Source organism: Pleurodeles waltl, chromosome 11, assembly GCF_031143425.1.
Source record: "Pleurodeles waltl isolate 20211129_DDA chromosome 11, aPleWal1.hap1.20221129, whole genome shotgun sequence".
NCBI classification, from domain to species: domain Eukaryota; kingdom Metazoa; phylum Chordata; class Amphibia; order Caudata; family Salamandridae; genus Pleurodeles; species Pleurodeles waltl.
This window is the reverse complement of record NC_090450.1, coordinates 800,129,778-800,200,684: the sequence shown is the minus strand read 5'-3', so window position 1 is coordinate 800,200,684 and position 70,907 is coordinate 800,129,778.

The following is a 70,907-nucleotide window of genomic DNA, read 5'->3' as shown; positions in this document are numbered from 1 at the left end:
GAGCTACAGGCCAAAATCTACAAGTAGGCACTTTGCAAAAGACACCTCTGTTTTCCTTCAAAAATTTGGCTGTGTCCACGTTGCGCTTTGGGGCATTTCCTGTCACGGGCGCTAGGCCTACGCACACAAGTGAGGTATCATTTTTATCAGGAGACATGGGGGAACGCGGGGTGGAAGGAAATTCGTGGCTCCTCTCAGATTCCAGAACTTTCTGCCACAGAAATGTGAGGAACATGTGTTTTTTTAGCCAAATTTTGAGGTTTGCAAAGGATTCTGGGTAACAGAACCTGGTCCGAGCCACACAAGTCACCCCATCTTGTTTTCCCCTAGGTCTCTAGTTTTCAGAAATGCACAGTTTTGGTAGGTTTCCCTAGGTGGCGGCTGAGCTACAGGCCAAAATCTACAGGTAGGCACTTTGCAAAAAACACCTCTGTTTTCCTTCAAAAATTTGGCTGTGTCCACGTTGCGCTTTGGGGCGTTTCCTGTCGCGGGCGCTAGGCCTACCCACAAAAGTGAGGTATCACTTTTTATCGGGAGACGTGGGGGAACGCTGGGTGGAAGGAAATTGGTGGCTCCTCTCAGATTCCAGAACTTTCTGCCACAGAAATGTGAGGAACATGTGTTTTTTTAGCCAAATTTTGAGGTTTGCAAAGGATTCTGGGTAACAGAACCTGGTCCGAGCCACACAAGTCACCCCATCTTGGATTCCCCTAGGTCTCTAATTTTCAGAAATGCACAGGTTTGGTAGGTTTCCCTAGGTGGCGGCTGAGCTACAGGCCAAAATCTACAGGTAGGCACTTTGCAAAAAACACCTCTGTTTTCCTTCAAAAATTTGCTGTGTCCACGTTGCGCTTTGGGGCATTTCCTGTCACGGGCGCTAGGCCTACGCACACAAGTGAAGTATCATTTTTATCGGGAGACTTGGGGGAACGCTGGGTGGAAGGAAATTCGTGGCTCCTCTCAGATTCCAGAACTTTCTGCCACAGAAATGTGAGGAACATGTGTTTTTTTAGCCAAATTTTGAGGTTTGCAAAGGATTCTGGGTAACAGAACCTCGTCCGAGCCACACAAGTCACCCCATCTTGGATTCCCCTAGGTCTCTAGTTTTCAGAACTGCACAGCTTTGGTAGGTTTCCCTAGGTGGCAGCTGAGCTACAGGCCAAAATCTACAGGTAGGCACTTTGCAAAAAACACCTCTGTTTTCCTTCAAAAATTTGGCTGTGTCCACGTTGCGCTTTGGGGCATTTCCTGTCACGGGCGCTAGGCCTACGCACACAAGTGAGGTATCTTTTTTATCGGGAGACATGGGGGAACGCTGGGTGGAAGGAAATTCGTGGCTCCTCTCAGATTCCAGAACTTTCTGCCACAGAAATGTGAGGAACATGTGTTTTTTTAGCCACATTTTGAGGTTTGCAAAGGATTCTGGGTAACAGAACCTGGTCCGAGCCACACAAGTCACCCCATCTTGGATTCCCCTAGGTCTCTAGTTTTCAGAACTGCACAGCTTTGGTAGGTTTCCCTAGGTGGCGGCTGAGCTACAGGCCAAAATCTACAGGTAGGCACTTTGCAAAAGACACCTCTTTTTTCCTTCAAAAATTTGGCTGTGTCCACGTTGCGCTTTGGGGCATTTTCTGTCACGGGCGCTAGGCCTACGCACACAAGTGAGGTATCATTTTTATCAGGAGACATGGGGGAACGCGGGGTGGAAGGAAATTCGTGGCTCCTCTCAGATTCCAGAACTTTCTGCCACAGAAATGTGAGGAACATGTGTTTTTTTAGCCAAATTTTGAGGTTTGCAAAGGATTCTGGGTAACAGAACCTGGTCCGAGCCACACAAGTCACCACATCTTGGATTCCCCTAGGTCTCTAGTTTTCAGAAATGCACAGGTTTGGTAGGTTTCCCTAGGTGGCGGCTGAGCTACAGGCCAAAATCTACAGGTAGGCACTTTGCAAAAAACACCTCTGTTTTCCTTAAAAAATTTGGCTGTGTCCACGTTGCGCTTTGGGGCGTTTCCTGTCGTGGGCGCTAGGCCTACCCACACAAGTGAGGTATCACTTTTTTCGGGAGACGTGGGGGAACGCTGGCTGGAAGGAAATTTGTGGCTCCTCTCAGATTCCAGAACTTTCTGCCACAGAAATGTGAGGAACATGTGTTTTTTTAGCCAAATTTTGAGGTTTGCAAAGATTCTGGGTAACAGAACCTGGTCCGAGCCACACAAGTCACCCCATCTTGGATTCCCCTAGGTCTCTAGTTTTCAGAAATGCACAGGTTTGGTAGGTTTCCCTAGGTGGCGGCTGAGCTACAGGCCAAAATCTACAGGTAGGCACTTTGCAAAAGACACCTCTGTTTTCCTTCAAAAATTTGGCTGTGTCCACGTTGCGCTTTGGGGCATTTCCTGTCACGGGCGCTAGGCCTACGCACACAAGTGAGGTATCATTTTTATCAGGAGACATGGGGGAACGCGGGGTGGAAGGAAATTCGTGGCTCCTCTCAGATTCCAGAACTTTCTGCCACAGAAATGTGAGGAACATGTGTTTTTTTAGCCAAATTTTGAGGTTTGCAAAGGATTCTGGGTAACAGAACCTGGTCCGAGCCACACAAGTCACCACATCTTGGATTCCCCTAGGTCTCTAGTTTTCAGAAATGCACAGTTTTGGTAGGTTTCCCTAGGTGGCGGCTGAGCTACAGGCCAAAATCTACAGGTAGGCACTTTGCAAAAAACACCTCTGTTTTCCTTAAAAAATTTGGCTGTGTCCACGTTGCGCTTTGGGGCGTTTCCTGTCGCGGGCGCTAGGCCTACCCACACAAGTGAGGTATCACTTTTTTCGGGAGACGTGGGGGAACGCTGGCTGGAAGGAAATTTGTGGCTCCTCTCAGATTCCAGAACTTTCTGCCACAGAAATGTGAGGAACATGTGTTTTTTTAGCCAAATTTTGAGGTTTGCAAAGGATTCTGGGTAACAGAACCTGGTCCGAGCCACACAAGTCACCCCATCTTGGATTCCCCTAGGTCTCTAGTTTTCAGAAATGCACAGGTTTGGTAGGTTTCCCTAGGTGGCGGCTGAGCTACAGGCCAAAATCTACAGGTAGGCACTTTGCAAAAGACACCTCTGTTTTCCTTCAAAAATTTGGCTGTGTCCACGTTGCGCTTTGGGGCATTTCCTGTCACGGGCGCTAGGCCTACGCACACAAGTGAGGTATCATTTTTATCAGGAGACATGGGGGAACGCGGGGTGGAAGGAAATTCGTGGCTCCTCTCAGATTCCAGAACTTTCTGCCACAGAAATGTGAGGAACATGTGTTTTTTTAGCCAAATTTTGAGGTTTGCAAAGGATTCTGGGTAACAGAACCTGGTCCGAGCCACACAAGTCACCACATCTTGGATTCCCCTAGGTCTCTAGTTTTCAGAAATGCACAGTTTTGGTAGGTTTCCCTAGGTGGCGGCTGAGCTACAGGCCAAAATCTACAGGTAGGCACTTTGCAAAAAACACCTCTGTTTTCCTTCAAAAATTTGGCTGTGTCCACGTTGCGCTTTGGGGCGTTTCCTGTCGCGGGCGCTAGGCCTACCCACAAAAGTGAGGTATCACTTTTTATCGGGAGACGTAGGGGAATGCTGGGTGGAAGGAAATTGGTGGCTCCTCTCAGATTCCAGAACTTTCTGCCACAGAAATGTGAGGAACATGTGTTTTTTTAGCCAAATTTTGAGGTTTGCAAAGGATTCTGGGTAACAGAACCTGGTCCGAGCCACACAAGTCACCCCATCTTGGATTCCCCTAGGTCTCTAGTTTTCAGAAATGCACAGGTTTGGTAGGTTTCCCTAGGTGGCGGCTGAGCTACAGGCCAAAATCTACAGGTAGGCACTTTGCAAAAAACACCTCTGTTTTCCTTGAAAAATTTGGCTGTGTCCACGTTGCGCTTTGAGGCGTTTCCTGTCGCGGGCGCTAGGCCTACCCACAAAAGTGAGGTATCACTTTTTATCGGGAGACGTGGGGGAACGCTGGGTGGAAGGAAATTGGTGGCTCCTCTCAGATTCCAGAACTTTCTGCCACAGAAATGTGAGGAACATGTGTTTTTTTAGCCAAATTTTGAGGTTTGCAAAGGATTCTGGGTAACAGAACCTGGTCCGAGCCACACAAGTCACCCCATCTTGGATTCCCCTAGGTCTCTAGTTTTCAGAAATGCACAGGTTTGGTAGGTTTCCCTAGGTGGCGGCTGAGCTACAGGCCAAAATCTACAGGTAGGCACTTTGCAAAAAACACCTCTGTTTTCCTTCAAAAATTTGGCTGTGTCCACGTTGCGCTTTGGGGCGTTTCCTGTCGCGGGCGCTAGGCCTACCCACACAAGTGAGGTATAATTTTTGTCGGGAGACGTGGGGGAACGCTGGGTGGAAGGAAATTTGTGGCTCCTCTCAGATTCCAGAACTTTCTGCCACAGAAATGTGAGGAACATGTGTTTTTTTAGCCAAATTTTGAGGTTTGCAAAGATTCTGGGTAACAGAACCTGGTCCGAGCCACACAAGTCACCCCATCTTGGATTCCCCTAGGTCTCTAGTTTTCAGAACTGCACAGCTTTGGTAGGTTTCCCTAGGTGGCGGCTGAGCTACAGGCCAAAATCTACAGGTAGGCACTTTGCAAAAAACACCTCTGTTTTCCTTCAAAAATTTGGCTGTGTCCACGTTGCGCTTTGGGGCGTTTCCTGTCGCGGGCGCTAGGCCTACCCACACAAGTGAGGTATAATTTTTGTCGGGAGACGTGGGGAACGCTGGGTGGAAGGAAATTTGTGGCTCCTCTCAGATTCCAGAACTTTCTGCCACAGAAATGTGAGGAACATGTGTTTTTTTAGCCACATTTTGAGGTTTGCAAAGGATTCTGGGTAACAGAACCTGGTCCGAGCCACACAAGTCACCCCTTCTTGGATTCCCCTAGGTCTCTAGTTTTCAGAACTGCACAGCTTTGGTAGGTTTCCCTAGGTGGCGGCTGAGCTACAGGCCAAAATCTACAGGTAGGCACTTTGCAAAAGACACCTCTGTTTTCCTTCAAAAATTTGGCTGTGTCCACGTTGCGCTTTGGGGCATTTCCTGTCACGGGCGCTAGGCCTACGCACACAAGTGAGGTATCATTTTTATCAGGAGACATGGGGGAACGCGGGGTGGAAGGAAATTCGTGGCTCCTCTCAGATTCCAGAACTTTCTGCCACAGAAATGTGAGGAACATGTGTTTTTTTAGCCAAATTTTGAGGTTTGCAAAGGATTCTGGGTAACAGAACCTGGTCCGAGCCACACAAGTCACCCCATCTTGTTTTCCCCTAGGTCTCTAGTTTTCAGAAATGCACAGTTTTGGTAGGTTTCCCTAGGTGGCGGCTGAGCTACAGGCCAAAATCTACAGGTAGGCACTTTGCAAAAAACACCTCTGTTTTCCTTTAAAAATTTGGCTGTGTCCACGTTGCGCTTTGGGGCGTTTCCTGTCGCGGGCGCTAGGCCTACCCACAAAAGTGAGGTATCACTTTTTATCGGGAGACGTGGGGGAACGCTGGGTGGAAGGAAATTGGTGGCTCCTCTCAGATTCCAGAACTTTCTGCCACAGAAATGTGAGGAACATGTGTTTTTTTAGCCAAATTTTGAGGTTTGCAAAGGATTCTGGGTAACAGAACCTGGTCCGAGCCACACAAGTCACCCCATCTTGGATTCCCCTAGGTCTCTAATTTTCAGAAATGCACAGGTTTGGTAGGTTTCCCTAGGTGGCGGCTGAGCTACAGGCCAAAATCTACAGGTAGGCACTTTGCAAAAAACACCTCTGTTTTCCTTCAAAAATTTGCTGTGTCCACGTTGCGCTTTGGGGCATTTCCTGTCACGGGCGCTAGGCCTACGCACACAAGTGAAGTATCATTTTTATCGGGAGACTTGGGGGAACGCTGGGTGGAAGGAAATTCGTGGCTCCTCTCAGATTCCAGAACTTTCTGCCACAGAAATGTGAGGAACATGTGTTTTTTTAGCCAAATTTTGAGGTTTGCAAAGGATTCTGGGTAACAGAACCTCGTCCGAGCCACACAAGTCACCCCATCTTGGATTCCCCTAGGTCTCTAGTTTTCAGAACTGCACAGCTTTGGTAGGTTTCCCTAGGTGGCGGCTGAGCTACAGGCCAAAATCTACAGGTAGGCACTTTGCAAAAAACACCTCTGTTTTCCTTCAAAAATTTGGCTGTGTCCACGTTGCGCTTTGGGGCATTTCCTGTCACGGGCGCTAGGCCTACGCACACAAGTGAGGTATCTTTTTTATCGGGAGACATGGGGGAACGCGGGGTGGAAGGAAATTCGTGGCTCCTCTCAGATTCCAGAACTTTCTGCCACAGAAATGTGAGGAACATGTGTTTTTTTAGCCAAATTTTGAGGTTTGCAAAGGATTCTGGGTAACAGAACCTGGTCCGAGCCACACAAGTCACCCCATCTTGTTTTCCCCTAGGTCTCTAGTTTTCAGAACTGCACAGCTTTGGTAGGTTTCCCTAGGTGGCGGCTGAGCTACAGGCCAAAATCTACAGGTAGGCACTTTGCAAAAAACACCTCTGTTTTCCTTCAAAAATTTGGCTGTGTCCACGTTGCGCTTTGGGGCATTTCCTGTCACGGGCGCTAGGCCTACGCACACAAGTGAGGTATCTTTTTTATCGGGAGACATGGGGGAACGCTGGGTGGAAGGAAATTCGTGGCTCCTCTCAGATTCCAGAACTTTCTGCCACAGAAATGTGAGGAACATGTGTTTTTTTAGCCAAATTTTGAGGTTTGCAAAGGATTCTGGGTAACAGAACCTGGTCCGAGCCACACAAGTCACCACATCTTGGATTCCCCTAGGTCTCTAGTTTTCAGAAATGCACAGTTTTGGTAGGTTTCCCTAGGTGGCGGCTGAGCTACAGGCCAAAATCTACAGGTAGGCACTTTGCAAAAAACACCTCTGTTTTCCTTCAAAAATTTGGCTGTGTCCACGTTGCGCTTTGGGGCGTTTCCTGTCGCGGGCGCTAGGCCTACCCACAAAAGTGAGGTATCACTTTTTATCGGGAGACGTAGGGGAATGCTGGGTGGAAGGAAATTGGTGGCTCCTCTCAGATTCCAGAACTTTCTGCCACAGAAATGTGAGGAACATGTGTTTTTTTAGCCAAATTTTGAGGTTTGCAAAGGATTCTGGGTAACAGAACCTGGTCCGAGCCACACAAGTCACCCCATCTTGGATTCCCCTAGGTCTCTAGTTTTCAGAAATGCACAGGTTTGGTAGGTTTCCCTAGGTGGCGGCTGAGCTACAGGCCAAAATCTACAGGTAGGCACTTTGCAAAAAACACCTCTGTTTTCCTTCAAAAATTTGGCTGTGTCCACGTTGCGCTTTGAGGCGTTTCCTGTCGCGGGCGCTAGGCCTACCCACAAAAGTGAGGTATCACTTTTTATCGGGAGACGTGGGGGAACGCTGGGTGGAAGGAAATTGGTGGCTCCTCTCAGATTCCAGAACTTTCTGCCACAGAAATGTGAGGAACATGTGTTTTTTTAGCCAAATTTTGAGGTTTGCAAAGGATTCTGGGTAACAGAACCTGGTCCGAGCCACACAAGTCACCCCATCTTGGATTCCCCTAGGTCTCTAGTTTTCAGAAATGCACAGGTTTGGTAGGTTTCCCTAGGTGGCGGCTGAGCTACAGGCCAAAATCTACAGGTAGGCACTTTGCAAAAAACACCTCTGTTTTCCTTCAAAAATTTGGCTGTGTCCACGTTGCGCTTTGGGGCGTTTCCTGTCGCGGGCGCTAGGCCTACCCACACAAGTGAGGTATAATTTTTGTCGGGAGACGTGGGGGAACGCTGGGTGGAAGGAAATTTGTGGCTCCTCTCAGATTCCAGAACTTTCTGCCACAGAAATGTGAGGAACATGTGTTTTTTTAGCCAAATTTTGAGGTTTGCAAAGATTCTGGGTAACAGAACCTGGTCCGAGCCACACAAGTCACCCCATCTTGGATTCCCCTAGGTCTCTAGTTTTCAGAACTGCACAGCTTTGGTAGGTTTCCCTAGGTGGCGGCTGAGCTACAGGCCAAAATCTACAGGTAGGCACTTTGCAAAAAACACCTCTGTTTTCCTTCAAAAATTTGGCTGTGTCCACGTTGCGCTTTGGGGCGTTTCCTGTCGCGGGCGCTAGGCCTACCCACACAAGTGAGGTATAATTTTTGTCGGGAGACGTGGGGAACGCTGGGTGGAAGGAAATTTGTGGCTCCTCTCAGATTCCAGAACTTTCTGCCACAGAAATGTGAGGAACATGTGTTTTTTTAGCCACATTTTGAGGTTTGCAAAGGATTCTGGGTAACAGAACCTGGTCCGAGCCACACAAGTCACCCCTTCTTGGATTCCCCTAGGTCTCTAGTTTTCAGAACTGCACAGCTTTGGTAGGTTTCCCTAGGTGGCGGCTGAGCTACAGGCCAAAATCTACAGGTAGGCACTTTGCAAAAGACACCTCTGTTTTCCTTCAAAAATTTGGCTGTGTCCACGTTGCGCTTTGGGGCATTTCCTGTCACGGGCGCTAGGCCTACGCACACAAGTGAGGTATCATTTTTATCAGGAGACATGGGGGAACGCGGGGTGGAAGGAAATTCGTGGCTCCTCTCAGATTCCAGAACTTTCTGCCACAGAAATGTGAGGAACATGTGTTTTTTTAGCCAAATTTTGAGGTTTGCAAAGGATTCTGGGTAACAGAACCTGGTCCGAGCCACACAAGTCACCCCATCTTGTTTTCCCCTAGGTCTCTAGTTTTCAGAAATGCACAGTTTTGGTAGGTTTCCCTAGGTGGCGGCTGAGCTACAGGCCAAAATCTACAGGTAGGCACTTTGCAAAAAACACCTCTGTTTTCCTTTAAAAATTTGGCTGTGTCCACGTTGCGCTTTGGGGCGTTTCCTGTCGCGGGCGCTAGGCCTACCCACAAAAGTGAGGTATCACTTTTTATCGGGAGACGTGGGGGAACGCTGGGTGGAAGGAAATTGGTGGCTCCTCTCAGATTCCAGAACTTTCTGCCACAGAAATGTGAGGAACATGTGTTTTTTTAGCCAAATTTTGAGGTTTGCAAAGGATTCTGGGTAACAGAACCTGGTCCGAGCCACACAAGTCACCCCATCTTGGATTCCCCTAGGTCTCTAATTTTCAGAAATGCACAGGTTTGGTAGGTTTCCCTAGGTGGCGGCTGAGCTACAGGCCAAAATCTACAGGTAGGCACTTTGCAAAAAACACCTCTGTTTTCCTTCAAAAATTTGCTGTGTCCACGTTGCGCTTTGGGGCATTTCCTGTCACGGGCGCTAGGCCTACGCACACAAGTGAAGTATCATTTTTATCGGGAGACTTGGGGGAACGCTGGGTGGAAGGAAATTCGTGGCTCCTCTCAGATTCCAGAACTTTCTGCCACAGAAATGTGAGGAACATGTGTTTTTTTAGCCAAATTTTGAGGTTTGCAAAGGATTCTGGGTAACAGAACCTCGTCCGAGCCACACAAGTCACCCCATCTTGGATTCCCCTAGGTCTCTAGTTTTCAGAACTGCACAGCTTTGGTAGGTTTCCCTAGGTGGCGGCTGAGCTACAGGCCAAAATCTACAGGTAGGCACTTTGCAAAAAACACCTCTGTTTTCCTTCAAAAATTTGGCTGTGTCCACGTTGCGCTTTGGGGCATTTCCTGTCACGGGCGCTAGGCCTACGCACACAAGTGAGGTATCTTTTTTATCGGGAGACATGGGGGAACGCGGGGTGGAAGGAAATTCGTGGCTCCTCTCAGATTCCAGAACTTTCTGCCACAGAAATGTGAGGAACATGTGTTTTTTTAGCCAAATTTTGAGGTTTGCAAAGGATTCTGGGTAACAGAACCTGGTCCGAGCCACACAAGTCACCCCATCTTGTTTTCCCCTAGGTCTCTAGTTTTCAGAACTGCACAGCTTTGGTAGGTTTCCCTAGGTGGCGGCTGAGCTACAGGCCAAAATCTACAGGTAGGCACTTTGCAAAAAACACCTCTGTTTTCCTTCAAAAATTTGGCTGTGTCCACGTTGCGCTTTGGGGCATTTCCTGTCACGGGCGCTAGGCCTACGCACACAAGTGAGGTATCTTTTTTATCGGGAGACATGGGGGAACGCTGGGTGGAAGGAAATTCGTGGCTCCTCTCAGATTCCAGAACTTTCTGCCACAGAAATGTGAGGAACATGTGTTTTTTTAGCCACATTTTGAGGTTTGCAAAGGATTCTGGGTAACAGAACCTGGTCCGAGCCACACAAGTCACCCCATCTTGGATTCCCCTAGGTCTCTAGTTTTCAGAACTGCACAGCTTTGGTAGGTTTCCCTAGGTGGCGGCTGAGCTACAGGCCAAAATCTACAGGTAGGCACTTTGCAAAAGACACCTCTTTTTTCCTTCAAAAATTTGGCTGTGTCCACGTTGCGCTTTGGGGCATTTTCTGTCACGGGCGCTAGGCCTACGCACACAAGTGAGGTATCATTTTTATCAGGAGACATGGGGGAACGCAGGGTGGAAGGAAATTCGTGGCTCCTCTCAGATTCCAGAACTTTCTGCCACAGAAATGTGAGGAACATGTGTTTTTTTAGCCAAATTTTGAGGTTTGCAAAGGATTCTGGGTAACAGAACCTGGTCCGAGCCACACAAGTCACCACATCTTGGATTCCCCTAGGTCTCTAGTTTTCAGAAATGCACAGGTTTGGTAGGTTTCCCTAGGTGGCGGCTGAGCTACAGGCCAAAATCTACAGGTAGGCACTTTGCAAAAAACACCTCTGTTTTCCTTAAAAAATTTGGCTGTGTCCACGTTGCGCTTTGGGGCGTTTCCTGTCGTGGGCGCTAGGCCTACCCACACAAGTGAGGTATCACTTTTTTCGGGAGACGTGGGGGAACGCTGGCTGGAAGGAAATTTGTGGCTCCTCTCAGATTCCAGAACTTTCTGCCACAGAAATGTGAGGAACATGTGTTTTTTTAGCCAAATTTTGAGGTTTGCAAAGATTCTGGGTAACAGAACCTGGTCCGAGCCACACAAGTCACCCCATCTTGGATTCCCCTAGGTCTCTAGTTTTCAGAAATGCACAGGTTTGGTAGGTTTCCCTAGGTGGCGGCTGAGCTACAGGCCAAAATCTACAGGTAGGCACTTTGCAAAAGACACCTCTGTTTTCCTTCAAAAATTTGGCTGTGTCCACGTTGCGCTTTGGGGCATTTCCTGTCACGGGCGCTAGGCCTACGCACACAAGTGAGGTATCATTTTTATCAGGAGACATGGGGGAACGCGGGGTGGAAGGAAATTCGTGGCTCCTCTCAGATTCCAGAACTTTCTGCCACAGAAATGTGAGGAACATGTGTTTTTTTAGCCAAATTTTGAGGTTTGCAAAGGATTCTGGGTAACAGAACCTGGTCCGAGCCACACAAGTCACCACATCTTGGATTCCCCTAGGTCTCTAGTTTTCAGAAATGCACAGTTTTGGTAGGTTTCCCTAGGTGGCGGCTGAGCTACAGGCCAAAATCTACAGGTAGGCACTTTGCAAAAAACACCTCTGTTTTCCTTAAAAAATTTGGCTGTGTCCACGTTGCGCTTTGGGGCGTTTCCTGTCGCGGGCGCTAGGCCTACCCACACAAGTGAGGTATCACTTTTTTCGGGAGACGTGGGGGAACGCTGGCTGGAAGGAAATTTGTGGCTCCTCTCAGATTCCAGAACTTTCTGCCACAGAAATGTGAGGAACATGTGTTTTTTTAGCCAAATTTTGAGGTTTGCAAAGGATTCTGGGTAACAGAACCTGGTCCGAGCCACACAAGTCACCCCATCTTAGATTCCCCTAGGTCTCTAGTTTTCAGAAATGCACAGGTTTGGTAGGTTTCCCTAGGTGGCGGCTGAGCTACAGGCCAAAATCTACAGGTAGGCACTTTGCAAAAGACACCTCTGTTTTCCTTCAAAAATTTGGCTGTGTCCACGTTGCGCTTTGGGGCATTTCCTGTCACGGGCGCTAGGCCTACGCACACAAGTGAGGTATCATTTTTATCAGGAGACATGGGGGAACGCGGGGTGGAAGGAAATTCGTGGCTCCTCTCAGATTCCAGAACTTTCTGCCACAGAAATGTGAGGAACATGTGTTTTTTTAGCCAAATTTTGAGGTTTGCAAAGGATTCTGGGTAACAGAACCTGGTCCGAGCCACACAAGTCACCACATCTTGGATTCCCCTAGGTCTCTAGTTTTCAGAAATGCACAGTTTTGGTAGGTTTCCCTAGGTGGCGGCTGAGCTACAGGCCAAAATCTACAGGTAGGCACTTTGCAAAAAACACCTCTGTTTTCCTTCAAAAATTTGGCTGTGTCCACGTTGCGCTTTGGGGCGTTTCCTGTCGCGGGCGCTAGGCCTACCCACAAAAGTGAGGTATCACTTTTTATCGGGAGACGTGGGGGAATGCTGGGTGGAAGGAAATTGGTGGCTCCTCTCAGATTCCAGAACTTTCTGCCACAGAAATGTGAGGAACATGTGTTTTTTTAGCCAAATTTTGAGGTTTGCAAAGGATTCTGGGTAACAGAACCTGGTCCGAGCCACACAAGTCACCCCATCTTGGATTCCCCTAGGTCTCTAGTTTTCAGAAATGCACAGGTTTGGTAGGTTTCCCTAGGTGGCGGCTGAGCTACAGGCCAAAATCTACAGGTAGGCACTTTGCAAAAAACCCCTCTGTTTTCCTTCAAAAATTTGGCTGTGTCCACGTTGCGCTTTGAGGCGTTTCCTGTCGCGGGCGCTAGGCCTACCCACAAAAGTGAGGTATCACTTTTTATCGGGAGACGTGGGGGAACGCTGGGTGGAAGGAAATTGGTGGCTCCTCTCAGATTCCAGAACTTTCTGCCACAGAAATGTGAGGAACATGTGTTTTTTTAGCCAAATTTTGAGGTTTGCAAAGGATTCTGGGTAACAGAACCTGGTCCGAGCCACACAAGTCACCCCATCTTGGATTCCCCTAGGTCTCTAGTTTTCAGAAATGCACAGGTTTGGTAGGTTTCCCTAGGTGGCGGCTGAGCTACAGGCCAAAATCTACAGGTAGGCACTTTGCAAAAAACACCTCTGTTTTCCTTCAAAAATTTGGCTGTGTCCACGTTGCGCTTTGGGGCGTTTCCTGTCGCGGGCGCTAGGCCTACGCACACAAGTGAGGTATCTTTTTTGTCGGGAGACATGGGGGAACGCTGGGTGGAAGGAAATTGGTGGCTCCTCTCAGATTCCAGAACTTTCTGCCACAGAAATGTGAGGAACATGTGTTTTTTTAGCCAAATTTTGAGGTTTGCAAAGATTCTGGGTAACAGAACCTGGTCCGAGCCACACAAGTCACCCCATCTTGTTTTCCCCTAGGTCTCTAGTTTTCAGAAATGCACAGTTTTGGTAGGTTTCCCTAGGTGGCGGCTGAGCTACAGGCCAAAATCTACAGGTAGGCACTTTGCAAAAAACACCTCTGTTTTCCTTTAAAAATTTGGCTGTGTCCACGTTGCGCTTTGGGGCGTTTCCTGTCGCGGGCGCTAGGCCTACCCACAAAAGTGAGGTATCACTTTTTATCGGGAGACGTGGGGGAACGCTGGGTGGAAGGAAATTGGTGGCTCCTCTCAGATTCCAGAACTTTCTGCCACAGAAATGTGAGGAACATGTGTTTTTTTAGCCAAATTTTGAGGTTTGCAAAGGATTCTGGGTAACAGAACCTGGTCCGAGCCACACAAGTCACCCCATCTTGGATTCCCCTAGGTCTCTAATTTTCAGAAATGCACAGGTTTGGTAGGTTTCCCTAGGTGGCGGCTGAGCTACAGGCCAAAATCTACAGGTAGGCACTTTGCAAAAAACACCTCTGTTTTCCTTCAAAAATTTGCTGTGTCCACGTTGCGCTTTGGGGCATTTCCTGTCACGGGCGCTAGGCCTACGCACACAAGTGAAGTATCATTTTTATCGGGAGACTTGGGGGAACGCTGGGTGGAAGGAAATTCGTGGCTCCTCTCAGATTCCAGAACTTTCTGCCACAGAAATGTGAGGAACATGTGTTTTTTTAGCCAAATTTTGAGGTTTGCAAAGGATTCTGGGTAACAGAACCTCGTCCGAGCCACACAAGTCACCCCATCTTGGATTCCCCTAGGTCTCTAGTTTTCAGAACTGCACAGCTTTGGTAGGTTTCCCTAGGTGGCGGCTGAGCTACAGGCCAAAATCTACAGGTAGGCACTTTGCAAAAAACACCTCTGTTTTCCTTCAAAAATTTGGCTGTGTCCACGTTGCGCTTTGGGGCATTTCCTGTCACGGGCGCTAGGCCTACGCACACAAGTGAGGTATCTTTTTTATCGGGAGACATGGGGGAACGCTGGGTGGAAGGAAATTCGTGGCTCCTCTCAGATTCCAGAACTTTCTGCCACAGAAATGTGAGGAACATGTGTTTTTTTAGCCACATTTTGAGGTTTGCAAAGGATTCTGGGTAACAGAACCTGGTCCGAGCCACACAAGTCACCCCATCTTGGATTCCCCTAGGTCTCTAGTTTTCAGAACTGCACAGCTTTGGTAGGTTTCCCTAGGTGGCGGCTGAGCTACAGGCCAAAATCTACAGGTAGGCACTTTGCAAAAGACACCTCTTTTTTCCTTCAAAAATTTGGCTGTGTCCACGTTGCGCTTTGGGGCATTTTCTGTCACGGGCGCTAGGCCTACGCACACAAGTGAGGTATCATTTTTATCAGGAGACATGGGGGAACGCGGGGTGGAAGGAAATTCGTGGCTCCTCTCAGATTCCAGAACTTTCTGCCACAGAAATGTGAGGAACATGTGTTTTTTTAGCCAAATTTTGAGGTTTGCAAAGGATTCTGGGTAACAGAACCTGGTCCGAGCCACACAAGTCACCACATCTTGGATTCCCCTAGGTCTCTAGTTTTCAGAAATGCACAGGTTTGGTAGGTTTCCCTAGGTGGCGGCTGAGCTACAGGCCAAAATCTACAGGTAGGCACTTTGCAAAAAACACCTCTGTTTTCCTTAAAAAATTTGGCTGTGTCCACGTTGCGCTTTGGGGCGTTTCCTGTCGTGGGCGCTAGGCCTACCCACACAAGTGAGGTATCACTTTTTTCGGGAGACGTGGGGGAACGCTGGCTGGAAGGAAATTTGTGGCTCCTCTCAGATTCCAGAACTTTCTGCCACAGAAATGTGAGGAACATGTGTTTTTTTAGCCAAATTTTGAGGTTTGCAAAGATTCTGGGTAACAGAACCTGGTCCGAGCCACACAAGTCACCCCATCTTGGATTCCCCTAGGTCTCTAGTTTTCAGAAATGCACAGGTTTGGTAGGTTTCCCTAGGTGGCGGCTGAGCTACAGGCCAAAATCTACAGGTAGGCACTTTGCAAAAGACACCTCTGTTTTCCTTCAAAAATTTGGCTGTGTCCACGTTGCGCTTTGGGGCATTTCCTGTCACGGGCGCTAGGCCTACGCACACAAGTGAGGTATCATTTTTATCAGGAGACATGGGGGAACGCGGGGTGGAAGGAAATTCGTGGCTCCTCTCAGATTCCAGAACTTTCTGCCACAGAAATGTGAGGAACATGTGTTTTTTTAGCCAAATTTTGAGGTTTGCAAAGGATTCTGGGTAACAGAACCTGGTCCGAGCCACACAAGTCACCACATCTTGGATTCCCCTAGGTCTCTAGTTTTCAGAAATGCACAGTTTTGGTAGGTTTCCCTAGGTGGCGGCTGAGCTACAGGCCAAAATCTACAGGTAGGCACTTTGCAAAAAACACCTCTGTTTTCCTTAAAAAATTTGGCTGTGTCCACGTTGCGCTTTGGGGCGTTTCCTGTCGCGGGCGCTAGGCCTACCCACACAAGTGAGGTATCACTTTTTTCGGGAGACGTGGGGGAACGCTGGCTGGAAGGAAATTTGTGGCTCCTCTCAGATTCCAGAACTTTCTGCCACAGAAATGTGAGGAACATGTGTTTTTTTAGCCAAATTTTGAGGTTTGCAAAGGATTCTGGGTAACAGAACCTGGTCCGAGCCACACAAGTCACCCCATCTTGGATTCCCCTAGGTCTCTAGTTTTCAGAAATGCACAGGTTTGGTAGGTTTCCCTAGGTGGCGGCTGAGCTACAGGCCAAAATCTACAGGTAGGCACTTTGCAAAAGACACCTCTGTTTTCCTTAAAAAATTTGGCTGTGTCCACGTTGCGCTTTGGGGCATTTCCTGTCACGGGCGCTAGGCCTACGCACACAAGTGAGGTATCATTTTTATCAGGAGACATGGGGGAACGCGGGGTGGAAGGAAATTCGTGGCTCCTCTCAGATTCCAGAACTTTCTGCCACAGAAATGTGAGGAACATGTGTTTTTTTAGCCAAATTTTGAGGTTTGCAAAGGATTCTGGGTAACAGAACCTGGTCCGAGCCACACAAGTCACCACATCTTGGATTCCCCTAGGTCTCTAGTTTTCAGAAATGCACAGTTTTGGTAGGTTTCCCTAGGTGGCGGCTGAGCTACAGGCCAAAATCTACAGGTAGGCACTTTGCAAAAAACACCTCTGTTTTCCTTAAAAAATTTGGCTGTGTCCACGTTGCGCTTTGGGGCGTTTCCTGTCGCGGGCGCTAGGCCTACCCACAAAAGTGAGGTATCACTTTTTATCGGGAGACGTGGGGGAATGCTGGGTGGAAGGAAATTGGTGGCTCCTCTCAGATTCCAGAACTTTCTGCCACAGAAATGTGAGGAACATGTGTTTTTTTAGCCAAATTTTGAGGTTTGCAAAGGATTCTGGGTAACAGAACCTGGTCCGAGCCACACAAGTCACCCCATCTTGGATTCCCCTAGGTCTCTAGTTTTCAGAAATGCACAGGTTTGGTAGGTTTCCCTAGGTGGCGGCTGAGCTACAGGCCAAAATCTACAGGTAGGCACTTTGCAAAAAACACCTCTGTTTTCCTTCAAAAATTTGGCTGTGTCCACGTTGCGCTTTGAGGCGTTTCCTGTCGCGGGCGCTAGGCCTACCCACAAAAGTGAGGTATCACTTTTTATCGGGAGACGTGGGGGAACGCTGGGTGGAAGGAAATTGGTGGCTCCTCTCAGATTCCAGAACTTTCTGCCACAGAAATGTGAGGAACATGTGTTTTTTTAGCCAAATTTTGAGGTTTGCAAAGGATTCTGGGTAACAGAACCTGGTCCGAGCCACACAAGTCACCCCATCTTGGATTCCCCTAGGTCTCTAGTTTTCAGAAATGCACAGGTTTGGTAGGTTTCCCTAGGTGGCGGCTGAGCTACAGGCCAAAATCTACAGGTAGGCACTTTGCAAAAAACACCTCTGTTTTCCTTCAAAAATTTGGCTGTGTCCACGTTGCGCTTTGGGGCGTTTCCTGTCGCGGGCGCTAGGCCTACCCACACAAGTGAGGTATAATTTTTGTCGGGAGACGTGGGGGAACGCTGGGTGGAAGGAAATTTGTGGCTCCTCTCAGATTCCAGAACTTTCTGCCACAGAAATGTGAGGAACATGTGTTTTTTTAGCCAAATTTTGAGGTTTGCAAAGATTCTGGGTAACAGAACCTGGTCCGAGCCACACAAGTCACCCCATCTTGGATTCCCCTAGGTCTCTAGTTTTCAGAACTGCACAGCTTTGGTAGGTTTCCCTAGGTGGCGGCTGAGCTACAGGCCAAAATCTACAGGTAGGCACTTTGCAAAAAACACCTCTGTTTTCCTTCAAAAATTTGGCTGTGTCCACGTTGCGCTTTGGGGCGTTTCCTGTCGCGGGCGCTAGGCCTACCCACACAAGTGAGGTATAATTTTTGTCGGGAGACGTGGGGAACGCTGGGTGGAAGGAAATTTGTGGCTCCTCTCAGATTCCAGAACTTTCTGCACACAGAAATGTGAGGAACATGTGTTTTTTTAGCCAAATTTTGAGGTTTGCAAAGGATTCTGGGTAACAGAACCTGGTCTGAGCCACACAAGTCACCCCATCTTGGATTCCCCTAGGTTTCTAGTTTTCAGAAATGCACAGGTTTGGTAGGTTTCCCCAGGTGGCAGCTGAGCTACAGGCCATAATCTACAGGTAGGCACTTTGCAAAAAACACCTCTGTTTTCCTTCAAAAATTTGGCTGTGTCCACGTTGCGCTTTGGGGCGTTTCCTGTCGCGGGCGCTAGGCCTACCCACACAAGTGAGGTATCATTTTTTTTCGGGAGACGTGGGGGAACGCTGGGTGGAAGGAAATTTGTGGCTCCCCTCAGATTCCAGAACTTTCTGCCACAGAAATGTGAGGAACATGTGTTTTTTTAGCCACATTTTGAGGTTTGCAATGGATTCTGGGTAACAGAACCTGGTCCGAGCCACACAAGTCACCCCATCTTGGATTCCCCTAGGTCTCTAGTTTTCAGAAATGCACAGGTTTGGTAGGTTTCCCTAGGTGGCGGCTGAGCTACAGGCCAAAATCTACAGGTAGGCACTTTGCAAAAAACACCTCTGTTTTCCTTCAAAAATTTGGCTGCGTCCACGTTGCGCTTTGGGGAGTTTCCTGTCGCGGGCGCTAGGCCTACCCACACAAGTGAGGTATCATTTCTATCGGGAGACGTGGGGGAACGCTGGGTGGAAGGAAATTTGTGGCTCCTCTCAGATTCCAGAACTTTCTGCCACAGAAATGTGAGGAACATGTGTTTTTTTAGCCAAATTTTGAGGTTTGCAAAGGATTCTGGGTAACAGAACCTGGTCCGAGCCACACAAGTCACCCCATCTTGGATTCCCCTAGGTCTCTAGTTTTCAGAAATGCACAGGTTTGGTAGGTTTCCCTAGGTGGCGGCTGAGCTACAGGCCAAAATCTACAGGTAGGCACTTTGCAAAAAACACCTCTGTTTTCCTTCAAAAATTTGGCTGTGTCCACGTTGCGCTTTGGGGCGTTTCCTGTCGCGGGCTCTAGGCCTACCCACACAAGTGAGGTATCATTTTTGTCGGGAGACGTGGGGGAACGCTGGGTGGAAGGAAATTTGTGGCTCCTCTCAGATTCCAGAACTTTCTGCCACAGAAATGTGAGGAACATGTGTTTTTTTAGCCAAATTTTGAGGTTTGCAAAGATTCTGGGTAACAGAACCTGGTCCGAGCCACACAAGTCACCCCATCTTGGATTCCCCTAGGTCTCTAGTTTTCAGAACTGCACAGCTTTGGTAGGTTTCCCTAGGTGGCGGCTGAGCTACAGGCCAAAACCTACAGGTAGGCACTTTGCAAAAAACACCTCTGTTTTCCTTCAAAAATTTGGCTGTGTCCACGTTGCGCTTTGGGGCGTTTCCTGTCGCGGGCGCTAGGCCTACCCACACAAGTGAGGTATCATTTTTGTCGGGAGACGTGGGGGAACGCTGGGTGGAAGGAAATTTGTGACTCCTCTCAGATTCCAGAACTTTCTGCCACAGAAATGTGAGGAACATGTGTTTTTTTAGCCACATTTTGAGGTTTGCAAAGGATTCTGGGTAACAGAACCTGGTCCGAGCCACACAAGTCACCCCATCTTGGATTCCCCTAGGTCTCTAGTTTTCAGAACTGCACAGCTTTGGTAGGTTTCCCTAGGTGGCGGCTGAGCTACAGGCCAAAATCTACAGGTAGGCACTTTGCAAAAGACACCTCTGTTTTCCTTAAAAAATTTGGCTGTGTCCACGTTGCGCTTTGGGGCATTTCCTGTCACGGGCGCTAGGCCTACGCACACAAGTGAGGTATCATTTTTATCAGGAGACATGGGGGAACGCGGGGTGGAAGGAAATTCGTGGCTCCTCTCAGATTCCAGAACTTTCTGCCACAGAAATGTGAGGAACATGTGTTTTTTTAGCCAAATTTTGAGGTTTGCAAAGGATTCTGGGTAACAGAACCTGGTCCGAGCCACACAAGTCACCACATCTTGGATTCCCCTAGGTCTCTAGTTTTCAGAAATGCACAGGTTTGGTAGGTTTCCCTAGGTGGCGGCTGAGCTACAGGCCAAAATCTACAGGTAGGCACTTTGCAAGAAACACCTCTGTTTTCCTTAAAAAATTTGGCTGTGTCCACGTTGCGCTTTGGGGCGTTTCCTGTCGCGGGCGCTAGGCCTACCCACACAAGTGAGGTATCACTTTTTTCGGGAGACGTGGGGGAACGCTGGCTGGAAGGAAATTTGTGGCTCCTCTCAGATTCCAGAACTTTCTGCCACAGAAATGTGAGGAACATGTGTTTTTTTAGCCAAATTTTGAGGTTTGCAAAGATTCTGGGTAACAGAACCTGGTCCGAGCCACACAAGTCACCCCATCTTGGATTCCCCTAGGTCTCTAGTTTTCAGAAATGCACAGGTTTGGTAGGTTTCCCTAGGTGGCGGCTGAGCTACAGGCCAAAATCTACAGGTAGGCACTTTGCAAAAAACACCTCTGTTTTCCTTAAAAAATTTGGCTGTGTCCACGTTGCGCTTTGGGGCGTTTCCTGTCGCGGGCGCTAGGCCTACCCACACAAGTGAGGTATCACTTTTTTCGGGAGACGTGGGGGAACGCTGGCTGGAAGGAAATTTGTGGCTCCTCTCAGATTCCAGAACTTTCTGCCACAGAAATGTGAGGAACATGTGTTTTTTTAGCCAAATTTTGAGGTTTGCAAAGATTCTGAGTAACAGAACCTGGTCCGAGCCACACAAGTCACCCCATCTTGGATTCCCCTAGGTCTCTAGTTTTCAGAAATGCACAGGTTTGGTAGGTTTCCCTAGGTGGCGGCTGAGCTACAGGCCAAAATCTACAGGTAGGCACTTTGCAAAAGACACCTCTGTTTTCCTTCAAAAATTTGGCTGTGTCCACGTTGAGCTTTGGGGCATTTCCTGTCACGGGCGCTAGGCCTACGCACACAAGTGAGGTATCATTTTTATCAGGAGACATGGGGGAACGCGGGGTGGAAGGAAATTCGTGGCTCCTCTCAGATTCCAGAACTTTCTGCCACAGAAATGTGAGGAACATGTGTTTTTTTAGCCAAATTTTGAGGTTTGCAAAGGATTCTGGGTAACAGAACCTGGTCCGAGCCACACAAGTCACCACATCTTGGATTCCCCTAGGTCTCTAGTTTTCAGAAATGCACAGTTTTGGTAGGTTTCCCTAGGTGGCGGCTGAGCTACAGGCCAAAATCTACAGGTAGGCACTTTGCAAAAAACACTTCTGTTTCCTTCAAAAATTTGGCTGTGTCCACGTTGCGCTTTGGGGCGTTTCCTGTCGCGGGCGCTAGGCCTACCCACAAAAGTGAGGTATCACTTTTTATCGGGAGACGTGGGGGAACGCTGGGTGGAAGGAAATTGGTGGCTCCTCTCAGATTCCAGAACTTTCTGCCACAGAAATGTGAGGAGCATGTGTTTTTTTAGCCAAATTTTGAGGTTTGCAAAGGATTCTGGGTAACAGAACCTGGTCCGAGCCACACAAGTCACCCCATCTTGGATTCCCCTAGGTCTCTAATTTTCAGAACTGCACAGGTTTGGTAGGTTTCCCTAGGTGGCGGCTGAGCTACAGGCCAAAATCTACAGGTAGGCACTTTGCAAAAAACACCTCTGTTTTCCTTAAAAAATTTGGCTGCGTCCACGTTGCGCTTTGGGGAGTTTCCTGTCGCGGGCGCTAGGCCTACCCACACAAGTGAGGTATCATTTTTATCGGGAGACGTGGGGGAACGCTGGGTGGAAGGAAATTTGTGGCTCCTCTCAGATTCCAGAACTTTCTGCCACAGAAATGTGAGGAACATGTGTTTTTTTAGCCAAATTTTGAGGTTTGCAAAGGATTCTGGGTAACAGAACCTGGTCCGAGCCACACAAGTCACCCCATCTTGGATTCCCCTAGGTCTCTAGTTTTCAGAAATGCACAGGTTTGGTAGGTTTCCCTAGGTGGCGGCTGAGCTACAGGCCAAAATCTACAGGTAGGCACTTTGCAAAAAACACCTCTGTTTTCCTTCAAAAATTTGGCTGTGTCCACGTTGCGCTTTGGGGCGTTTCCTGTCGCGGGCGCTAGGCCTACCCACACAAGTGAGGTATAATTTTTGTCGGGAGACGTGGGGGAACGCTGGGTGGAAGGAAATTTGTGGCTCCTCTCAGATTCCAGAACTTTCTGCCACAGAAATGTGAGGAACATGTGTTTTTTTAGCCAAATTTTGAGGTTTGCAAAGATTCTGGGTAACAGAACCTGGTCCGAGCCACACAAGTCACCCCATCTTGGATTCCCCTAGGTCTCTAGTTTTCAGAACTGCACAGCTTTGGTAGGTTTCCCTAGGTGGCGGCTGAGCTACAGGCCAAAATCTACAGGTAGGCACTTTGCAAAAAACACCTCTGTTTTCCTTCAAAAATTTGGCTGTGTCCACGTTGCGCTTTGGGGCGTTTCCTGTGCGGGCGCTAGGCCTACCCACACAAGTGAGGTATCATTTTTGTCGGGAGACGTGGGGGAACGCTGGGTGGAAGGAAATTTGTGGCTCCTCTCAGATTCCAGAACTTTCTGCCACAGAAATGTGAGGAAAATGTGTTTTTTTAGCCACATTTTGAGGTTTGCAAAGGATTCTGGGTAACAGAACCTGGTCCGAGCCACACAAGTCACCCCATCTTGGATTCCCCTAGGTCTCTAGTTTTCAGAACTGCACAGCTTTGGTAGGTTTCCCTAGGTGGCGGCTGAGCTACAGGCCAAAATCTACAGGTAGGCACTTTGCAAAAGACACCTCGGTTTTCCTTCAAAAATTTGGCTGTGTCCACGTTGCGCTTTGGGGCATTTCCTGTCATGGGCGCTAGGCCTACGCACACAAGTGAGGTATCATTTTTATCAGGAGACATGGGGGAACGCGGGGTGGAAGGAAATTCGTGGCTCCTCTCAGATTCCAGAACTTTCTGCCACAGAAATGTGAGGAACATGTGTTTTTTTAGCCAAATTTTGAGGTTTGCAAAGGATTCTGGGTAACAGAACCTGGTCCGAGCCACACAAGTCACCCCATCTTGTTTTCCCCTAGGTCTCTAGTTTTCAGAAATGCACAGTTTTGGTAGGTTTCCCTAGGTGGCGGCTGAGCTACAGGCCAAAATCTACAGGTAGGCACTTTGCAAAAAACACCTCTGTTTTCCTTCAAAAATTTGGCTGTGTCCACGTTGCGCTTTGGGGCGTTTCCTGTCGCGGGCGCTAGGCCTACCCACAAAAGTGAGGTATCACTTTTTATCGGGAGACGTGGGGGAACGCTGGGTGGAAGGAAATTGGTGGCTCCTCTCAGATTCCAGAACTTTCTGCCACAGAAATGTGAGGAACATGTGTTTTTTTAGCCAAATTTTGAGGTTTGCAAAGGATTCTGGGTAACAGAACCTGGTCCGAGCCACACAAGTCACCCCATCTTGGATTCCCCTAGGTCTCTAATTTTCAGAAATGCACAGGTTTGGTAGGTTTCCCTAGGTGGCGGCTGAGCTACAGGCCAAAATCTACAGGTAGGCACTTTGCAAAAAACACCTCTGTTTTCCTTCAAAAATTTGCTGTGTCCACGTTGCGCTTTGGGGCATTTCCTGTCACGGGCGCTAGGCCTACGCACACAAGTGAAGTATCATTTTTATCGGGAGACTTGGGGGAACGCTGGGTGGAAGGAAATTCGTGGCTCCTCTCAGATTCCAGAACTTTCTGCCACAGAAATGTGAGGAACATGTGTTTTTTTAGCCAAATTTTGAGGTTTGCAAAGGATTCTGGGTAACAGAACCTCGTCCGAGCCACACAAGTCACCCCATCTTGGATTCCCCTAGGTCTCTAGTTTTCAGAACTGCACAGCTTTGGTAGGTTTCCCTAGGTGGCGGCTGAGCTACAGGCCAAAATCTACAGGTAGGCACTTTGCAAAAAACACCTCTGTTTTCCTTCAAAAATTTGGCTGTGTCCACGTTGCGCTTTGGGGCATTTCCTGTCACGGGCGCTAGGCCTACGCACACAAGTGAGGTATCTTTTTTATCGGGAGACATGGGGGAACGCTGGGTGGAAGGAAATTCGTGGCTCCTCTCAGATTCCAGAACTTTCTGCCACAGAAATGTGAGGAACATGTGTTTTTTTAGCCACATTTTGAGGTTTGCAAAGGATTCTGGGTAACAGAACCTGGTCCGAGCCACACAAGTCACCCCATCTTGGATTCCCCTAGGTCTCTAGTTTTCAGAACTGCACAGCTTTGGTAGGTTTCCCTAGGTGACGGCTGAGCTACAGGCCAAAATCTACAGGTAGGCACTTTGCAAAAGACACCTCTTTTTTCCTTCAAAAATTTGGCTGTGTCCACGTTGCGCTTTGGGGCATTTTCTGTCACGGGCGCTAGGCCTACGCACACAAGTGAGGTATCATTTTTATCAGGAGACATGGGGGAACGCGGGGTGGAAGGAAATTCGTGGCTCCTCTCAGATTCCAGAACTTTCTGCCACAGAAATGTGAGGAACATGTGTTTTTTTAGCCAAATTTTGAGGTTTGCAAAGGATTCTGGGTAACAGAACCTGGTCCGAGCCACACAAGTCACCACATCTTGGATTCCCCTAGGTCTCTAGTTTTCAGAAATGCACAGGTTTGGTAGGTTTCCCTAGGTGGCGGCTGAGCTACAGGCCAAAATCTACAGGTAGGCACTTTGCAAAAAACACCTCTGTTTTCCTTAAAAAATTTGGCTGTGTCCACGTTGCGCTTTGGGGCGTTTCCTGTCGTGGGCGCTAGGCCTACCCACACAAGTGAGGTATCACTTTTTTCGGGAGACGTGGGGGAACGCTGGCTGGAAGGAAATTTGTGGCTCCTCTCAGATTCCAGAACTTTCTGCCACAGAAATGTGAGGAACATGTGTTTTTTTAGCCAAATTTTGAGGTTTGCAAAGATTCTGGGTAACAGAACCTGGTCCGAGCCACACAAGTCACCCCATCTTGGATTCCCCTAGGTCTCTAGTTTTCAGAAATGCACAGGTTTGGTAGGTTTCCCTAGGTGGCGGCTGAGCTACAGGCCAAAATCTACAGGTAGGCACTTTGCAAAAGACACCTCTGTTTTCCTTCAAAAATTTGGCTGTGTACACGTTGCGCTTTGGGGCATTTCCTGTCACGGGCGCTAGGCCTACGCACACAAGTGAGGTATCATTTTTATCAGGAGACATGGGGGAACGCGGGGTGGAAGGAAATTCGTGGCTCCTCTCAGATTCCAGAACTTTCTGCCACAGAAATGTGAGGAACATGTGTTTTTTTAGCCAAATTTTGAGGTTTGCAAAGGATTCTGGGTAACAGAACCTGGTCCGAGCCACACAAGTCACCACATCTTGGATTCCCCTAGGTCTCTAGTTTTCAGAAATGCACAGTTTTGGTAGGTTTCCCTAGGTGGCGGCTGAGCTACAGGCCAAAATCTACAGGTAGGCACTTTGCAAAAAACACCTCTGTTTTCCTTAAAAAATTTGGCTGTGTCCACGTTGCGCTTTGGGGCGTTTCCTGTCGCGGGCGCTAGGCCTACCCACACAAGTGAGGTATAATTTTTGTCGGGAGACGTGGGGGAACGCTGGGTGGAAGGAAATTTGTGGCTCCTCTCAGATTCCAGAACTTTCTGCCACAGAAATGTGAGGAACATGTGTTTTTTTAGCCAAATTTTGAGGTTTGCAAAGATTCTGGGTAACAGAACCTGGTCCGAGCCACACAAGTCACCCCATCTTGGATTCCCCTAGGTCTCTAGTTTTCAGAACTGCACAGCTTTGGTAGGTTTCCCTAGGTGGCGGCTGAGCTACAGGCCAAAATCTACAGGTAGGCACTTTGCAAAAAACACCTCTGTTTTCCTTCAAAAATTTGGCTGTGTCCACGTTGCGCTTTGGGGCGTTTCCTGTGCGGGCGCTAGGCCTACCCACACAAGTGAGGTATCATTTTTGTCGGGAGACGTGGGGGAACGCTGGGTGGAAGGAAATTTGTGGCTCCTCTCAGATTCCAGAACTTTCTGCCACAGAAATGTGAGGAAAATGTGTTTTTTTAGCCACATTTTGAGGTTTGCAAAGGATTCTGGGTAACAGAACCTGGTCCGAGCCACACAAGTCACCCCATCTTGGATTCCCCTAGGTCTCTAGTTTTCAGAACTGCACAGCTTTGGTAGGTTTCCCTAGGTGGCGGCTGAGCTACAGGCCAAAATCTACAGGTAGGCACTTTGCAAAAGACACCTCGGTTTTCCTTCAAAAATTTGGCTGTGTCCACGTTGCGCTTTGGGGCATTTCCTGTCATGGGCGCTAGGCCTACGCACACAAGTGAGGTATCATTTTTATCAGGAGACATGGGGGAACGCGGGGTGGAAGGAAATTCGTGGCTCCTCTCAGATTCCAGAACTTTCTGCCACAGAAATGTGAGGAACATGTGTTTTTTTAGCCAAATTTTGAGGTTTGCAAAGGATTCTGGGTAACAGAACCTGGTCCGAGCCACACAAGTCACCCCATCTTGTTTTCCCCTAGGTCTCTAGTTTTCAGAAATGCACAGTTTTGGTAGGTTTCCCTAGGTGGCGGCTGAGCTACAGGCCAAAATCTACAGGTAGGCACTTTGCAAAAAACACCTCTGTTTTCCTTCAAAAATTTGGCTGTGTCCACGTTGCGCTTTGGGGCGTTTCCTGTCGCGGGCGCTAGGCCTACCCACAAAAGTGAGGTATCACTTTTTATCGGGAGACGTGGGGGAACGCTGGGTGGAAGGAAATTGGTGGCTCCTCTCAGATTCCAGAACTTTCTGCCACAGAAATGTGAGGAACATGTGTTTTTTTAGCCAAATTTTGAGGTTTGCAAAGGATTCTGGGTAACAGAACCTGGTCCGAGCCACACAAGTCACCCCATCTTGGATTCCCCTAGGTCTCTAATTTTCAGAAATGCACAGGTTTGGTAGGTTTCCCTAGGTGGCGGCTGAGCTACAGGCCAAAATCTACAGGTAGGCACTTTGCAAAAAACACCTCTGTTTTCCTTCAAAAATTTGGCTGTGTCCACGTTGCGCTTTGGGGCGTCTCCTGTCTGGGGGCTAGGCCTACCCACAAAAGTGAGGAATCACTTTTTATCGGGAGACGTGGGGGAACGCTGGGTGGAAGGAAATTGGTGGCTCCTCTCAGATTCCAGAACTTTCTGCCACAGAAATGTGAGGAACATGTGTTTTTTTAGCCAAATTTTGAGGTTTGCAAAGGATTCTGGGTAACAGAACCTGGTCCGAGCCACACAAGTCACCCCATCTTGGATTCCCCTAGGTCTCTAGTTTTCAGAAATGCACAGGTTTGGTAGGTTTCCCTAGGTGGCGGCTGAGCTACAGGCCAAAATCTACAGGTAGGCACTTTGCAAAAAACACCTCTGTTTTCCTTCAAAAATTTGCTGTGTCCACGTTGCGCTTTGGGGCATTTCCTGTCACGGGCGCTAGGCCTACGCACACAAGTGAAGTATCATTTTTATCGGGAGACTTGGGGGAACGCTGGGTGGAAGGAAATTCGTGGCTCCTCTCAGATTCCAGAACTTTCTGCCACAGAAATGTGAGGAACATGTGTTTTTTTAGCCAAATTTTGAGGTTTGCAAAGGATTCTGGGTAACAGAACCTCGTCCGAGCCACACAAGTCACCCCATCTTGGATTCCCCTAGGTCTCTAGTTTTCAGAACTGCACAGCTTTGGTAGGTTTCCCTAGGTGGCGGCTGAGCTACAGGCCAAAATCTACAGGTAGGCACTTTGCAAAAAACACCTCTGTTTTCCTTCAAAAATTTGGCTGTGTCCACGTTGCGCTTTGGGGCATTTCCTGTCACGGGCGCTAGGCCTACGCACACAAGTGAGGTATCTTTTTTATCGGGAGACATGGGGGAACGCTGGGTGGAAGGAAATTCGTGGCTCCTCTCAGATTCCAGAACTTTCTGCCACAGAAATGTGAGGAACATGTGTTTTTTTAGCCACATTTTGAGGTTTGCAAAGGATTCTGGGTAACAGAACCTGGTCCGAGCCACACAAGTCACCCCATCTTGGATTCCCCTAGGTCTCTAGTTTTCAGAACTGCACAGCTTTGGTAGGTTTCCCTAGGTGACGGCTGAGCTACAGGCCAAAATCTACAGGTAGGCACTTTGCAAAAGACACCTCTTTTTTCCTTCAAAAATTTGGCTGTGTCCACGTTGCGCTTTGGGGCATTTTCTGTCACGGGCGCTAGGCCTACGCACACAAGTGAGGTATCATTTTTATCAGGAGACATGGGGGAACGCGGGGTGGAAGGAAATTCGTGGCTCCTCTCAGATTCCAGAACTTTCTGCCACAGAAATGTGAGGAACATGTGTTTTTTTAGCCAAATTTTGAGGTTTGCAAAGGATTCTGGGTAACAGAACCTGGTCCGAGCCACACAAGTCACCACATCTTGGATTCCCCTAGGTCTCTAGTTTTCAGAAATGCACAGGTTTGGTAGGTTTCCCTAGGTGGCGGCTGAGCTACAGGCCAAAATCTACAGGTAGGCACTTTGCAAAAAACACCTCTGTTTTCCTTAAAAAATTTGGCTGTGTCCACGTTGCGCTTTGGGGCGTTTCCTGTCGTGGGCGCTAGGCCTACCCACACAAGTGAGGTATCACTTTTTTCGGGAGACGTGGGGGAACGCTGGCTGGAAGGAAATTTGTGGCTCCTCTCAGATTCCAGAACTTTCTGCCACAGAAATGTGAGGAACATGTGTTTTTTTAGCCAAATTTTGAGGTTTGCAAAGATTCTGGGTAACAGAACCTGGTCCGAGCCACACAAGTCACCCCATCTTGGATTCCCCTAGGTCTCTAGTTTTCAGAAATGCACAGGTTTGGTAGGTTTCCCTAGGTGGCGGCTGAGCTACAGGCCAAAATCTACAGGTAGGCACTTTGCAAAAGACACCTCTGTTTTCCTTCAAAAATTTGGCTGTGTACACGTTGCGCTTTGGGGCATTTCCTGTCACGGGCGCTAGGCCTACGCACACAAGTGAGGTATCATTTTTATCAGGAGACATGGGGGAACGCGGGGTGGAAGGAAATTCGTGGCTCCTCTCAGATTCCAGAACTTTCTGCCACAGAAATGTGAGGAACATGTGTTTTTTTAGCCAAATTTTGAGGTTTGCAAAGGATTCTGGGTAACAGAACCTGGTCCGAGCCACACAAGTCACCACATCTTGGATTCCCCTAGGTCTCTAGTTTTCAGAAATGCACAGTTTTGGTAGGTTTCCCTAGGTGGCGGCTGAGCTACAGGCCAAAATCTACAGGTAGGCACTTTGCAAAAAACACCTCTGTTTTCCTTAAAAAATTTGGCTGTGTCCACGTTGCGCTTTGGGGCGTTTCCTGTCGCGGGCGCTAGGCCTACCCACACAAGTGAGGTATCACTTTTTTCGGGAGACGTGGGGGAACGCTGGCTGGAAGGAAATTTGTGGCTCCTCTCAGATTCCAGAACTTTCTGCCACAGAAATGTGAGGAACATGTGTTTTTTTAGCCAAATTTTGAGGTTTGCAAAGATTCTGGGTAACAGAACCTGGTCCGAGCCACACAAGTCACCCCATCTTGGATTCCCCTAGGTCTCTAGTTTTCAGAAATGCACAGGTTTGGTAGGTTTCCCTAGGTGGCGGCTGAGCTACAGGCCAAAATCTACAGGTAGGCACTTTGCAAAAGACACCTCTGTTTTCCTTCAAAAATTTGGCTGCGTCCACGTTGCGCTTTGGGGCATTTCCTGTCACGGGCGCTAGGCCTACGCACACAAGTGAGGTATCATTTTTATCAGGAGACATGGGGGAACGCGGGGTGGAAGGAAATTCGTGGCTCCTCTCAGATTCCAGAACTTTCTGCCACAGAAATGTGAGGAACATGTGTTTTTTTAGCCAAATTTTGAGGTTTGCAAAGGATTCTGGGTAACAGAACCTGGTCCGAGCCACACAAGTCACCACATCTTGGATTCCCCTAGGTCTCTAGTTTTCAGAAATGCACAGTTTTGGTAGGTTTCCCTAGGTGGCGGCTGAGCTACAGGCCAAAATCTACAGGTAGGCACTTTGCAAAAAACACCTCTGTTTTCCTTCAAAAATTTGGCTGTGTCCACGTTGCGCTTTGGGGCGTTTCCTGTCGCGGGCGCTAGGCCTACCCACAAAAGTGAGGTATCACTTTTTATCGGGAGACGTGGGGGAATGCTGGGTGGAAGGAAATTGGTGGCTCCTCTCAGATTCCAGAACTTTCTGCCACAGAAATGTGAGGAACATGTGTTTTTTTAGCCAAATTTTGAGGTTTGCAAAGGATTCTGGGTAACAGAACCTGGTCCGAGCCACACAAGTCACCCCATCTTGGATTCCCCTAGGTCTCTAGTTTTCAGAAATGCACAGGTTTGGTAGGTTTCCCTAGGTGGCGGCTGAGCTACAGGCCATAATCTACATGTAGGCACTTTGCAAAAAACACCTCTGTTTTCCTTCAAAAATTTGGCTGTGTCCACGTTGCGCTTTGGGGCGTTTCCTGTCGCGGGCGCTAGGCCTACCCACACAAGTGAGGTATCATTTTTGTCGGGAGACGTGGGGGAACGCTGGGTGGAAGGAAATTTGTGGCTCCTCTCAGATTCCAGAACTTTCTGCCACAGAAATGTGAGGAACATGTGTTTTTTTAGCCACATTTTGAGGTTTGCAAAGGATTCTGGGTAACAGAACCTGGTCCGAGCCACACAAGTCACCCCATCTTGGATTCCCCTAGGTCTCTAGTTTTCAGAACTGCACAGCTTTGGTAGGTTTCCCTAGGTGGCGGCTGAGCTACAGGCCAAAATCTACAGGTAGGCACTTTGCAAAAGACACCTCGGTTTTCCTTCAAAAATTTGGCTGTGTCCACGTTGCGCTTTGGGGCATTTCCTGTCATGGGCGCTAGGCCTATGCACACAAGTGAGGTATCATTTTTATCAGGAGACATGGGGGAACGCGGGGTGGAAGGAAATTCGTGGCTCCTCTCAGATTCCAGAACTTTCTGCCACAGAAATGTGAGGAACATGTGTTTTTTTAGCCAAATTTTGAGGTTTGCAAAGGATTCTGGGTAACAGAACCTGGTCCGAGCCACACAAGTCACCCCATCTTGTTTTCCCCTAGGTCTCTAGTTTTCAGAAATGCACAGTTTTGGTAGGTTTCCCTAGGTGGCGGCTGAGCTACAGGCCAAAATCTACAGGTAGGCACTTTGCAAAAAACACCTCTGTTTTCCTTTAAAAATTTGGCTGTGTCCACGTTGCGCTTTGGGGCGTTTCCTGTCGCGGGCGCTAGGCCTACCCACAAAAGTGAGGTATCACTTTTTATCGGGAGACGTGGGGGAACGCTGGGTGGAAGGAAATTGGTGGCTCCTCTCAGATTCCAGAACTTTCTGCCACAGAAATGTGAGGAACATGTGTTTTTTTAGCCAAATTTTGAGGTTTGCAAAGGATTCTGGGTAACAGAACCTGGTCCGAGCCACACAAGTCACCCCATCTTGGATTCCCCTAGGTCTCTAATTTTCAGAAATGCACAGGTTTGGTAGGTTTCCCTAGGTGGCGGCTGAGCTACAGGCCAAAATCTACAGGTAGGCACTTTGCAAAAAACACCTCTGTTTTCCTTCAAAAATTTGCTGTGTCCACGTTGCGCTTTGGGGCATTTCCTGTCACGGGCGCTAGGCCTACGCACACAAGTGAAGTATCATTTTTATCGGGAGACTTGGGGGAACGCTGGGTGGAAGGAAATTCGTGGCTCCTCTCAGATTCCAGAACTTTCTGCCACAGAAATGTGAGGAACATGTGTTTTTTTAGCCAAATTTTGAGGTTTGCAAAGGATTCTGGGTAACAGAACCTCGTCCGAGCCACACAAGTCACCCCATCTTGGATTCCCCTAGGTCTCTAGTTTTCAGAACTGCACAGCTTTGGTAGGTTTCCCTAGGTGGCGGCTGAGCTACAGGCCAAAATCTACAGGTAGGCACTTTGCAAAAAACACCTCTGTTTTCCTTCAAAAATTTGGCTGTGTCCACGTTGCGCTTTGGGGCATTTCCTGTCACGGGCGCTAGGCCTACGCACACAAGTGAGGTATCTTTTTTATCGGGAGACATGGGGGAACGCTGGGTGGAAGGAAATTTGTGGCTCCTCTCAGATTCCAGAACTTTCTGCCACAGAAATGTGAGGAACATGTGTTTTTTTAGCCACATTTTGAGGTTTGCAAAGGATTCTGGGTAACAGAACCTGGTCCGAGCCACACAAGTCACCCCATCTTGGATTCCCCTAGGTCTCTAGTTTTCAGAACTGCACAGCTTTGGTAGGTTTCCCTAGGTGGCGGCTGAGCTACAGGCCAAAATCTACAGGTAGGCACTTTGCAAAAGACACCTCTTTTTTCCTTCAAAAATTTGGCTGTGTCCACGTTGCGCTTTGGGGCATTTTCTGTCACGGGCGCTAGGCCTACGCACACAAGTGAGGTATCATTTTTATCAGGAGACATGGGGGAACGCGGGGTGGAAGGAAATTCGTGGCTCCTCTCAGATTCCAGAACTTTCTGCCACAGAAATGTGAGGAACATGTGTTTTTTTAGCCAAATTTTGAGGTTTGCAAAGGATTCTGGGTAACAGAACCTGGTCCGAGCCACACAAGTCACCACATCTTGGATTCCCCTAGGTCTCTAGTTTTCAGAAATGCACAGGTTTGGTAGGTTTCCCTAGGTGGCGGCTGAGCTACAGGCCAAAATCTACAGGTAGGCACTTTGCAAAAAACACCTCTGTTTTCCTTAAAAAATTTGTCTGTGTCCACGTTGCGCTTTGGGGCGTTTCCTGTCGTGGGCGCTAGGCCTACCCACACAAGTGAGGTATCACTTTTTTCGGGAGACGTGGGGGAACGCTGGCTGGAAGGAAATTTGTGGCTCCTCTCAGATTCCAGAACTTTCTGCCACAGAAATGTGAGGAACATGTGTTTTTTTAGCCAAATTTTGAGGTTTGCAAAGATTCTGGGTAACAGAACCTGGTCCGAGCCACACAAGTCACCCCATCTTGGATTCCCCTAGGTCTCTAGTTTTCAGAAATGCACAGGTTTGGTAGGTTTCCCTAGGTGGCGGCTGAGCTACAGGCCAAAATCTACAGGTAGGCACTTTGCAAAAGACACCTCTGTTTTCCTTCAAAAATTTGGCTGTGTACACGTTGCGCTTTGGGGCATTTCCTGTCACGGGCGCTAGGCCTACGCACACAAGTGAGGTATCATTTTTATCAGGAGACATGGGGGAACGCGGGGTGGAAGGAAATTCGTGGCTCCTCTCAGATTCCAGAACTTTCTGCCACAGAAATGTGAGGAACATGTGTTTTTTTAGCCAAATTTTGAGGTTTGCAAAGGATTCTGGGTAACAGAACCTGGTCCGAGCCACACAAGTCACCACATCTTGGATTCCCCTAGGTCTCTAGTTTTCAGAAATGCACAGTTTTGGTAGGTTTCCCTAGGTGGCGGCTGAGCTACAGGCCAAAATCTACAGGTAGGCACTTTGCAAAAAACACCTCTGTTTTCCTTAAAAAATTTGGCTGTGTCCACGTTGCGCTTTGGGGCGTTTCCTGTCGCGGGCGCTAGGCCTACCCACACAAGTGAGGTATCACTTTTTTCGGGAGACGTGGGGGAACGCTGGCTGGAAGGAAATTTGTGGCTCCTCTCAGATTCCAGAACTTTCTGCCACAGAAATGTGAGGAACATGTGTTTTTTTAGCCAAATTTTGAGGTTTGCAAAGATTCTGGGTAACAGAACCTGGTCCGAGCCACACAAGTCACCCCATCTTGGATTCCCCTAGGTCTCTAGTTTTCAGAAATGCACAGGTTTGGTAGGTTTCCCTAGGTGGCGGCTGAGCTACAGGCCAAAATCTACAGGTAGGCACTTTGCAAAAGACACCTCTGTTTTCCTTCAAAAATTTGGCTGTGTCCACGTTGCGCTTTGGGGCATTTCCTGTCACGGGCGCTAGGCCTACGCACACAAGTGAGGTATCATTTTTATCAGGAGACATGGGGGAACGCGGGGTGGAAGGAAATTCGTGGCTCCTCTCAGATTCCAGAACTTTCTGCCACAGAAATGTGAGGAACATGTGTTTTTTTAGCCAAATTTTGAGGTTTGCAAAGGATTCTGGGTAACAGAACCTGGTCCGAGCCACACAAGTCACCACATCTTGGATTCCCCTAGGTCTCTAGTTTTCAGAAATGCACAGTTTTGGTAGGTTTCCCTAGGTGGCGGCTGAGCTACAGGCCAAAATCTACAGGTAGACACTTTGCAAAAAACACCTCTGTTTTCCTTCAAAAATTTGGCTGTGTCCACGTTGCGCTTTGGGGCGTTTCCTGTCGCGGGCGCTAGGCCTACCCACAAAAGTGAGGTATCACTTTTTATCGGGAGACGTGGGGGAATGCTGGGTGGAAGGAAATTGGTGGCTCCTCTCAGATTCCAGAACTTTCTGCCACAGAAATGTGAGGAACATGTGTTTTTTTAGCCAAATTTTGAGGTTTGCAAAGGATTCTGGGTAACAGAACCTGGTCCGAGCCACACAAGTCACCCCATCTTGGATTCCCCTAGGTCTCTAGTTTTCAGAAATGCACAGGTTTGGTAGGTTTCCCTAGGTGGCGGCTGAGCTACAGGCCAAAATCTACAGGTAGGCACTTTGCAAAAAACACCTCTGTTTTCCTTCAAAAATTTGGCTGTGTCCACGTTGCGCTTTGGGGCGTTTCCTGTCGCGGGCGCTAGGCCTACCCACAAAAGTGAGGTATCACTTTTTATCGGGAGACGTGGGGGAACGCTGGGTGGAAGGAAATTGGTGGCTCCTCTCAGATTCCAGAACTTTCTGCCACAGAAATGTGAGGAACATGTGTTTTTTTAGCCAAATTTTGAGGTTTGCAAAGGATTCTGGGTAACAGAACCTGGTCCGAGCCACACAAGTCACCCCATCTTGGATTCCCCTAGGTCTCTAGTTTTCAGAAATGCACAGGTTTGGTAGGTTTCCCTAGGTGGCGGCTGAGCTACAGGCCAAAATCTACAGGTAGGCACTTTGCAAAAAACACCTCTGTTTTCCTTCAAAAATTTGCTGTGTCCACGTTGCGCTTTGGGGCATTTCCTGTCACGGGCGCTAGGCCTACGCACACAAGTGAGGTATCATTTTTATCGGGAGACTTGGGGGAACGCTGGGTGGAAGGAAATTCGTGGCTCCTCTCAGATTGCAGAACTTTCTGCCACAGAAATGTGAGGAACATGTGTTTTTTTAGCCAAATTTTGAGGTTTGCAAAGGATTCTGGGTAACAGAACCTCGTCTGAGCCACACAAGTCACCCCATCTTGGATTCCCCTAGGTCTCTAGTTTTCAGAACTGCACAGCTTTGGTAGGTTTCCCTAGGTGGCGGCTGAGCTACAGGCCAAAATCTACAGGTAGGCACTTTGCAAAAAACACCTCTGTTTTCCTTCAAAAATTTGGCTGTGTCCACGTTGCGCTTTGGGGCATTTCCTGTCACGGGCGCTAGGCCTACGCACACAAGTGAGGTATCATTTTTATCGGGAGACATGGGGGAACGCTGGGTGGAAGGAAATTCGTGGCTCCTCTCAGATTCCAGAACTTTCTGCCACAGAAATGTGAGGAACATGTGTTTTTTTAGCCAAATTTTGAGGTTTGCAAAGGATTCTGGGTAACAGAACCTGGTCCGAGCCACACAAATCACCCCATCTTGGATTCCCCTAGGTCTCTAGTTTTCAGAAATGCACAGGTTTGGTAGGTTTCCCTAGGTGGCGGCTGAGCTACAGGCCAAAATCTACAGGTAGGCACTTTGCAAAAAACACCTCTGTTTTCCTTCAAAAATTTGGCTGTGTCCACGTTGCGCTTTGGGGTGTTTCCTGTCGCGGGCGCTAGGCCTACCCACAAAAGTGAGGTATCACTTTTTATCGGGAGACGTGGGGGAACGCTGGGTGGAAGGAAATTGGTGGCTCCTCTCAGATTCCAGAACTTTCTGCCACAGAAATGTGAGGAGCATGTGTTTTTTTAGCCAAATTTTGAGGTTTGCAAAGGATTCTGGGTAACAGAACCTGGTCTGAGCCACACAAGTCACCCCATCTTGGATTCCCCTAGGTTTCTAGTTTTCAGAAATGCACAGGTTTGGTAGGTTTCCCTAGGTGGCAGCTGAGCTACAGGCCATAATCTACAGGTAGGCACTTTGCAAAAAACACCTCTGTTTTCCTTCAAAAATTTGGCTGTGTCCACGTTGCGCTTTGGGGCGTTTCCTATCGCGGGCGCTAGGCCTACCCACACAAGTGAGGTATCATTTTTTTTCGGGAGACGTGGGGGAACGCTGGGGGGAAGGAAATTTGTGGCTCCCCTCAGATTCCAGAACTTTCTGCCACAGAAATGTGAGGAACATGTGTTTTTTTAGCCAAATTTTGAGGTTTGCAAAGGATTCTGGGTAACAGAACCTGGTCCGAGCCACACAAGTCACCCCATCTTGGATTCCCCTAGGTCTCAAGTTTTCAGAAATGCACAGGTTTGGTAGGTTTCCCTAGGTGGCGGCTGAGCTACAGGCCAAAATCTACAGGTAGGCACTTTGCAAAAAACACCTCTGTTTTCCTTCAAAAATTTGGCTGCGTCCACGTTGCGCTTTGGGGAGTTTCCTGTCGCGGGCGCTAGGCCTACCCACACAAGTGAGGTATCATTTTTATCGGGAGACGTGGGGGAACGCTGGGTGGAAGTAAATTAGTGGCTCCTCTCAGATTCCAGAACTTTCTGCCACAGAAATGTGAGGAACATGTGTTTTTTTAGCCAAATTTTGAGGTTTGCAAAGGATTCTGGGTAACAGAACCTGGTCCGAGCCACACAAGTCACCCCATCTTGGATTCCCCTAGGTCTCTAGTTTTCAGAAATGCACAGGTTTGGTAGGTTTCCCTAGGTGGCGGCTGAGCTACAGGCCAAAATCTACAGGTAGGCACTTTGCAAAAAACACCTCTGTTTTCCTTCAAAAATTTGGCTGTGTCCACGTTGCGCTTTGGGGCGTTTCCTGTCGCGGGCGCTAGGCCTACCCACACAAGTGAGGTATAATTTTTGTCGGGAGACGTGGGGGAACGCTGGGTGGAAGGAAATTTGTGGCTCCTCTCAGATTCCAGAACTTTCTGCCACAGAAATGTGAGGAACATGTGTTTTTTTAGCCAAATTTTGAGGTTTGCAAAGGATTCTGGGTAACAGAACCTGGTCCGAGCCACACAAGTCACCCCATCTTGGATTCCCCTAGGTCTCAAGTTTTCAGAAATGCACAGGTTTGGTAGGTTTCCCTAGGTGGCGGCTGAGCTACAGGCCAAAATCTACAGGTAGGCACTTTGCAAAAAACACCTCTGTTTTCCTTCAAAAATTTGGCTGCGTCCACGTTGCGCTTTGGGGAGTTTCCTGTCGCGGGCGCTAGGCCTACCCACACAAGTGAGGTATCATTTTTATCGGGAGACGTGGGGGAACGCTGGGTGGAAGTAAATTAGTGGCTCCTCTCAGATTCCAGAACTTTCTGCCACAGAAATGTGAGGAACATGTGTTTTTTTAGCCAAATTTTGAGGTTTGCAAAGGATTCTGGGTAACAGAACCTGGTCCGAGCCACACAAGTCACCCCATCTTGGATTCCCCTAGGTCTCTAGTTTTCAGAAATGCACAGGTTTGGTAGGTTTCCCTAGGTGGCGGCTGAGCTACAGGCCAAAATCTACAGGTAGGCACTTTGCAAAAAACACCTCTGTTTTCCTTCAAAAATTTGGCTGTGTCCACGTTGCGCTTTGGGGCGTTTCCTGTCGCGGGCGCTAGGCCTACCCACACAAGTGAGGTATAATTTTTGTCGGGAGACGTGGGGGAACGCTGGGTGGAAGGAAATTTGTGGCTCCTCTCAGATTCCAGAACTTTCTGCCACAGAAATGTGAGGAACATGTGTTTTTTTAGCCAAATTTTGAGGTTTGCAAAGATTCTGGGTAACAGAACCTGGTCCGAGCCACACAAGTCACCCCATCTTGGATTCCCCTAGGTCTCTAGTTTTCAGAACTGCACAGCTTTGGTAGGTTTCCCTAGGTGGCGGCTGAGCTACAGGCCAAAATCTACAGGTAGGCACTTTGCAAAAAACACCTCTGTTTTCCTTCAAAAATTTGGCTGTGTCCACGTTGCGCTTTGGGGCGTTTCCTGTCGCGGGCGCTAGGCCTACCCACAAAAGTGAGGTATCACTTTTTATCGGGAGACGTGGGGGAACGCTGGGTGGAAGGAAATTGGTGGCTCCTCTCAGATTCCAGAACTTTCTGCACACAGAAATGTGAGGAACATGTGTTTTTTTAGCCAAATTTTGAGGTTTGCATAGGATTCTGGGTAACAGAACCTGGTCCGAGCCACACAAGTCACCCCATCTTGGATTCCCCTAGGTCTCTAGTTTTCAGAAATGCACAGGTTTGGTAGGTTTCCCTAGGTGGCGGCTGAGCTACAGGCCAAAATCTACAGGTAGGCACTTTGCAAAAAACACCTCTGTTTTCCTTCAAAAATTTGCTGTGTCCACGTTGCTCTTTGGGGCATTTCCTGTCACGGGCGCTAGGCCTACGCACACAAGTGAGGTATCATTTTTATCGGGAGACATGGGGGAACGCTGGGTGGAAGGAAATTCGTGGCTCCTCTCAGATTCCAGAACTTTCTGCCACAGAAATGTGAGGAACATGTGTTTTTTTAGCCAAATTTTGAGGTTTGCAAAGGATTCTGGGTAACAGAACCTGGTCCGATCCACACAAGTCACCCCATCTTGGATTCCCCTAGGTCTCTAGTTTTCAGAAATGCACAGGTTTGGTAGGTTTCCCTAGGTGGCGGCTGAGCTACAGGCCAAAATCTACAGGTAGGCACTTTGCAAAAAACACCTCTGTTTTCCTTCAAAAATTTGGCTGTGTCCACGTTGCGCTTTGGGGTGTTTCCTGTCGCGGGCGCTAGGCCTACCCACAAAAGTGAGGTATCACTTTTTATCGGGAGACGTGGGGGAACGCTGGGTGGAAGGAAATTGGTGGCTCCTCTCAGATTCCAGAACTTTCTGCCACAGAAATGTGAGGAGCATGTGTTTTTTTAGCCAAATTTTGAGGTTTGCAAAGGATTCTGGGTAACAGAACCTGGTCTGAGCCACACAAGTCACCCCATCTTGGATTCCCCTAGGTTTCTAGTTTTCAGAAATGCACAGGTTTGGTAGGTTTCCCTAGGTGGCAGCTGAGCTACAGGCCATAATCTACAGGTAGGCACTTTGCAAAAAACACCTCTGTTTTCCTTCAAAAATTTGGCTGTGTCCACGTTGTGCTTTGGGGCGTTTCCTATCGCGGGCGCTAGGCCTACCCACACAAGTGAGGTATCATTTTTTTTCGGGAGACGTGGGGGAACGCTGGGGGGAAGGAAATTTGTGGCTCCCCTCAGATTCCAGAACTTTCTGCCACAGAAATGTGAGGAACATGTGTTTTTTTAGCCAAATTTTGAGGTTTGCAAAGGATTCTGGGTAACAGAACCTGGTCCGAGCCACACAAGTCACCCCATCTTGGATTCCCCTAGGTCTCAAGTTTTCAGAAATGCACAGGTTTGGTAGGTTTCCCTAGGTGGCGGCTGAGCTACAGGCCAAAATCTACAGGTAGGCACTTTGCAAAAAACACCTCTGTTTTCCTTCAAAAATTTGGCTGCGTCCACGTTGCGCTTTGGGGAGTTTCCTGTCGCGGGCGCTAGGCCTACCCACACAAGTGAGGTATCATTTTTATCGGGAGACGTGGGGGAACGCTGGGTGGAAGGAAATTTGTGGCTCCTCTCAGATTCCAGAACTTTCTGCCACAGAAATGTGAGGAACATGTGTTTTTTTAGCCAAATTTTGAGGTTTGCAAAGGATTCTGGGTAACAGAACCTGGTCCGAGCCACACAAGTCTCCCCATCTTGGATTCCCCTAGGTCTCTAGTTTTCAGAACTGCACAGCTTTGGTAGGTTTCCCTAGGTGGCGGCTGAGCTACAGGCCAAAATCTACAGGTAGGCACTTTGCAAAAAACACCTCTGTTTTCCTTCAAAAATTTGGCTGTGTCCACGTTGCGCTTTGGGGCATTTCCTGTCACGGGCGCTAGGCCTACGCACACAAGTGAGTTATCATTTTTATCGGGAGACATGGGGGAACGCTGGGTGGAAGGAAATTCGTGGCTCCTCTCAGATTCCAGAACTTTCTGCCACAGAAATGTGAGGAACATGTGTTTTTTTAGCCAAATTTTGAGGTTTGCAAAGATTCTGGGTAACAGAACCTGGTCCGAGCCACACAAGTCACCCCATCTTGGATTCCCCTAGGTCTCTAGTTTTCAGAACTGCACAGCTTTGGTAGGTTTCCCTAGGTGGCGGCTGAGCTACAGGCCAAAATCTACAGGTAGGCACTTTGCAAAAAACACCTCTGTTTTCCTTCAAAAATTTGGCTGTGTCCACGTTGCGCTTTGGGGCGTTTCCTGTCGCGGACGCTAGGCCTACCCACAAAAGTGAGGTATCACTTTTTATCGGGAGACGTGGGGGAACGCTGGGTGGAAGGAAATTGGTGGCTCCTCTCAGATTCCAGAACTTTCTGCACACAGAAATGTGAGGAACATGTGTTTTTTTAGCCAAATTTTGAGGTTTGCATAGGATTCTGGGTAACAGAACCTGGTCCGAGCCACACAAGTCACCCCATCTTGGATTCCCCTAGGTCTCTAGTTTTCAGAAATGCACAGGTTTGGTAGGTTTCCCTAGGTGGCGGCTGAGCTACAGGCCAAAATCTACAGGTAGGCACTTTGCAAAAAACACCTCTGTTTTCCTTCAAAAATTTGCTGTGTCCACGTTGCTCTTTGGGGCATTTCCTGTCACGGGCGCTAGGCCTACGCACACAAGTGAGGTATCATTTTTATCGGGAGACATGGGGGAACGCTGGGTGGAAGGAAATTCGTGGCTCCTCTCAGATTCCAGAACTTTCTGCCACAGAAATGTGAGGAACATGTGTTTTTTTAGCCAAATTTTGAGGTTTGCAAAGGATTCTGGGTAACAGAACCTCGTCCGAGCCACACAAGTCACCCCATCTTGGATTCCCCTAGGTCTCTAGTTTTCAGAACTGCACAGCTTTGGTAGGTTTCCCTAGGTGGCGGCTGAGCTACAGGCCAAAATCTACAGGTAGGCACTTTGCAAAAAGCACCTCTGTTTTCCTTCAAAAATTTGGCTGTGTCCACGTTGCGCTTTGGGGCGTCTCCTGTCTGGGGGCTAGGCCTACCCACAAAAGTGAGGAATCACTTTTTATCGGGAGACGTGGGGGAACGCTGGGTGGAAGGAAATTGGTGGCTCCTCTCAGATTCCAGAACTTTCTGCCACAGAAATGTGAGGAACATGTGTTTTTTTAGCCAAATTTTGAGGTTTGCAAAGGATTCTGGGTAACAGAACCTGGTCCGAGCCACACAAGTCACCCCATCTTGGATTCCCCTAGGTCTCTAGTTTTCAGAAATGCACAGGTTTGGTAGGTTTCCCTAGGTGGCGGCTGAGCTACAGGCCAAAATCTACAGGTAGGCACTTTGCAAAAAACACCTCTGTTTTCCTTCAAAAATTTGGCTGTGTCCACGTTGCGCTTTGGGGCGTTTCCTGTCACGGGCGCTAGGCCTACCCACAAAAGTGAGGTATCACTTTTTATCGGGAGACGTGGGGGAATGCTGGGTGGAAGGAAATTGGTGGCTCCTCTCAGATTCCAGAACTTTCTGCCACAGAAATGTGAGGAGCATGTGTTTTTTTAACCAAATTTTGAGGTTTGCAAAGGATTCTGGGTAACAGAACCTGGTCTGAGCCACACAAGTCACCCCATCTTGGATTCCCCTAGGTTTCTAGTTTTTAGAAATGCACAGGTTTGGTAGGTTTCCCTAGGTGGCAGCTGAGCTACAGGCCATAATCTACAGGTAGGCACTTTGCAAAAAACACCTCTGTTTTCCTTCAAACATTTGGCTGTGTCCACGTTGCGCTTTGGGGCGTTTCCTGTCGCGGGCGCTAGGCCTACCACACAAGTGAGGTATCATTTTTTTTCGGGAGACGTGGGGGAACGCTGGGTGGAAGGTAATTTGTGGCTCCCCTCAGATTCCAGAACTTTCTGCCACAGAAATGTGAGGAACATGTGTTTTTTTAGCCAAATTTTGAGGTTTGCAAAGGATTCTGGGTAACAGAACCTGGTCCGAGCCACAGAAGTCACCCCATCTTGGATTCCCCTAGGTCTCTAGTTTTCAGAAATGCACAGGTTTGGTAGGTTTCCCTAGTTGGCGGCTGAGCTACAGGCCAAAATCTACAGGTAGGCACTTTGCAAAAAACACCTCTGTTTTCCTTCAAAAATTTGGCTGTGTCCACGTTGCGCTTTGGGGCGTTTCCTGTCGCGGGCGCTAGGCCTACCCACAAAAGTGAGGTATCACTTTTTATCGGGAGACGTGGGGGAATGCTGGGTGGAAGGAAATTGGTGGCTCCTCTCAGATTCCAGAACTTTCTGCCACAGAAATGTGAGGAGCATGTGTTTTTTTAGCCAAATTTTGAGGTTTGCAAAGGATTCTGGGTAACAGAACCTGGTCTGAGCCACACAAGTCACCCCATCTTGGATTCCCCTAGGTTTCTAGTTTTTAGAAATGCACAGGTTTGGTAGGTTTCCCTAGGTGGCAGCTGAGCTACAGGCCATAATCTACAGGTAGGCACTTTGCAAAAAACACCTCTGTTTTCCTTCAAACATTTGGCTGTGTCCACGTTGCGCTTTGGGGCGTTTCCTGTCGCGGGCGCTAGGCCTACCACACAAGTGAGGTATCATTTTTTTTCGGGAGACGTGGGGGAACGCTGGGTGGAAGGAAATTTGTGGCTCCCCTCAGATTCCAGAACTTTCTGCCACAGAAATGTGAGGAACATGTGTTTTTTTAGCCAAATTTTGAGGTTTGCAAAGGATTCTGGGTAACAGAACCTGGTCCGAGCCACACAAGTCACCCCATCTTGGATTCCCCTAGGTCTCTAGTTTTCAGAAATGCACAGGTTTGGTAGGTTTCCCTAGGTGGCGGCTGAGCTACAGGCCAAAATCTACAGGTAGGCACTTTGCAAAAAACACCTCTGTTTTCCTTCAAAAATTTGGCTGTGTCCACGTTGCGCTTTGGGGCGTTTCCTGTCGCGGGCGCTAGGCCTACCCACACAAGTGAGGTATCACTTTTTTCGGGAGACGTGGGGGAACGCTGGGTGGAAGGAAATTTGTGGCTTCTCTCAGATTCCAGAACTTTCTGCCACAGAAATGTGAGGAACATGTGTTTTTTTAGCCAAATTTTGAGGTTTGCAAAGATTCTGGGTAACAGAACCTGGTCCGAGCCACACAAGTCACCCCATCTTGCATTCCCCTAGGTCTCTAGTTTTCAGAAATGCACAGGTTTGGTAGGTTTCCCTAGGTGGCGGGTGAGCTACAGGCCAAAATCTACAGGTAGGCACTTTGCAAAAAACACCTCTGTTTTCCTTCAAAAATTTGGCTGTGTCCACGTTGCGCTTTGGGGCGTTTCCCGTCGCGGGCGCTAGGCCTACCCACACAAATAAGGTTTCATTTTTATCGGGAGACGTGGGGGAACGCTGGGTGGAAGGAAATTTGTGGCTCCTCTCAGATTCCAGAACTTTCTGCCACAGAAATGTGAGGAACATGTGTTTTTTTAGCCAAATTTTGAGGTTTGCAAAGGATTCTGGGTAACAGAACCTGGTCCGAGCCACACAAGTCTCCCCATCTTGGATTCCCCTAGGTCTCTAGTTTTCAGAACTGCACAGCTTTGGTAGGTTTCCCTAGGTGGCGGCTGAGCTACAGGCCAAAATCTACAGGTAGGCACTTTGCAAAAAACACCTCTGTTTTCCTTCAAAAATTTGGCTGTGTCCACGTTGCGCTTTGGGGCATTTCCTGTCACGGGCGCTAGGCCTACGCACACAAGTGAGTTATCATTTTTATCGGGAGACATGGGGGAACGCTGGGTGGAAGGAAATTCGTGGCTCCTCTCAGATTCCAGAACTTTCTGCCACAGAAATGTGAGGAACATGTGTTTTTTTAGCCAAATTTTGAGTTTGCAAAGGATTCTGGGTAACAGAACCTGGTCCGAGCCACACAAGTCACCACATCTTGGATTCCCCTAGGTCTCTAGTTTTCAGAAATGCACAGGTTTGGAAGGTTTCCCTAGGTGGCGGCTGAGCTACAGGCCAAAATCTACAGGTAGGCACTTTGCAAAAAACACCTCAGTTTTCCTTCAAAAATTTGGCTGTGTCCACGTTGCGCTTTGGGGCGTTTCCTGTCGCGGGCGCTAGGCCTACCCACAAAAGTGAGGTATCACTTTTTATCGGGAGACGTGGGGGAACGCTGGGTGGAAGGAAATTGGTGGCTCCTCTCAGATTCCAGAACTTTCTGCCACAGAAATGTGAGGAACATGTGTTTTTTTAGCCAAATTTTGAGGTTTGCAAAGGATTCTGGGTAACAGAACCTCGTCCGAGCCACACAAGTCACCCCATCTTGGATTCCCCTAGGTCTCTAGTTTTCAGAACTGCACAGCTTTGGTAGGTTTCCCTAGGTGGCGGCTGAGCTACAGGCCAAAATCTACAGGTAGGCACTTTGCAAAAAACACCTCTGTTTTCCTTCAAAAATTTGGCTGTGTCCACGTTGCGCTTTGGGGCATTTCCTGTCACGGGCGCTAGGCCTACGCACACAAGTGAGGTATCATTTTTATCGGGAGTCATGGGGGAACGCTGGGTGGAAGGAAATTCGTGGCTCCTCTCAGATTCCAGAACTTTCTGCCACAGAAATGTGAGGAACATGTGTTTTTTTAGCCAAATTTTGAGGTTTGCAAAGATTCTGGGTAACAGAACCTGGTCCGAGCCACACAAGTCACCCCATCTTGGATTCCCCTAGGTCTCTAGTTTTCAGAAATGCACAGGTTTGGTAGGTTTCCCTAGGTGGCGGCTGAGCTACAGGCCAAAATCTACAGGTAGGCACTTTGCAAAAAACACCTCTGTTTTCCTTCAAAAATTTGGCTGCGTCCACGTTGCGCTTTGGGGAGTTTCCTGTCGCGGGCGCTAGGCCTACCCACACAAGTGAGGTATCATTTTTATCGGGAGATGTGGGGGAACGCTGGGTGGAAGGAAATTTGTGGCTCCTCTCAGATTCCAGAACTTTCTGCCACAGAAATGTGAGGAACATGTGTTTTTTTAGCCAAATTTTGAGGTTTGCAAAGGATTCTGGGTAACAGAACCTGGTCCGAGCCACACAAGTCACCCCATCTTGGATTCCCCTAGGTCTCTAGTTTTCAGAAATGCACAGGTTTGGTAGGTTTCCCTAGGTGGCGGCTGAGCTACAGGCCAAAATCTACAGGTAGGCACTTTGCAAAAAACACCTCTGTTTTCCTTCAAAAATTTGGCTGTGTCCACGTTGCGCTTTGGGGCGTTTCCTGTCGCGGGCGCTAGGCCTACCCACACAAGTGAGGTATAATTTTTGTCGGGAGACGTGGGGGAACGCTGGGTGGAAGGAAATTTGTGGCTCCTCTCAGATTCCACAACTTTCTGCCACAGAAATGTGAGGAACATGTGTTTTTTTAGCCAAATTTTGAGGTTTGCAAAGATTCTGGGTAACAGAACCTGGTCCGAGCCACACAAGTCACCCCATCTTGGATTCCCCTAGGTCTCTAGTTTTCAGAACTGCACAGCTTTGGTAGGTTTCCCTAGGTGGCGGCTGAGCTACAGGCCAAAATCTACAGGTAGGCACTTTGCAAAAAACACCTCTGTTTTCCTTCAAAAATTTGGCTGTGTCCACGTTGCGCTTTGGGGCGTTTCCTGTCGCGGGCGCTAGGCCTACCCACACAAGTGAGGTATCATTTTTGTCGGGAGACGTGGGGGAACGCTGGGTGGATGGAAATTTGTGGCTCCTCTCAGATTCCAGAACTTTCTGCCACAGAAATGTGAGGAACATGTGTTTTTTTAGCCACATTTTGAGGTTTGCAAAGGATTCTGGGTAACAGAACCTGGTCCGAGCCACACAAGTCACCCCATCTTGGATTCCCCTAGGTCTCTAGTTTTCAGAACTGCACAGCTTTGGTAGGTTTCCCTAGGTGGCGGCTGAGCTACAGGCCAAAATCTACAGGTAGGCACTTTGCAAAAGACACCTCTGTTTTCCTTCAAAAATTTGGCTGTGTCCACGTTGCGCTTTGGGGCATTTCCTGTCACGGGCGCTAGGCCTACGCACACAAGTGAGGTATCATTTTTATCAGGAGACATGGGGGAACGCAGGGTGGAAGGAAATTCGTGGCTCCTCTCAGATTCCAGAACTTTCTGCCACAGAAATGTGAGGAACATGTGTTTTTTTAGCCAAATTTTGAGGTTTGCAAAGGATTCTGGGTAACAGAACCTGGTCCGAGCCACACAAGTCACCACATCTTGGATTCCCCTAGGTCTCTAGTTTTCAGAAATGCACAGGTTTGGTAGGTTTCCCTAGGTGGCGGCTGAGCTACAGGCCAAAATCTACAGGTAGGCACTTTGCAAAAAACACCTCTGTTTTCCTTAAAAAATTTGTCTGTGTCCACGTTGCGCTTTTGGGCGTCTCCTGTTGCGGGCGCTAGGCCTACCCACACAAGTGAGGTATCACTTTTTTCGGGAGACGAGGGGAAACGCTGGCTGGAAGGAAATTTGTGGCTCCTCTCAGATTCCAGAACTTTCTGCCACAGAAATGTGAGGAACATGTGTTTTTTTAGCCAAATTTTGAGGTTTGCAAAGATTCTGGGTAACAGAACCTGGTCCGAGCCACACAAGTCACCCAATCTTGGATTCCCCTAGGTCTCTAGTTTTCAGAAATGCACAGGTTTGGTAGGTTTCCCTAGGTGGCGGCTGAGCTACAGGCCAAAATCTACAGGTAGGCACTTTGCAAAAAACACCTCTGTTTTCCTTCAAAAATTTGGCTGTGTCCACGTTGCGCTTTGGGGCGTTTCCTGTCGCGGGCGCTAGGCCTACCCACACAAGTGAGGTATAATTTTTGTCGGGAGACATGGGGGAACGCTGGGTGGAAGGAAATTTGTGGCTCCTCTCAGATTCCAGAACTTTCTGCCACAGAAATGTGAGGAACATGTGTTTTTTTAGCCTAATTTTGAGGTTTGCAAAGGATTCTGGGTAACAGAACCTGGTCCGAGCCACACAAGTCACCCCATCTTGGATTCCCCTAGGTCTCTAGTTTTCAGAACTGCACAGCTTTGGTAGGTTTCCCTAGGTGGCGGCTGAGCTACAGGCCAAAATCTACAGGTAGGCACTTTGCAAAAAACACCTCTGTTTTCCTTCAAAAATTTGGCTGTGTCCACGTTGCGCTTTGGGGCATTTCCTGTCACGGGCGCTAGGCCTACGCACACAAGTGAGGTATCATTTTTATCAGGAGACATGGGGGAACGCTGGGTGGAAGGAAATTCGTGGCTCCTCTCAGATTCCAGACCTTTCTGCCACAGAAATGTGAGGAACATGTGTTTTTTTAGCCAAATTTTGAGGTTTGCAAAGGATTCTGGGTAACAGAACCTGGTCCGAGCCACACAAGTCACCACATCTTGGATTCCCCTAGGTCTCTAGTTTTCAGAAATGCACAGTTTTGGTAGGTTTCCCTAGGTGGCGGCTGAGCTACAGGCCAAAATCTACAGGTAGGCACTTTGCAAAAAACACCTCTGTTTTCCTTCAAAAATTTGGCTGTGTCCACGTTGCGCTTTGGGGCATTTCCTGTCACGGGCGCTAGGCCTACGCACACAAGTGAGGTATCACTTTTTATCGGGAGACATGGGGGAACGCTGGGTGGAAGGAAATTCGTGGCTCCTCTCAGATTCCAGAAGTTTCTGCCACAGAAATGTGAGGAACATGTGTTTTTTTAGCCAAATTTTGAGGTTTGCAAAGGATTCTGGGTAACAGAACCTCGTCCGAGCCACACAAGTCACCCCATCTTGGATTCCCCTAGGTCTCTAGTTTTCAGAACTGCACAGCTTTGGTAGGTTTCCCTAGGTGGCGGCTGAGCTACAGGCCAAAATCTACAGGTAGGCACTTTGCAAAAAACACCTCTGTTTTCCTTCAAAAATTTGGCTGTGTCCACGTTGCGCTTTGGGGCGTCTCCTGTCTGGGGGCTAGGCCTACCCACAAAAGTGAGGTATCACTTTTTATCGGGAGACGTGGGGGAACGCTGGGTGGAAGGAAATTGGTGGCTCCTCTCAGATTCCAGAACTTTCTGCCACAGAAATGTGAGGAACATGTGTTTTTTTAGCCAAATTTTGAGGTTTGCAAAGGATTCTGGGTAACAGAACCTGGTCCGAGCCACACAAGTCACCCCATCTTGGATTCCCCTAGGTCTCTAGTTTTCAGAAATGCACAGGTTTGGTAGGTTTCCCTAGGTGGCGGCTGAGCTACAGGCCAAAATCTACAGGTAGGCACTTTGCAAAAAACACCTCTGTTTTCCTTCAAAAATTTGGCTGTGTCCACGTTGCGCTTTGGGGCGTTTCCTGTCACGGGCGCTAGGCCTACCCACAAAAGTGAGGTATCACTTTTTATCGGGAGACGTGGGGGAATGCTGGGTGGAAGGAAATTGGTGGCTCCTCTCAGATTCCAGAACTTTCTGCCACAGAAATGTGAGGAGCATGTGTTTTTTTAGCCAAATTTTGAGGTTTGCAAAGGATTCTGGGTAACAGAACCTGGTCTGAGCCACACAAGTCACCCCATCTTGGATTCCCCTAGGTTTCTAGTTTTTAGAAATGCACAGGTTTGGTAGGTTTCCCTAGGTGGCAGCTGAGCTACAGGCCATAATCTACAGGTAGGCACTTTGCAAAAAACACCTCTGTTTTCCTTCAAACATTTGGCTGTGTCCACGTTGCGCTTTGGGGCGTTTCCTGTCGCGGGCGCTAGGCCTACCACACAAGTGAGGTATCATTTTTTTTCGGGAGACGTGGGGGAATGCTGGGTGGAAGGTAATTTGTGGCTCCCCTCAGATTCCAGAACTTTCTGCCACAGAAATGTGAGGAACATGTGTTTTTTTAGCCAAATTTTGAGGTTTGCAAAGGATTCTGGGTAACAGAACCTGGTCCGAGCCACACAAGTCACCCCATCTTGGATTCCCCTAGGTCTCTAGTTTTCAGAAATGCACAGGTTTGGTAGGTTTCCCTAGTTGGCGGCTGAGCTACAGGCCAAAATCTACAGGTAGGCACTTTGCAAAAAACACCTCTGTTTTCCTTCAAAAATTTGGCTGTGTCCACGTTGCGCTTTGGGGCGTTTCCTGTAGCGGGCGCTAGGCCTACCCACAAAAGTGAGGTATCACTTTTTATCGGGAGACGTGGGGGAATGCTGGGTGGAAGGAAATTGGTGGCTCCTCTCAGATTCCAGAACTTTCTGCCACAGAAATGTGAGGAGCATGTGTTTTTTTAGCCAAATTTTGAGGTTTGCAAAGGATTCTGGGTAACAGAACCTGGTCTGAGCCACACAAGTCACCCCATCTTGGATTCCCCTAGGTTTCTAGTTTTTAGAAATGCACAGGTTTGGTAGGTTTCCCTAGGTGGCAGCTGAGCTACAGGCCATAATCTACAGGTAGGCACTTTGCAAAAAACACCTCTGTTTTCCTTCAAACATTTGGCTGTGTCCACGTTGCGCTTTGGGGCGTTTCCTGTCGCGGGCGCTAGGCCTACCACACAAGTGAGGTATCATTTTTTTTCGGGAGACGTGGGGGAACGCTGGGTGGAAGGAAATTTGTGGCTCCCCTCAGATTCCAGAACTTTCTGCCACAGAAATGTGAGGAACATGTGTTTTTTTAGCCAAATTTTGAGGTTTGCAAAGGATTCTGGGTAACAGAACCTGGTCCGAGCCACACAAGTCACCCCATCTTGGATTCCCCTAGGTCTCTAGTTTTCAGAAATGCACAGGTTTGGTAGGTTTCCCTAGGTGGCGGCTGAGCTACAGGCCAAAATCTACAGGTAGGCACTTTGCAAAAAACACCTCTGTTTTCCTTCAAAAATTTGGCTGTGTCCACGTTGCGCTTTGGGGCGTTTCCTGTCGCGGGTGCTAGGCCTACCCACACAAGTGAGGTATCACTTTTTTCGGGAGACGTGGGGGAACGCTGGGTGGAAGGAAATTTGTGGCTTCTCTCAGATTCCAGAACTTTCTGCCACAGAAATGTGAGGAACATGTGTTTTTTTAGCCAAATTTTGAGGTTTGCAAAGATTCTGGGTAACAGAACCTGGTCCGAGCCACACAAGTCACCCCATCTTGGATTCCCCTAGGTCTCTAGTTTTCAGAAATGCACAGGTTTGGTAGGTTTCCCTAGGTGGCGGGTGAGCTACAGGCCAAAATCTACAGGTAGGCACTTTGCAAAAAACACCTCTGTTTTCCTTCAAAAATTTGGCTGTGTCCACGTTGCGCTTTGGGGCGTTTCCTGTCGCGGGCGCTAGGCCTACCCACACAAATAAGGTATCATTTTTATCGGGAGACGTGGGGGAACGCTGGGTGGAAGGAAATTTGTGGCTCCTCTCAGATTCCAGAACTTTCTGCCACAGAAATGTGAGGAACATGTGTTTTTTTAGCCAAATTTTGAGGTTTGCAAAGGATTCTGGGTAACAGAACCTGGTCCGAGCCACACAAGTCTCCCCATCTTGGATTCCCCTAGGTCTCTAGTTTTCAGAACTGCACAGCTTTGGTAGGTTTCCCTAGGTGGCGGCTGAGCTACAGGCCAAAATCTACAGGTAGGCACTTTGCAAAAAACACCTCTGTTTTCCTTCAAAAATTTTGCTGTGTCCACGTTGCGCTTTGGGGCATTTCCTGTCACGGGCGCTAGGCCTACGCACACAAGTGAGTTATCATTTTTATCGGGAGACATGGGGGAACGCTGGGTGGAAGGAAATTCGTGGCTCCTCTCAGATTCCAGAACTTTCTGCCACAGAAATGTGAGGAACATGTGTTTTTTTAGCCAAATTTTGAGGTTTGCAAAGGATTCTGGGTAACAGAACCTGGTCCGAGCCACACAAGTCACCACATCTTGGATTCCCCTAGGTCTCTAGTTTTCAGAAATGCACAGGTTTGGAAGGTTTCCCTAGGTGGCGGCTGAGCTACAGGCCAAAATCTACAGGTAGGCACTTTGCAAAAAACATCTCAGTTTTCCTTAAAAAATTTGTCTGTGTCCACGTTGCGCTTTGGGGCGTTTCCTGTCGCGGGCGCTAGGCCTACCCACAAAAGTGAGGTATCACTTTTTATCGGGAGACGTGGGGGAACGCTGGGTGGAAGGAAATTGGTGGCTCCTCTCAGATTCCAGAACTTTCTGCCACAGAAATGTGAGGAACATGTGTTTTTTTAGCCAAATTTTGAGGTTTGCAAAGGATTCTGGGTAACAGAACCTCGTCCGAGCCACACAAGTCACCCCATCTTGGATTCCCCTAGGTCTCTAGTTTTCAGAACTGCACAGCTTTGGTAGGTTTCCCTAGGTGGCGGCTGAGCTACAGGCCAAAATCTACAGGTAGGCACTTTGCAAAAAACACCTCTGTTTTCCTTCAAAAATTTGGCTGTGTCCCCGTTGCGCTTTGGGACATTTCCTGTCACGGGCGCTAGGCCTACGCACACAAGTGAGTTATCATTTTTATCGGGAGTCATGGGGGAACGCTGGGTGGAAGGAAATTCGTGGCTCCTCTCAGATTCCAGAACTTTCTGCCACAGAAATGTGAGGAACATGTGTTTTTTTAGCCAAATTTTGAGGTTTGCAAAGGATTCTGGGTAACAGAACCTGGTCCGAGCCACACAAGTCACCACATCTTGGATTCCCCTAGGTCTCTAGTTTTCAGAAATGCACAGGTTTGGTAGGTTTCCCTAGGTGGCGGCTGAGCTACAGGCCAAAATCTACAGGTAGGCACTTTGCAAAAAACACCTCTGTTTTCCTTCAAAAATGTGGCTGTGTCCACGTTGCCCTTTGGGGCGTTTCCTGTCTGGGGGCTAGGCCTACCCACAAAAGTGAGGTATCACTTTTTATCGGGAGACGTGGGGGAACGCTGGGTGGGAGGAAATTGGTGGCTCCTCTCAGATTCCAGAACTTTCTGCCACAGAAATGTGAGGAACATGTGTTTTTTTAGCCAAATTTTGAGGTTTGCAAAGGATTCTGGGTAACAGAACCTGGTCCGAGCCACACAAGTCACCCCATCTTGGATTCCCCTAGGTCTCTAGTTTTCAGAAATGCACAGGTTTGGTAGGTTTCCCTAGGTGGCGGCTGAGCTACAGGCCAAAATCTACAGGTAGGCACTTTGCAAAAAACACCTCTGTTTTCCTTCAAAAATTTGCTGTGTCCACGTTGCGCTTTGGGGCATTTCCTGTCACGGGCGCTAGGCCTACGCACACAAGTGAGGTATCATTTTTATCGGGAGACATGGGGGAACGCTGGGTGGAAGGAAATTCGTGGCTCCTCTCAGATTCCAGAACTTTCTGCCACAGAAATGTGAGGAACATGTGTTTTTTTAGCCAAATTTTGAGGTTTGCAAAGGATTCTGGGTAACAGAACCTGGTCCGAGCCACACAAGTCACCCCATCTTGGATTCCCCTAGGTCTCTAGTTTTCAGAAATGCACAGGTTTGGTAGGTTTCCCTAGGTGGCGGCTGAGCTACAGGCCAAAATCTACAGGTAGGCACTTTGCAAAAAACACCTCTGTTTTCCTTCAAAAATTTGGCTGTGTCCACGTTGCGCTTTGGGGCGTTTCCTGTCGCGGGCGCTAGGCCTACCCACAAAAGTGAGGTATCACTTTTTATCGGGAGACGTGGGGGAACGCTGGGTGGAAGGAAATTGGTGGCTCCTCTCAGATTCCAGAACTTTCTGCCACAGAAATGTGAGGAGCATGTGTTTTTTTAGCCAAATTTTGAGGTTTGCAAAGGATTCTGGGTAACAGAACCTGGTCTGAGCCACACAAGTCACCCCATCTTGGATTCCCCTAGGTTTCTAGTTTTCAGAAATGCACAGGTTTGGTAGGTTTCCCTAGGTGGCAGCTGAGCTACAGGCCATAATCTACATGTAGGCACTTTGCAAAAAACACCTCTGTTTTCCTTCAAAAATTTGGCTGCGTCCACGTTGCGCTTTGGGGAGTTTCCTGTCGCGGGCGCTAGGCCTACCCACACAAGTGAGGTATCATTTTTATCGGGAGACGTGGGGGAACGCTGGGTGGAAGGAAATTGGTGGCTCCTCTCAGATTCCAGAACTTTCTGCCACAGAAATGTGAGGAACATGTGTTTTTTTAGCCAAATTTTGAGGTTTGCAAAGGATTCTGGGTAACAGAACCTGGTCCGAGCCACACAAGTCACCCCATCTTGGATTCCCCTAGGTCTCTAGTTTTCAGAAATGCACAGGTTTGGTAGGTTTCCCTAGGTGGCGGCTGAGCTACAGGCCAAAATCCTCAGGTAGGCACTTTGCAAAAAACACCTCTGTTTTCCTTCAAAAATTTGGCTGTGTCCACGTTGCGCTTTTGGGCGTTTCCTGTCGCGGGCGCTAGGCCTACCCACACAAGTGAGGTATAATTTTTGTCGGGAGACGTGGGGGAACGCTGGGTGGAAGGAAATTTGTGGCTCCTCTCAGATTCCAGAACTTTCTGCCACAGAAATGTGAGGAACATGTGTTTTTTTAGCCAAATTTTGAGGTTTGCAAAGATTCTGGGTAACAGAACCTGGTCCGAGCCACACAAGTCACCCCATCTTGGATTCCCCAAGGTCTCTAGTTTTCAGAAATGCACAGGTTTGGTAGGTTTCCCTAGGTGGCGGCTGAGCTACAGGCCAAAATCTACAGGTAGGCACTTTGCAAAAAACACCTCTGTTTTCCTTAAAAAATTTGGCTGTGTCCACGTTGTGCTTTGGGGCGTTTCCTGTCGCGGGTGCTAGGCCTACCCACAAAAGTGAGGTATCAATTTTGTCGGGAGACGTGGGGGAACGCTGGGTGGAAGGAAATTTGTGGCTCCTCTCAGATTCCAGAACTTTCTGCCACAGAAATGTGAGGAACATGTGTTTTTTTAGCCAAATTTTGAGGTTTGCAAAGGATTCTGGGTAACAGAACCTGGTCCGAGCCACACAAGTCACCCCATCTTGGATTCCCCTAGGTCTCTAGTTTTCAGAAATGCACAGGTTTGGTAGGTTTCCCTAGGTGGCGGCTGAGCTACAGGCCAAAATCTACAGGTAGGCACTTTGCAAAAAACACCTCTGTTTTCCTTCAAAAATTTGCTGTGTCCACGTTGCGCTTTGGGGCATTTCCTGTCACGGGCGCTAGGCCTACGCACACAAGTGAGGTATCATTTTTATCGGGAGACTTGGGGGAACGCTGGGTGGAAGGAAATTCGTGGCTCCTCTCAGATTCCAGAACTTTCTGCCACAGAAATGTGAGGAACATGTGTTTTTTTAGCCAAATTTTGAGGTTTGCAAAGGATTCTGGGTAACAGAACCAGGTCCGAGCCACACAAGTCACCCCATCTTGGATTCCCCTAGGTCTCTAGTTTTCAGAAATGCACAGGTTTGGTAGGTTTCCCTAGGTGGCGGCTGAGCTACAGGCCAAAATCTACAGGTAGGCACTTTGCAAAAAACACCTCTGTTTTCCTTCAAAAATTTGGCTGTGTCCACGTTGCGCTTTGGGGCGTTTCCTGTCGCGGGCGCTAGGCCTACCCACACAAGTGAGGTATAATTTTTGTCGGGAGACGTGGGGGAACGCTGGGTGGAAGGAAATTTGTGGCTCCTCTCAGATTCCAGAACTTTCTGCCACAGAAATGTGAGGAACATGTGTTTTTTTAGCCAAATTTTGAGGTTTGCAAAGATTCTGGGTAACAGAACCTGGTCCGAGCCACACAAGTCACCCCATCTTGGATTCCCCTAGGTCTCTAGTTTTCAGAAATGCACAGGTTTGGTAGGTTTCCCTAGGTGGCGGCTGAGCTACAGGCCAAAATCTACAGGTAGGCACTTTGCAAAAAACACCTCTGTTTTCCTTCAAAAATTTGGCTGTGTCCACGTTGCGCTTTGGGGCGTTTCCTGTCGCGGGCGCTAGGCCTACCCACACAAGTGAGGTATAATTTTTGTCGGGAGACGTGGGGGAACGCTGGGTGGAAGGAAATTTGTGGCTCCTCTCAGATTCCAGAACTTTCTGCCACAGAAATGTGAGGAACATGTGTTTTTTTAGCCAAATTTTGAGGTTTGCAAAGATTCTGGGTAACAGAACCTGGTCCGAGCCACACAAGTCACCCCATCTTGGATTCCCCTAGGTCTCTAGTTTTCAGAACTGCACAGCTTTGGTAGGTTTCCCTAGGTGGCGGCTGAGCTACAGGCCAAAATCTACAGGTAGGCACTTTGCAAAAAACACCTCTGTTTTCCTTCAAAAATTTGGCTGTGTCCACGTTGCGCTTTGGGGCGTTTCCTGTCGCGGGCGCTAGGCCTACCCACACAAGTGAGGTATAATTTTTGTCGGGAGACGTGGGGGAACGCTGGGTGGAAGGAAATTTGTGGCTCCTCTCAGATTCCAGAACTTTCTGCCACAGAAATGTGAGGAACATGTGTTTTTTTAGCCAAATTTTGAGGTTTGCAAAGATTCTGGGTAACAGAACCTGGTCCGAGCCACACAAGTCACCCCATCTTGGATTCCCCTAGGTCTCTAGTTTTCAGAACTGCACAGCTTTGGTAGGTTTCCCTAGGTGGCGGCTGAGCTACAGGCCAAAATCTACAGGTAGGCACTTTGCAAAAAACACCTCTGTTTTCCTTCAAAAATTTGGCTGTGTCCACGTTGCGATTTGGGGCGTTTCCTGTCGCGGGCGCTAGGCCTACCCACAAAAGTGAGGTATCACTTTTTATCGGGAGACGTGGGGGAACGCTGGGTGGAAGGAAATTGGTGCCTCCTCTCAGATTCCAGAACTTTCTGCACACAGAAATGTGAGGAACATGTGTTTTTTTAGCCAAATTTTGAGGTTTGCAAAGATTCTGGGTAACAGAACCTGGTCCGAGCCACACAAGTCACTCCATCTTGGATTCCCCTAGGTCTCTAGTTTTCAGAAATGCACAGGTTTGGTAGGTTTCCCTAGGTGGCGGCTGAGCTACAGGCCAAAATCTACAGGTAGGCACTTTGCAAAAAACACCTCTGTTTTCCTTCAAAAATTTGCTGTGTCCACGTTGCTCTTTGGGGCATTTCCTGTCACGGGCGCTAGGCCTACGCACACAAGTGAGGTATCATTTTTATCGGGAGACATGGGGGAACGCTGGGTGGAAGGAAATTCGTGGCTCCTCTCAGATTCCAGAACTTTCTGCCACAGAAATGTGAGGAACATGTGTTTTTTTAGCCAAATTTTGAGGTTTGCAAAGGATTCTGGGTAACAGAACCTCGTCCGAGCCACACAAGTCACCCCATCTTGGATTCCCCTAGGTCTCTAGTTTTCAGAACTGCACAGCTTTGGTAGGTTTCCCTAGGTGGCGGCTGAGCTACAGGCCAAAATCTACAGGTAGGCACTTTGCAAAACACACCTCTGTTTTCCTTCAAAAATTTGGCTGTGTCCACGTTGCGCTTTGGGGCGTCTCCTGTCTGGGGGCTAGGCCTACCCACAAAAGTGAGGAATCACTTTTTATCGGGAGACGTGGGGGAACGCTGGGTGGAAGGAAATTGGTGGCTCCTCTCAGATTCCAGAACTTTCTGCCACAGAAATGTGAGGAACATGTGTTTTTTTAGCCAAATTTTGAGGTTTGCAAAGGATTCTGGGTAACAGAACCTGGTCCGAGCCACACAAGTCACCCCATCTTGGATTCCCCTAGGTCTCTAGTTTTCAGAAATGCACAGGTTTGGTAGGTTTCCCTAGGTGGCGGCTGAGCTACAGGCCAAAATCTACAGGTAGGCACTTTGCAAAAAACACCTCTGTTTTCCTTCAAAAATTTGGCTGTGTCCACGTTGCGCTTTGGGGCGTTTCCTGTCACGGGCGCTAGGCCTACCCACAAAAGTGAGGTATCACTTTTTATCGGGAGACGTGGGGGAATGCTGGGTGGAAGGAAATTGGTGGCTCCTCTCAGATTCCAGAACTTTCTGCCACAGAAATGTGAGGAGCATGTGTTTTTTTAGCCAAATTTTGAGGTTTGCAAAGGATTCTGGGTAACAGAACCTGGTCTGAGCCACACAAGTCACCCCATCTTGGATTCCCCTAGGTTTCTAGTTTTTAGAAATGCATAGGTTTGGTAGGTTTCCCTAGGTGGCAGCTGAGCTACAGGCCATAATCTACAGGTAGGCACTTTGCAAAAAACACCTCTGTTTTCCTTCAAACATTTGGCTGTGTCCACGTTGCGCTTTGGGGCGTTTCCTGTCGCGGGCGCTAGGCCTACCACACAAGTGAGGTATCATTTTTTTTCGGGAGACGTGGGGGAACGCTGGGTGGAAGGTAATTTGTGGCTCCCCTCAGATTCCAGAACTTTCTGCCACAGAAATGTGAGGAACATGTGTTTTTTTAGCCAAATTTTGAGGTTTGCAAAGGATTCTGGGTAACAGAACCTGGTCCGAGCCACAGAAGTCACCCCATCTTGGATTCCCCTAGGTCTCTAGTTTTCAGAAATGCACAGGTTTGGTAGGTTTCCCTAGTTGGCGGCTGAGCTACAGGCCAAAATCTACAGGTAGGCACTTTGCAAAAAACACCTCTGTTTTCCTTCAAAAATTTGGCTGTGTCCACGTTGCGCTTTGGGGCGTTTCCTGTCGCGGGCGCTAGGCCTACCCACAAAAGTGAGGTATCACTTTTTATCGGGAGACGTGGGGGAATGCTGGGTGGAAGGAAATTGGTGGCTCCTCTCAGATTCCAGAACTTTCTGCCACAGAAATGTGAGGAGCATGTGTTTTTTTAGCCAAATTTTGAGGTTTGCAAAGGATTCTGGGTAACAGAACCTGGTCTGAGCCACACAAGTCACCCCATCTTGGATTCCCCTAGGTTTCTAGTTTTTAGAAATGCACAGGTTTGGTAGGTTTCCCTAGGTGGCAGCTGAGCTACAGGCCATAATCTACAGGTAGGCACTTTGCAAAAAACACCTCTGTTTTCCTTCAAACATTTGGCTGTGTCCACGTTGCGCTTTGGGGCGTTTCCTGTCGCGGGCGCTAGGCCTACCACACAAGTGAGGTATCATTTTTTTTCGGGAGACGTGGGGGAACGCTGGGTGGAAGGAAATTTGTGGCTCCCCTCAGATTCCAGAACTTTCTGCCACAGAAATGTGAGGAACATGTGTTTTTTTAGCCAAATTTTGAGGTTTGCAAAGGATTCTGGGTAACAGAACCTGGTCCGAGCCACACAAGTCACCCCATCTTGGATTCCCCTAGGTCTCTAGTTTTCAGAAATGCACAGGTTTGGTAGGTTTCCCTAGGTGGCGGCTGAGCTACAGGCCAAAATCTACAGGTAGGCACTTTGCAAAAAACACCTCTGTTTTCCTTCAAAAATTTGGCTGTGTCCACGTTGCGCTTTGGGGCGTTTCCTGTTGCGGGCTCTAGGCCTACCCACACAAGTGAGGTATCACTTTTTTCGGGAGACATGGGGGAACGCTGGGTGGAAGGAAATTCGTGGCTCCTCTCAGATTCCAGAACTTTCTGCCACAGAAATGTGAGGAACATGTGTTTTTTTAGCCAAATTTTGAGGTTTGCAAAGGATTCTGGGTAACAGAACCTCGTCCGAGCCACACAAGTCACCCCATCTTGGATTCCCCTAGGTCTCTAGTTTTCAGAACTGCACAGCTTTGGTAGGTTTCCCTAGGTGGCGGCTGAGCTACAGGCCAAAATCTACAGGTAGGCACTTTGCAAAAAACACCTCTGTTTTCCTTCAAAAATTTGGCTGTGTCCACGTTGCGCTTTGGGGCGTCTCCTGTCTGGGGGCTAGGCCTACCCACAAAAGTGAGGTATCACTTTTTATCGGGAGACGTGGGGGAACGCTGGGTGGAAGGAAATTGGTGGCTCCTCTCAGATTCCAGAACTTTCTGCCACAGAAATGTGAGGAACATGTGTTTTTTTAGCCAAATTTTGAGGTTTGCAAAGGATTCTGGGTAACAGAACCTGGTCCGAGCCACACAAGTCACCCCATCTTGGATTCCCCTAGGTCTCTAGTTTTCAGAAATGCACAGGTTTGGTAGGTTTCCCTAGGTGGCGGCTGAGCTACAGGCCAAAATCTACAGGTAGGCACTTTGCAAAAAACACCTCTGTTTTCCTTCAAAAATTTGGCTGTGTCCACGTTGCGCTTTGGGGCGTTTCCTGTCACGGGCGCTAGGCCTACCCACAAAAGTGAGGTATCACTTTTTATCGGGAGACGTGGGGGAATGCTGGGTGGAAGGAAATTGGTGGCTCCTCTCAGATTCCAGAACTTTCTGCCACAGAAATGTGAGGAGCATGTGTTTTTTTAGCCAAATTTTGAGGTTTGCAAAGGATTCTGGGTAACAGAACCTGGTCTGAGCCACACAAGTCACCCCATCTTGGATTCCCCTAGGTTTCTAGTTTTTAGAAATGCACAGGTTTGGTAGGTTTCCCTAGGTGGCAGCTGAGCTACAGGCCATAATCTACAGGTAGGCACTTTGCAAAAAACACCTCTGTTTTCCTTCAAACATTTGGCTGTGTCCACGTTGCGCTTTGGGGCGTTTCCTGTCGCGGGCGCTAGGCCTACCACACAAGTGAGGTATCATTTTTTTTCGGGAGACGTGGGGGAATGCTGGGTGGAAGGTAATTTGTGGCTCCCCTCAGATTCCAGAACTTTCTGCCACAGAAATGTGAGGAACATGTGTTTTTTTAGCCAAATTTTGAGGTTTGCAAAGGATTCTGGGTAACAGAACCTGGTCCGAGCCACACAAGTCACCCCATCTTGGATTCCCCTAGGTCTCTAGTTTTCAGAAATGCACAGGTTTGGTAGGTTTCCCTAGTTGGCGGCTGAGCTACAGGCCAAAATCTACAGGTAGGCACTTTGCAAAAAACACCTCTGTTTTCCTTCAAAAATTTGGCTGTGTCCACGTTGCGCTTTGGGGCGTTTCCTGTAGCGGGCGCTAGGCCTACCCACAAAAGTGAGGTATCACTTTTTATCGGGAGACGTGGGGGAATGCTGGGTGGAAGGAAATTGGTGGCTCCTCTCAGATTCCAGAACTTTCTGCCACAGAAATGTGAGGAGCATGTGTTTTTTTAGCCAAATTTTGAGGTTTGCAAAGGATTCTGGGTAACAGAACCTGGTCTGAGCCACACATGTCACCCCATCTTGGATTCCCCTAGGTTTCTAGTTTTTAGAAATGCACAGGTTTGGTAGGTTTCCCTAGGTGGCAGCTGAGCTACAGGCCATAATCTACAGGTAGGCACTTTGCAAAAAACACCTCTGTTTTCCTTCAAACATTTGGCTGTGTCCACGTTGCGCTTTGGGGCGTTTCCTGTCGCGGGCGCTAGGCCTACCACACAAGTGAGGTATCATTTTTTTTCGGGAGACGTGGGGGAACGCTGGGTGGAAGGAAATTTGTGGCTCCCCTCAGATTCCAGAACTTTCTGCGACAGAAATGTGAGGAACATGTGTTTTTTTAGCCAAATTTTGAGGTTTGCAAAGGATTGTGGGTAACAGAACCTGGTCCGAGCCACACAAGTCACCCCATCTTGGATTCCCCTAGGTCTCTAGTTTTCAGAAATGCACAGGTTTGGTAGGTTTCCCTAGGTGGCGGCTGAGCTACAGGCCAAAATCTACAGGTAGGCACTTTGCAAAAAACACCTCTGTTTTCCTTCAAAAATTTGGCTGTGTCCACGTTGCGCTTTGGGGCGTTTCCTGTCGCGGGCGCTAGGCCTACCCACACAAGTGAGGTATCACTTTTTTCGGGAGACGTGGGGGAACGCTGGGTGGAAGGAAATTTGTGGCTTCTCTCAGATTCCAGAACTTTCTGCCACAGAAATGTGAGGAACATGTGTTTTTTTAGCCAAATTTTGAGGTTTGCAAAGGATTCTGGGTAACAGAACCTGGTCCGAGCCACACAAGTCTCCCCATCTTGGATTCCCCTAGGTCTCTAGTTTTCAGAACTGCACAGCTTTGGTAGGTTTCCCTAGGTGGCGGCTGAGCTACAGGCCAAAATCTACAGGTAGGCACTTTGCAAAAAACACCTCTGTTTTCCTTCAAAAATTTGGCTGTGTCCACGTTGCGCTTTGGGGCATTTCCTGTCACGGGCGCTAGGCCTACGCACACAAGTGAGTTATCATTTTTATCGGGAGACATGGGGGAACTCTGGGTGGAAGGAAATTCGTGGCTCCTCTCAGATTCCAGAACTTTCTGCCACAGAAATGTGAGGAACATGTGTTTTTTTAGCCAAATTTTGAGGTTTGCAAAGGATTCTGGGTAACAGAACCTGGTCCGAGCCACACAAGTCACCACATCTTGGATTCCCCTAGGTCTCTAGTTTTCAGAAATGCACAGGTTTGGAAGGTTTCCCTAGGTGGCGGCTGAGCTACAGGCCAAAATCTACAGGTAGGCACTTTGCAAAAAACACCTCAGTTTTCCTTCAAAAATTTGGCTGTGTCCACGTTGCGCTTTGGGGCGTTTCCTGTCGCGGGCGCTAGGCCTACCCACAAAAGTGAGGTATCACTTTTTATCGGGAGACGTGGGGGAACGCTGGGTGGAAGGAAATTGGTGGCTCCTCTCAGATTCCAGAACTTTCTGCCACAGAAATGTGAGGAACATGTGTTTTTTTAGCCAAATTTTGAGGTTTGCAAAGGATTCTGGGTAACAGAACCTCGTCCGAGCCACACAAGTCACCCCATCTTGGATTCCCCTAGGTCTCTAGTTTTCAGAACTGCACAGCTTTGGTAGGTTTCCCTAGGTGGCGGCTGAGCTACAGGCCAAAATCTACAGGTAGGCACTTTGCAAAAAACACCTCTGTTTTCCTTCAAAAATTTGGCTGTGTCCACGTTGCGCTTTGGGACATTTCCTGTCACGGGCGCTAGGCCTACGCACACAAGTGAGGTATCATTTTTATCGGGAGTCATGGGGGAACGCTGGGTGGAAGGAAATTCGTGGCTCCTCTCAGATTCCAGAACTTTCTGCCACAGAAATGTGAGGAACATGTGTTTTTTTAGCCAAATTTTGAGGTTTGCAAAGGATTCTGGGTAACAGAACCTGGTCCGAGCCACACAAGTCACCACATCTTGGATTCCCCTAGGTCTCTAGTTTTCAGAAATGCACAGGTTTGGTAGGTTTCCCTAGGTGGCGGCTGAGCTACAGGCCAAAATCTACAGGTAGGCACTTTGCAAAAAACACCTCTGTTTTCCTTCAAAAATTTGCTGTGTCCACGTTGCGCTTTGGGGCATTTCCTGTCACGGGCGCTAGGCCTACGCACACAAGTGAGGTATCATTTTTATCGGGAGACATGGGGGAACGCTGGGTGGAAGGAAATTCGTGGCTCCTCTCAGATTCCAGAACTTTCTGCCACAGAAATGTGAGGAACATGTGTTTTTTAGCCAAATTTTGAGGTTTGCAAAGGATTCTGGGTAACAGAACCTGGTCCGAGCCACACAAGTCACCCCATCTTGGATTCCCCTAGGTCTCTAGTTTTCAGAAATGCACAGGTTTGGTAGGTTTCCCTAGGTGGCGGCTGAGCTACAGGCCAAAATCTACAGGTAGGCACTTTGCAAAAAACACCTCTGTTTTCCTTCAAAAATTTGGCTGTGTCCACGTTGCGCTTTGGGGCGTTTCCTGTCGCGGGCGCTAGGCCTACCCACAAAAGTGAGGTATCACTTTTTATCGGGAGACGTGGGGGAACGCTGGGTGGAAGGAAATTGGTGGCTCCTCTCAGATTCCAGAACTTTCTGCCACAGAAATGTGAGGAGCATGTGTTTTTTTAGCCAAATTTTGAGGTTTGCAAAGGATTCTGGGTAACAGAACCTGGTCTGAGCCACACAAGTCACCCCATCTTGGATTCCCATAGGTTTCTAGTTTTCAGAAATGCACAGGTTTGGTAGGTTTCCCTAGGTGGCAGCTGAGCTACAGGCCATAATCTACATGTAGGCACTTTGCAAAAAACACCTCTGTTTTCCTTCAAAAATTTGGCTGTGTCCACGTTGCGCTTTGGGGCGTTTCCTGTCGCGGGCACTAGGCCTACCCACAAAAGTGAGGTGTCACTTTTTATCGGGAGACGTGGGGGAACGCTGGGTGGAAGGAAATTGGTGGCTCCTCTCAGATTCCAGAACTTTCTGCCACAGAAATGTGAGGAACATGTGTTTTTTTAGCCAAATTTTGAGGTTTGCAAAGGATTCTGGGTAACAGAACCTGGTCCGAGCCACACAAGTCACCCCATCTTGGATTCCCCTAGGTCACTAGTTTTCAGAACTGCACAGGTTTGGTAGGTTTCCCTAGGTGGCGGCTGAGCTACAGGCCAAAATCTACAGGTAGGCACTTTGCAAAAAACACCTCTGTTTTCCTTCAAAAATTTGGCTGCGTCCACGTTGCGCTTTGGGGAGTTTCCTGTCGCGGGCGCTAGGCCTACCCACAAAAGTGAGGTATCACTTTTTATCGGGAGACGTGGGGGAATGCTGGGTGGAAGGAAATTGGTGGCTCCTCTCAGATTCCAGAACTTTCTGCCACAGAAATGTGAGGAGCATGTGTTTTTTTAGCCAAATTTTGAGGTTTGCAAAGGATTCTGGGTAACAGAACCTGGTCTGAGCCACACAAGTCACCCCATCTTGGATTCCCCTAGGTTTCTAGTTTTTAGAAATGCACAGGTTTGGTAGGTTTCCCTAGGTGGCAGCTGAGCTACAGGCCATAATCTACAGGTAGGCACTTTGCAAAAAACACCTCTGTTTTCCTTCAAACATTTGGCTGTGTCCACGTTGCGCTTTGGGGCGTTTCCTGTCGCGGGCGCTAGGCCTACCACACAAGTGAGGTATCATTTTTTTTCGGGAGACGTGGGGGAATGCTGGGTGGAAGGTAATTTGTGGCTCCCCTCAGATTCCAGAACTTTCTGCCACAGAAATGTGAGGAACATGTGTTTTTTTAGCCAAATTTTGAGGTTTGCAAAGGATTCTGGGTAACAGAACCTGGTCCGAGCCACACAAGTCACCCCATCTTGGATTCCCCTAGGTCTCTAGTTTTCAGAAATGCACAGGTTTGGTAGGTTTCCCTAGGTGGCGGCTGAGCTACAGGCCAAAATCTACAGGTAGGCACTTTGCAAAAAACACCTCTGTTTTCCTTCAAAAATTTGGCTGTGTCCACGTTGCGCTTTGGGGCGTTTCCTGTAGCGGGCGCTAGGCCTACCCACAAAAGTGAGGTATCACTTTTTATCGGGAGACGTGGGGGAATGCTGGGTGGAAGGAAATTGGTGGCTCCTCTCAGATTCCAGAACTTTCTGCCACAGAAATGTGAGGAGCATGTGTTTTTTTAGCCAAATTTTGAGGTTTGCAAAGGATTCTGGGTAACAGAACCTGGTCTGAGCCACACATGTCACCCCATCTTGGATTCCCCTAGGTTTCTAGTTTTTAGAAATGCACAGGTTTGGTAGGTTTCCCTAGGTGGCAGCTGAGCTACAGGCCATAATCTACAGGTAGGCACTTTGCAAAAAACACCTCTGTTTTCCTTCAAACATTTGGCTGTGTCCACGTTGCGCTTTGGGGCGTTTCCTGTCGCGGGCGCTAGGCCTACCACACAAGTGAGGTATCATTTTTTTTCGGGAGACGTGGGGGAACGCTGGGTGGAAGGAAATTTGTGGCTCCCCTCAGATTCCAGAACTTTCTGCGACAGAAATGTGAGGAACATGTGTTTTTTTAGCCAAATTTTGAGGTTTGCAAAGGATTGTGGGTAACAGAACCTGGTCCGAGCCACACAAGTCACCCCATCTTGGATTCCCCTAGGTCTCTAGTTTTCAGAAATGCACAGGTTTGGTAGGTTTCCCTAGGTGGCGGCTGAGCTACAGGCCAAAATCTACAGGTAGGCACTTTGCAAAAAACACCTCTGTTTTCCTTCAAAAATTTGGCTGTGTCCACGTTGCGCTTTGGGGCGTTTCCTGTCGCGGGCGCTAGGCCTACCCACACAAGTGAGGTATCACTTTTTTCGGGAGACGTGGGGGAACGCTGGGTGGAAGGAAATTTGTGGCTTCTCTCAGATTCCAGAACTTTCTGCCACAGAAATGTGAGGAACATGTGTTTTTTTAGCCAAATTTTGAGGTTTGCAAAGGATTCTGGGTAACAGAACCTGGTCCGAGCCACACAAGTCTCCCCATCTTGGATTCCCCTAGGTCTCTAGTTTTCAGAACTGCACAGCTTTGGTAGGTTTCCCTAGGTGGCGGCTGAGCTACAGGCCAAAATCTACAGGTAGGCACTTTGCAAAAAACACCTCTGTTTTCCTTCAAAAATTTGGCTGTGTCCACGTTGCGCTTTGGGGCATTTCCTGTCACGGGCGCTAGGCCTACGCACACAAGTGAGTTATCATTTTTATCGGGAGACATGGGGGAACTCTGGGTGGAAGGAAATTCGTGGCTCCTCTCAGATTCCAGAACTTTCTGCCACAGAAATGTGAGGAACATGTGTTTTTTTAGCCAAATTTTGAGGTTTGCAAAGGATTCTGGGTAACAGAACCTGGTCCGAGCCACACAAGTCACCACATCTTGGATTCCCCTAGGTCTCTAGTTTTCAGAAATGCACAGGTTTGGAAGGTTTCCCTAGGTGGCGGCTGAGCTACAGGCCAAAATCTACAGGTAGGCACTTTGCAAAAAACACCTCAGTTTTCCTTCAAAAATTTGGCTGTGTCCACGTTGCGCTTTGGGGCGTTTCCTGTCGCGGGCGCTAGGCCTACCCACAAAAGTGAGGTATCACTTTTTATCGGGAGACGTGGGGGAACGCTGGGTGGAAGGAAATTGGTGGCTCCTCTCAGATTCCAGAACTTTCTGCCACAGAAATGTGAGGAACATGTGTTTTTTTAGCCAAATTTTGAGGTTTGCAAAGGATTCTGGGTAACAGAACCTCGTCCGAGCCACACAAGTCACCCCATCTTGGATTCCCCTAGGTCTCTAGTTTTCAGAACTGCACAGCTTTGGTAGGTTTCCCTAGGTGGCGGCTGAGCTACAGGCCAAAATCTACAGGTAGGCACTTTGCAAAAAACACCTCTGTTTTCCTTCAAAAATTTGGCTGTGTCCACGTTGCGCTTTGGGACATTTCCTGTCACGGGCGCTAGGCCTACGCACACAAGTGAGGTATCATTTTTATCGGGAGTCATGGGGGAACGCTGGGTGGAAGGAAATTCGTGGCTCCTCTCAGATTCCAGAACTTTCTGCCACAGAAATGTGAGGAACATGTGTTTTTTTAGCCAAATTTTGAGGTTTGCAAAGGATTCTGGGTAACAGAACCTGGTCCGAGCCACACAAGTCACCACATCTTGGATTCCCCTAGGTCTCTAGTTTTCAGAAATGCACAGGTTTGGTAGGTTTCCCTAGGTGGCGGCTGAGCTACAGGCCAAAATCTACAGGTAGGCACTTTGCAAAAAACACCTCTGTTTTCCTTCAAAAATTTGCTGTGTCCACGTTGCGCTTTGGGGCATTTCCTGTCACGGGCGCTAGGCCTACGCACACAAGTGAGGTATCATTTTTATCGGGAGACATGGGGGAACGCTGGGTGGAAGGAAATTCGTGGCTCCTCTCAGATTCCAGAACTTTCTGCCACAGAAATGTGAGGAACATGTGTTTTTTAGCCAAATTTTGAGGTTTGCAAAGGATTCTGGGTAACAGAACCTGGTCCGAGCCACACAAGTCACCCCATCTTGGATTCCCCTAGGTCTCTAGTTTTCAGAAATGCACAGGTTTGGTAGGTTTCCCTAGGTGGCGGCTGAGCTACAGGCCAAAATCTACAGGTAGGCACTTTGCAAAAAACACCTCTGTTTTCCTTCAAAAATTTGGCTGTGTCCACGTTGCGCTTTGGGGCGTTTCCTGTCGCGGGCGCTAGGCCTACCCACAAAAGTGAGGTATCACTTTTTATCGGGAGACGTGGGGGAACGCTGGGTGGAAGGAAATTGGTGGCTCCTCTCAGATTCCAGAACTTTCTGCCACAGAAATGTGAGGAGCATGTGTTTTTTTAGCCAAATTTTGAGGTTTGCAAAGGATTCTGGGTAACAGAACCTGGTCTGAGCCACACAAGTCACCCCATCTTGGATTCCCCTAGGTTTCTAGTTTTCAGAAATGCACAGGTTTGGTAGGTTTCCCTAGGTGGCAGCTGAGCTACAGGCCATAATCTACATGTAGGCACTTTGCAAAAAACACCTCTGTTTTCCTTCAAAAATTTGGCTGTGTCCACGTTGCGCTTTGGGGCGTTTCCTGTCGCGGGCACTAGGCCTACCCACAAAAGTGAGGTGTCACTTTTTATCGGGAGACGTGGGGGAACGCTGGGTGGAAGGAAATTGGTGGCTCCTCTCAGATTCCAGAACTTTCTGCCACAGAAATGTGAGGAACATGTGTTTTTTTAGCCAAATTTTGAGGTTTGCAAAGGATTCTGGGTAACAGAACCTGGTCCGAGCCACACAAGTCACCCCATCTTGGATTCCCCTAGGTCACTAGTTTTCAGAACTGCACAGGTTTGGTAGGTTTCCCTAGGTGGCGGCTGAGCTACAGGCCAAAATCTACAGGTAGGCACTTTGCAAAAAACACCTCTGTTTTCCTTCAAAAATTTGGCTGCGTCCACGTTGCGCTTTGGGGAGTTTCCTGTCGCGGGCGCTAGGCCTACCCACACAAGTGAGGTATCATTTTTATCGGGAGACGTGGGGGAACGCTGGGTGGAAGGAAATTTGTGGCTCCTCTCAGATTCCAGAACTTTCTGCCACAGAAATGTGAGGAACATGTGTTTTTTTAGCCAAATTTTGAGGTTTGCAAAGGATTCTGGGTAACAGAACCTGGTCCGAGCCACACAAGTCACCCCATCTTGGATTCCCCTAGGTCTCTAGTTTTCAGAAATGCACAGGTTTGGTAGGTTTCCCTAGGTGGCGGCTGAGCTACAGGCCAAAATCTACAGGTAGGCACTTTGCAAAAAACACCTCTGTTTTCCTTCAAAAATTTGGCTGTGTCCACGTTGCGCTTTGGGGCGTTTCCTGTCGCGGGCGCTAGGCCTACCCACACAAGTGAGGTATAATTTTTGTCGGGAGACGTGGGGGAACGCTGGGTGGAAGGAAATTTGTGGCTCTTCTCAGATTCCAGAACTTTCTGCCACAGAAATGTGAGGAACATGTGTTTTTTTAGCCAAATTTTGAGGTTTGCAAAGGATTCTGGGTAACAGAACCTGGTCCGAGCCACACAAGTCACCCCATCTTGGATTCCCCTAGGTCTCTAGTTTTCAGAAATGCACAGGTTTGGTAGGTTTCCCTAGGTGGCGGCTGAGCTACAGGCCAAAATCTACAGGTAGGCACTTTGCAAAAAACACCTCTGTTTTCCTTCAAAAATTTGGCTGTGTCCACGTTGCGCTTTGGGGCGTTTCCTGTCGCGGGCGCTAGGCCTACCCACACAAGTGAGGTATAATTTTTGTCGGGAGACGTGGGGGAACGCTGGGTGGAAGGAAATTTGTGGCTCCTCTCAGATTCCAGAACTTTCTGCCACAGAAATGTGAGGAACATGTGTTTTTTTAGCCAAATTTTGAGGTTTGCAAAGATTCTGGGTAACAGAACCTGGTCCGAGCCACACAAGTCACCCCATCTTGGATTCCCCTAGTTCTCTAGTTTTCAGAACTGCACAGCTTTGGTAGGTTTCCCTAGGTGGCGGCTGAGCTACAGGCCAAAATCTACAGGTAGGCACTTTGCAAAAAACACCTCTGTTTTCCTTCAAAAATTTGGCTGTGTCCACGTTGCGCTTTGGGGCGTTTCCTGTCGCGGGCGCTAGGCCTACCCACACAAGTGAGGTATCATTTTTGTCGGGAGACGTGGGGGAACGCTGGGTGGAAGGAAATTTGTGGCTCCTCTCAGATTCCAGAACTTTCTGCCACAGAAATGTGAGGAACATGTGTTTTTTTAGCCACATTTTGAGGTTTGCAAAGGATTCTGGGTAACAGAACCTGGTCCGAGCCACACAAGTCACCCCATCTTGGATTCCCCTAGGTCTCTAGTTTTCAGAACTGCACAGCTTTGGTAGGTTTCCCTAGGTGGCGGCTGAGCTACAGGCCAAAATCTACAGGTAGGCACTTTGCAAAAGACACCTCTGTTTTCCTTCGAAAATTTGGCTGTGTCCACGTTGCGCTTTGGGGCATTTCCTGTCACGGGCGCTAGGCCTACGCACACAAGTGAGGTATCATTTTTATCAGGAGACATGGGGGAACGCGGGGTGGAAGGAAATTCGTGGCTCCTCTCAGATTCCAGATCTTTCTGCCACAGAAATGTGAGGAACATGTGTTTTTTTAGCCAAATTTTGAGGTTTGCAAAGGATTCTGGGTAACAGAACCTGGTCCGAGCCACACAAGTCACCCCATCTTGGATTCCCCTAGGTCTCTAGTTTTCAGAAATGCACAGGTTTGGTAGGTTTCCCTAGGTGGCGGCTGAGCTACAGGCCAAAATCTACAGGTAGGCACTTTGCAAAAAACACCTCTGTTTTCCTTTAAAAATTTGGCTGTGTCCACGTTGCGCTTTGGGGCGTTTCCTGTCGCGGGCGCTAGGCCTACCCACACAAGTGAGGTATAATTTTTGTCGGGAGACGTGGGGGAACGCTGGGTGGAAGGAAATTTGTGGCTCCTCTCAGATTCCAGAACTTTCTGCCACAGAAATGTGAGGAACATGTGTTTTTTTAGCCAAATTTTGAGGTTTGCAAAGATTCTGGGTAACAGAACCTGGTCCGAGCCACACAAGTCACCCCATCTTGGATTCCCCTAGGTCTCTAGTTTTCAGAAATGCACAGGTTTGGTAGGTTTCCCTAGGTGGCGGCTGAGCTACAGGCCAAAATCTACAGGTAGGCACTTTGCAAAAAACACCTCTGTTTTCCTTCAAAAATTTGGCTGTGTCCACGTTGCGCTTTGGGGCGTTTCCTGTCGCGGGCGCTAGGCCTACCCACACAAGTGAGGTATAATTTTTGTCGGGAGACGTGGGGGAACGCTGGGTGGAAGGAAATTTGTGGCTCCTCTCAGATTCCAGAACTTTCTGCCACAGAAATGTGAGGAACATGTGTTTTTTTAGCCAAATTTTGAGGTTTGCAAAGATTCTGGGTAACAGAACCTGGTCCGAGCCACACAAGTCACCCCATCTTGGATTCCCCTAGGTCTCTAGTTTTCAGAACTGCACAGCTTTGGTAGGTTTCCCTAGGTGGCGGCTGAGCTACAGGCCAAAATCTACAGGTAGGCACTTTGCAAAAAACACCTCTGTTTTCCTTCAAAAATTTGGCTGTGTCCACGTTGCGCTTTGGGGCGTTTCCTGTCGCGGGCGCTAGGCCTACCCACACAAGTGAGGTATCATTTTTGTCGGGAGACGTGGGGGAACGCTGGGTGGAAGGAAATTTGTGGCTCCTCTCAGATTCCAGAACTTTCTGCCACAGAAATGTGAGGAACATGTGTTTTTTTAGCCAAATTTTGAGGTTTGCAAAGATTCTGGGTAACAGAACCTGGTCCGAGCCACACAAGTCACCCCATCTTGGATTCCCCTAGGTCTCTAGTTTTCAGAACTGCACAGCTTTGGTAGGTTTCCCTAGGTGGCTGCTGAGCTACAGGCCAAAATCTACAGGTAGGCACTTTGCAAAAAACACCTCTGTTTTCCTTCAAAAATTTGGCTGTGTCCACGTTGCGATTTGGGGCGTTTCCTGTCGCGGGCGCTAGGCCTACCCACAAAAGTGAGGTATCACTTTTTATCGGGAGACGTGGGGGAACACTGGGTGGAAGGAAATTGGTGCCTCCTCTCAGATTCCAGAACTTTCTGCACACAGAAATGTGAGGAACATGTGTTTTTTTAGCCAAATTTTGAGGTTTGCAAAGATTCTGGGTAACAGAACCTGGTCCGAGCCACACAAGTCACTCCATCTTGGATTCCCCTAGGTCTCTAGTTTTCAGAAATGCACAGGTTTGGTAGGTTTCCCTAGGTGGCGGCTGAGCTACAGGCCAAAATCTACAGGTAGGCACTTTGCAAAAAACACCTCTGTTTTCCT